Source organism: Odocoileus virginianus, chromosome 13 (genome assembly GCF_023699985.2).
Source record: "Odocoileus virginianus isolate 20LAN1187 ecotype Illinois chromosome 13, Ovbor_1.2, whole genome shotgun sequence".
In the NCBI taxonomy this organism is placed as follows: domain Eukaryota; kingdom Metazoa; phylum Chordata; class Mammalia; order Artiodactyla; family Cervidae; genus Odocoileus; species Odocoileus virginianus.
Window position 1 is genome coordinate 13,882,621 of NC_069686.1, and position 72,089 is coordinate 13,954,709.

General features: G+C 41.6%; 1 pseudogene; it reads left to right on the forward strand.

The window, feature by feature from the left end:
* Positions 1–7,029: 7,029 nt before the first annotated feature.
* Positions 7,030–24,639, forward strand: LOC110123242 (tissue alpha-L-fucosidase pseudogene; annotated as a pseudogene).
* The last annotated feature ends 47,450 nt before the right edge of the window (positions 24,640–72,089 follow it).

A 72,089-nucleotide genomic window follows, 5' to 3' on the forward strand; every position in this document is an offset into this window, starting at 1 on the left:
AAAAACACGTGTAATTTGTATAACTGATATACATTAATACTTACTCTAAGTGGCAGTTATTTCCAGAAATCCACCAGAATCCAATATAATCTAAAATGATCCCACTACTGCTAAATTGTAAGTCTGCTCTGTCAAGCAATGTTTATCAATACTAAGCTGAAAAATGTCCTATGTTTTAGTAATTTTTTTTGTTCAGCAAAACCAGTATGCTTGATAGAAGTGCCAAGTAATTTACTTCCTTCTGTTAACATCATAATCTTAAAAAATAATGGTGTTTGAGCCCATGTTCTGGAGCAATGGGTGTATTTGTGCCCCAGAGATACATACCAAAGCTAGGAATTCTCAGAGTTTATTAGAGAAATCTGTACTGTTACATGTGAGACTACTGGAACTATTGTCAGTACTTTTCCCCATTTGAAAGATCAATATAATGGCAACATATTAACAGGGAAAATGCTTCTCTTTCAGGAGAAGCGTGTCACTTCTTGACATGGCAAGATTCTACCCAAGAAGCTAAATTGTATTTCTTTGGAGACTCTGACCTTCTGCCTTTGTTCCTATGCACTGTTAATTGTTGTTAATTTCTAACACCTCATTAATTATTTCCATTAAAGATGTGGGAGAGGGAAATGCCCTTCATTCATGGATGGTCACACAACTAAACCATTAATAATTTTTAAAAGTGTGTTACTTTAAAAGTGAAGAGTGAATTTGCGGCATTTGCGTTAGAGTTGGTGTGCTTCTGACGGCTGGACAATGACACTCTTAAATTCTGCCGCTGGCTGTGCGGGTGGGAACGCCAAAAGGACGCAGTTCGGGCTGAAGACGCCGAGTCTCCTTTGGCTTCCCTAATGACGGTAACATAATGTACTTTTCAGAGAACTTCTCTTTACAACTTTTTCTTCCTTTGCGAAAGAAGCCTAGAGGTGAAACAGTTTCCTGCAAGGTCACAGCCCAAGTCAGTCGCACAATTAATACTTTACGTGGAGTTGCTGACTCCCACTCCGCTTCAGCCCACCAGACCATGCCGGGAGGTTAGCACTGGGGCGTGATGACTTCCACTCCCACTTGAGGCTTTCACAGAGATGGAGCCAAGGCCATTTCGCTGACACTGGGCTGCCAATCTTAGAAAAACTCCTGGGACTGACATTTAGTGTTGAGATTTTTATGTCGCACCTATCTTAAAAGCCCAGACAGAGGATCCTTCCCACTAGTTTTTAGGAATGTTCAGAATCAAACATTATATTGGAAAAGAAGGATTGTATATGGTCTGTAGGTTTGACCAACCAGTGGAAAATTGTAGGGCATAGACAAAAGATTTGGGAAAGTGGATAAAACATTGTCTTATAGGTGGAGATTTCAACAGTGAAATCTGGACAGCTAGATTTTATAGGTAAAAGCAGATTCATTGCAGGGATAATATTTTGAACTTAAGCATGGATATAATTCTTCTAGCTGAACCCTTTGTTTTGCTAGTAAGACAATGGAGATCTGGAAAGGACCTGGAAACCCCTTACTGTGAATGAGGGACATGTGAGAACAGGTTACTTAGGGGTTTTTATGGCTTCCAATTTTGATTCTGCTTTTCATCTGGACTGTGACCTCAAGAGCAAGGGGAGACAGCTTTCTCCTCTTTTTCCTTCCCTCTCCCACTCTCTTCTTCGGTGCTAGTGTACTGAGGAGATGGGAGGGAACAACTTTCTGCTTCCTGGAATAGACTGAAAACTATACCAGACAACTTGGGGGATCACATGACATCATGGACAAAAGGTGAGATTGGAATTCTAAACAACAGGCTGTTCTCTAAATGAGAAACCATTTAACTTCAGACCCCTTTTCCTTCTCATCTGTAAAATGAGGCACTTATATTTCAAGTCTTAAGGTTTATTGGGCAACTGGATTCTAAGGGCTGTTCAGTTGCCCAGTCATGTCCTACCTACTCTTTGCAACTCCTTGGACTGCAGGATGCCAGACCTCCCTGTCCCTCACCATCTCCCGGAGTTTGCCCAAGTTCATGTCCATTGCATCAGTGATGCCATTCAGCCATCTCATCTTCTGACACCTTCTACTCCTTCTGCCCTCACTTATATTTCAAGTCTTAAAGCTTATCAGGCAGCTGGATTCTAAGGTCTAAATTCGCCTATCATTTCTTCCTATTGTTCAGACAGTGTCTTTTAATTGTTCTACAATAGTCTAGGGATGCCACAAAATCCCACATTTAATTTATCCCTTCATCTGTAAATGGTCATATAAGTTGTCAGAAATTGTTTCTTTTCTTTTTAGAAGTCATGCTGTGATAAACATTTTTGTACAAATATCTTTACAGATATGTATAAAAATTTCTCCACAGCTTCAATTTTTTTTCAGATACTTCTGAATTAACCTCCAAAGTAACTATAATAATTTTCCAGTTTCACTCCTCCTACCTCTAGTCCCCAAAACAATTACATGGCTTTTTACCATGGGTTTTTACCATCTTACCATCTGCAGTCAGCTGACAGGATCCAAGTTCTTATTCTTAGGGATGTAGGTCTCCTCTTCTCTGTTCCTTCCAAATCTTTGCTTCCCTTTGCTTCCCTCCAAATCTTCCTCCATCAATTGTGGTGGTCTCTCCTTTGGTAAGAGGTGAAAAGGAAGAGCCTAGCTTATACTCATGTTTGCGCCCTACTCTTTGACCTCTGCCCTAATAACAATGTCTTTATCCCCCCAAGAGGGTGAATTTTTGAAATATGCAAGTTAGGAAGAAAATGCTTCTTCTTTTTAATGCTGTTTCATCCCTTCCTTGAGCTAAAGAGCAAGAGACATGGCCAACTGCTTGAATAGGAGGAAGGTCAAAGGGGAGAAAAAGAAGTGCAAAAATAATCAGATAATATTTACATTTTCTTGTCTTTCATCATGTATGTGCCTTTAACAAATTACCTTTATTGAAAATAATAAAACTACATGAAACCTGAATTATCTGGAAAATCTAGTACAGTGGGCCACTGTTACTATAACACTCACCATTTCTGTCTTGGATTATGAGCTAGTGTTTCATTATTTGCTTGTGGCTCTTATATTTCGAATAGGAAGAGCGATGATCCAGAATTAGGTAGACCAGCTAGGTATATGCCCAGGCAGGAACAGGAAAAGAGGGAATCCAAGAAACATTTTAAAGGGGAAGAGATTGAATGAAGGGAAGAACGAGGAGAAGAAGCTCATGATTTTGAGCCAAGGAAAGACAAATGCTTGTCCCTTTGATAAGAAAGAGGAGACAAGTGTAGCTCGAGATGGCAGGTAGAAGTTGATGAATTAGAATTCGGGTATACAGAATGTGTTCATCTCCAGGAGAAATTTCATCCCAACAGAACTTCCTTTTCTGTTAAAACTGCAGCCAACATGCTAACAGCCCTTTTGCTGCATTTTCCATGTGATTCACAGGGATACCCTTTGACTGTGTGGAACGTTTTCTTGCCCACACCAGTCATCCTCCTGCAGCCTGCCATCTAGCAGCTTTCTGCTCATTCAGTGCTTTCCATTCCTATCACGATTCCTAGACCTCTGAACTGTGCATGAGTGTGTGTGAACCTGTGTGCATATACAACACATACAACATTCACACACATACACACAGATAAGCCCGCAGACTGGAGACACTGGATTCATACTCCCCCAGAGGAAGGACTAACTTCCTTCATGTCCTCAGAATGGGCTTCCTTCAATTTACCAGAGAACATCCGCGAATAGGGGCGGCCCTGCCACAGTCCTTCCGCACATCTCTGCAAAGTGAATTACTCCCAATTAGGTGAATATTCTACTGGAGGTTCCCACTTGGCAGTCAAATGCCTCCCAGATCCACCTTCTTATTAACCCTCTGGTAATATTGTTATTCCTTGCCCCCTTTGAAGTTTTCTCAAAAATATTCAGCAAATTTTATTCCATTTCCCTCCTGTCACCTTCCTTCCACAACATCAAGGCCATAGATACCTTAGTGCTGACTGTACCCTCAGTTCAGCTCAGCCAGAGGCTGAGCAAAACAAGGACATTTCTACCCAGCTTATTTGAAACACTTTGTGAAACAGACTGTTCTGAGTCATCAGTGATGTCCTGTTTCTAGGACAAAGAATAATTGCTCTGACCTCATAGTTGCTCTTTTCAAGGACTCAGGTTTAAAGGTTATAAAGAGCTATTCAAACTCAATTATTTCTAGTTCCTCTCTCACATTTTCCACTGCCTTTCAATATATGATGGGATGCTCATTCATAGTCATAGACCAGTTCAAGTAATACATGCTCCCAAGATTATAATATGAAAATTCATTCACTCCTTTATTTATGATTTCAGCCAGCATTTCTGGAAGACCCTGACATGCTAGGCACATGCATTAGGTACCAAAGGTCAAAGACATCTTGCGAGATACATTCTGGAGTGGAACACAACTACAGCAGCTGACTATAGCTAAAGTGAAATAAATTGCCCGTCATTTGTGTTGTTGTCTCTCTACTTTTCTTTTTTGTCTTTTCTCTATTTCTTTACTTTTCATTCTTTATCTCTCTAGTTCTCTTTTTTCTCTATTTTCCCCTTCTTTTCCACCATCTCATTCTGCCATGTTATTTTCAAAAGGTCATCTTGTGTTCTGTCTCCCCCACTTGTTTCACAGTACCAATATTTATCAATGGATGGAAGACAAACCACCATTCTTTCCAAATAAGGTCATTTGGCAATCTTAGTCATCTGAGATTTTACCAAAAGGATAGAAAAAAAAAAGTGTAAACCAGTGAATCAGTGGATAAAGCTATTGGAAAACAAATTAAAGATCTTAAGACTTGGAAAGAAAGGCCACATTTTCTGAACAAAAAGTCAGCTCCTGGATTTTTCAGGATTGCCTTGGCTTTATTGTGGTAATAAAGAGCTTCCAAATGTCAGTGACTTAATCTAAAAAGAGTTTTCTTCTTGCTGATGCCCACCACGGGCCTGCGGAGGACTCATCTCCACCAAGTCATTTAGGAATCCAGGATACTGGGCCTTCTGTCATCTCAACACAGGCTTCCAAGCTCACTTCTGCCGAGGAGGAGAGAGCTGGGGCATCTTCTGAAAATAAAATGCTTTGGCCCAGAAGGGACACACACTACCTCTGTTCACAACAAGAGAGCAGTCACACAGCAGGAGCCACTGCTAAGGAGCCGAGCTGTGGCAGCCTCCATGTGCCTGAGAGGAGAGGAGGCCTGACTCTGTGTGAGCCTAGCGGTGTCCAGCACGGCACTCGGCCAGCAGGTTTGAAATGAAGACCAGGGAAGATCGCAAATGTCGGGCTGCTGTGCCTGAAAGGCGAGTAGAGAACAAAGGGCCAGGCTGTGTCCTGCAGCAGCAGACCTCAGATCTGTCCCCTCTGGTTGCTGTCTGCCAAGCACATATCTCTGGCTACACAAACTGCTCACCACCTTAGGTAACCTCCTCCACAGATCCTTGCACATGAAGGCAGAATTTTTAATAAACCCATGTGTGTCTTTTTATCCAATCAAGCATCCACCTCAAATTACTAAAAGAATTCATCCCTAAGGTTGAATATTCCTTTTAATTTACCTCTTTAATTAAGGTGTGGGGCTTGTGAGACTTGAACCACTAAGAAGCGTAAGCATTCGAAGACCGGGAGGCCATCCCTTTCCTGTGCCCATGTGGTGAGTGAGGCTGCCAGGGAGCCAGGCTGTCAAGAGTGATGAGACAGCTCCATCTATTGTGGCCACCAACCTGAGTACTTAACTGAGTGTATCACTTCCCTCAGATACATTCTCTCAAAGTGAAATTAACTTTACGGTGTACACAATGGTAAAATCTTTTTGGATGGTTTTATGTAATAATCCAAGAGTTTGCAGATAAGTGACTGTTGAGTAGCTATAAACTAGAGTTTGCATATACTTCAGAACTTCCTGGAACACCAAAGATAGAGGTCCTTAAAATCATCCATGTAAGAGTGGGTACATGCTGATCTCTTAACAGAGCTCGGCCTAAAAGAGACAAAAGCTGGGAAAACCAGCTCAGTATGTGGCAAATAAGAGCTGAGACTCCAAACTAGGCTGATTCTTTGCATCCTGGGTGCCCAGTTATGAGCACCTTGTGTGACCTTGATCAAGTTATAGAATGTCTTTAAACTTTAGTTTCCCATAAAATGAGGATGAAAATAGTACTTGTCTAAGAGACTTGTTGTAAGAATTAAATGAGGTGATGATACTTAGCAGAGTCCCTGGCTCATACCAAGAGGTCAGAAAATGTTACTAGTAGCTATTATATTATTAATATTGTTCAGTGTTGCAAGCATGTATGGAGTGTGACCTTAAGCAAAACACATGCTAGACACTGAAAGGTGTGCTTGAATGAACAAGTCAGAGCCTCTGCCTTTCAGGGGTTTGCAAACGTGTGAGTGTGTGAGTGAGAGAGAGAAAGAGAAAGGGAGGGAGAGATAATTGGAAGATATAAAGGTAGAACGAAGAGAGAAGAACCAGGAGAGGAAAATTACAAGATAAATAAACTAAAAATAAATACCTTTTAATCGTGGGCTTACTCTGTACTTTTTTTTTTTTTACAGTTGATTCAATTTACTGTATAGTAAAAACTAACACAACATTGTAAAGCAACTATACTCCAATAAAAATTAATTTAAAATAAGATAAAAGCTGAAGTACCTCCCCCCAAAACAAGTCCTGAGAATGAATGATTCTATTAAAAAAAATAATAATCCATATATGACTAGGTAATCAGCAGTTGCCTGCATCATGTCACCTAGAACCCTCCATTTCATGAATGTAAATATATTGTTCTCAGAGGATCAGTTCAGTTCAGTTCTACTCTGTACTTTTAAATAACTAATTTCATGTAATGTTCACACAACCCTCTGGGTGGGCATTATTAATATCCTCATCTTATTTTGAAAGAAATAAGCCTTAGAAGGAGGTCCATAGCATCAGGCGACACATGGGGTTGGGGAAGCGGAGGGGGCACAGGGCTGAGTGGCCGGCTTGACTGGAGCACGGGAGAGGGCTGGTCAAGCGGAACATGAGGTACAGATGTTCCAGGGAGGTCCTGCTTACAAGCACGGTGGTCATTGCTCACACAGAGCCCAAGGCCGTCTCTGATTTTGTCCAGACAATCATTAGTGTCTTGCTGTTCGACGGAGAAACAGAAGAGTGCCTTGGAGCTGTCGCCATGTCTTTGAGAGGCTGGAAAACTAAAATATGTATTGAGGCCGTATACTCAACTTCACATCTCATGACAAACCCAGGACATGCCAAAAGGGCCACCAATGGCAAAACAGCCCCACGTGGGAGACAGTCAGACAAAAACTTCATGGTGATCCAAGGTTGACCACTAGATGTAGCCTGGCTGGGCTTGGTGATATACCTGAAGATGGTGGTTAGAAGCCAAACCAGTCTCTGTATTTCTCCACCTCCTCCTGTTTGTCTTTACAGCACTACAAGACCAAGGCTATTATCAGTATCAGACTCTTTACCCCACCCCCCACTAGTATGTTTTATTATGAATTAAGAGATAAAATATAAAGGTATAATGAAACTTGGGAACTTCCAGATTCTTCTAGACTTCTGCCCCATTAAACACTTTGGAAAGAAAGGTAATCTCCATGTAAAACCTCCATTAAGATAACTTTGTGGGCTTCTATGAAATTAACACCTCCAGAATTCTTGCTCTGACTCTTGGTTTAGTTGACTTACTTGTGTCCTGATCTTATACTTGATAAGTTTCTCTAATCAGATGAGAAAACAGTTGAGCATTTCTGGTCTGTAGACCAATTGTAATGTTATTTGGAAAATAGGAGTTGGGCTTGGGGGTTTAGGCTTTTCCCTTTTTACTTGTATATGATTTAGTGTTCATCCTACACTAGACACTAAAATGCATTGTTTAATTATCTGAGCTCAACACACCATTTTATAATTCATTAGTCAGTTGCTCTTTGTAAAAGCTTATTTCTTATGAAACAAAAGTGGGAATCATGCAACTGGACTATTTATCTCTCTTTAGGGGTTGGGGGTTAATATCTGATAGCTCATAACATCTTTATTATAATGCATTTATAATGATTTACTGAAATCATTCTATGGCTAAGTATCTAATGTCAAAACCGGGATCTGGCATGAAATAAAATGCTGTATCCTTGGGTAGCTCTAGGGGAAAAAAGGCCTCAGCCAATATTTTCTGTGTAATTCTACAAACTGTAATAAGGGTAGGGGTAATTGCCTTAATGTCAATTAAGCTATTAATAATGCCCATCCTGTCATTTCTAAATATAGCAGTGTCTCAATCATACATTACTGTCCCCTGTAATTTCTGTCTACACAGAAATGAGATCACAGCTTCTGCAGGTCGGGAAGTCTGTCTTGCAGCCAGTCTTTCCTCCTTTACATACAAGAAAGTATGGAGGTTGATTTACTTGTTTTTTAATGAAATCTTTCTACTTAGACACACATGTGTAAATATTTGTAAGGGCAAGGCAGTCCTGTGAACAGAGACAATCCAGCCTCAACAACTCTCTGTTTTCATTCTGCTTCTAGATGACCAGTGTGGTGTGCTCCTTATCAGGACCAATGATCCAGGGTCCAGGCCCCCAGCTGATGGTCCAGACAGTCCCGTAATAGCATTTCAGAGTTGGGAGTCTTCACTCCAGCTGCGTGACGCTCTGCTGTGTGCTGTCATCCTCAGACAGCCTGGATGCACACAAGTCCCTCAAGGATAGACGGACGACAGGGTAAAACACGGTAGACTGAGGCGCTGTCGCGGAGCAGAGGGGCCGGTGGGCCCTTGGTGAATTTCAGCAGACACAGGGAAACATGTATTCAGAATCGGGACTAGGAAGTGAACGGCAGGCTCTTGGTGAACAGAGATAATGTTGCCAACTCTCCCAGATGAGCTCTAAATCAGAGCCACTTATCTCACAGTGAAGAAGGACCTGGACAAGACCTCCTTCTGTAGTTGACACTTATATTTCTCCTGGGCTAGGATTTCTGAGCAGTCACTTCCTCTTGCCCCCCTTGTTGGCCATCTTGGTGAAGTGAACTTCTACTTGATGATATTTAGAGATCATTAATTTGTCCCAAGGAAGCTTACTGTATGGCAGTTTAATGACAGAAACCTGTTTTAATGCAAATGGACATGTAATCCCACTAAGGCACTCTGAGGGTGTAAATTTAAAACAATTGCTAGGAGCTGACACCGGAGTTTAATAAGATGGAGGGCTAGCTCCCAGATCCTGGTACGCCCCAGGGACCCTGCCTGGACACCCAGCCTTGGCGGTTTTAGTGCGGCTGGCGGTTTCCATGGCAATCAGAAGAGCAGGGAGCTTTGGCAAGCCTCTCTGAGGTGATGGGGATCCGAGTTCTGGAAGAGTGGGTGGGAGTGCAGGGAGCAGGCAAGCTCTGTGAGGGAGGAAATGAAGGGTGAGTGGGTGTCTTCTGCACATTATTCCTCAGGGCACAGGCTTGGGGAAGATGCCACTGAGACCCGGGAGGTGGCTTCTGTCCTGGCTTATTGTCAATGCCTGACCCGGGCAGATCACCACAGAAAGAGCACTGCCTGGGACCCCACTTCTGCCAGCAGGTAAAGGGGGAAGGCCGCCTCTTGAAAGGGGACGGAAACGAGGCTAGGGAAGGAATTGTTTGTGACTGTCTGCTAGATTATAATGCTGTTGGGTGCTACATCATTCCCCTGAGAGCCCTGAATAAGGTTATTCTGGGTGAAGTCATTTTTGTAATAAAGTTGGCACGAACTCTGGGTCATAAATCATGGCTTCTGGTACTAAAAGAAATCACTAAACATGCCTCTGTTCCCGCATACTGTCCTCCTTTGAAATACTTTGGTTTTACTACAAATCCTCCATTGACTGAGATGGGGGAAATACACACAATGAGCAAACGATTCCTTCCGTCCCAGGCTGCAGCCCCGCCGGCATGTGGGCCTCCCGGAATGATTTCCTGAGGTGTGATGTTATTTATGGCGGGCTTTCTCTATCAAAAAGGCAAACAGCATCCTGAGTGACCCTGAAGTGTTTGCATCATTGCTTCTCTTGCTAATTGATTCATCCCCTGGCAGGGCCTGAGTCATGGGCTGTTAGCTGGACACTCTCTCCCCACTGCAGATCCTGTGGACTAAGGTGCACAACAAGCGAAGATGTTAATAAAATTGTTAAATGTCAGAACTGCAAAACCCACACCCATTCAGAGTCCATCAGCTCTCCTGGAATGATTCCGTAAAATACCATCTCCTCCCCTTGTCCTTTTCTCAGTCTAAACTTCATCACCTTCATTGAGGAAGAAGATCAAGAACTGTTATTAACAACACAGATTGTTTAATTTCTTTCTTCACTTCTTCCTTTGAGAGAAGAGTCTGGCAGAGAATGAAAAGGAATGTTATCATAGGAAGTGCATTTCAGATGTAGTAAAGCAGAAAGGAGAGGGTGGCCCCAGTGGCAGTTCTAAGAGGGACAGAGTGTGGATCTCTATAGCTCAGTGGCTGCAAAGCAGAAAATGAAGATTGTAAAAACGTCACATAAAGAAAAAATGCACAGTGGATTCGTTTTGCGATGCCCATAATTCAGTAATGCCTTTAAGTAGCTAGAAGAAATATAATAAATGTTTTTCCACAACATTGATCATACTGTATCAGAGGAAATATTTGCGTGCAGGGAGCCATGATTATACTGGTAGTAATTCTCGGTGCAGAAAACTAGTAGAAGATGGGACCCTTTATAGGCCCAACTTTTATTGGCTGCAGTTATTTACCTTTAAGAATACGCCTAATACATTGTCCCATAGCTAAATATTTTTGTGAAAATTCAAACCAGTAGTATCAGTAAATCAGAAATCTTGCCACCATTTTATAGAATTTATGTATATATTTTCCTGTAGATGCTCTGATATGTTCCAGAATACAAAACCAGCCAATTGACCATGTAAAAATTCTAGAATGTCTGTAAAACAGATTCTTCTGTATTCTGAACCTGGATAGGAGCAGACAGGTTTATGGCATGTGATTCCATCCAAATGCCACCTGTATATATATAACATCTCTCTAAAGAAATTAAACGGATTATTAGATTATATACTGCAGTAAAACTATACCGGAAGCTGTAAGCCAGGAGAGGATATGCATGTTGGCAACTGCCCTTTTTAGGGAATCTTGAAACATCAAAGGAAGCTTTGCAAGACAGGAATTTTTGTTAGGGAGAAAAGAAGGGAACTGATCCCTCATGCCAGCCTGGTAATGTGGTGGCCATGGCCACCTTGATGTAGGAGGTTCCAGCCTGTTAAGGGAAGGTTCTACCCTTGCTCTCGAGGGACCCCAGGTTTGATTCTAGAAATAACTGATCAAATGAGAGCTACAGGGTGCTCCGGCTAAGAGCCACCCGGCCAGACTCCTGCAGAACTAAAAGGAGAGGTGAGACCTGGGTCTGCCAATTCTCCATACATTCCCGACAAAGAAGCAATAAGCCAGAGGGATCTCTGAGTGAAGATACTGAGAGAACAGTGATAGGAACGCATTCTTTTGCTTTAGAATCTGGATAATCCCTCTTGCAGTTCAAAGGCCTTGTAAAAGCAAACAAACCTGGCTAAAGCCTGCAGATTCACCTGCTCTGTGTCAACACACATCTCCCAGAACTCTCACTGACACAGGTCGTTTCCCAGGCACTCCTTCCGGAGACCCTCCCCGTGTCTCTGGGCCGGCGCTCTCTGCACAGTGCCCACTGCAGGTCTCCTGTGCACGAGCTCCTTCAGTCCAGCAGCTTCTGAGCAGTGCTTTCTCCTCCATTAGGGCACAACAGAGAGGTGGGTGAGCTGAAGGGTATTTGGAGCTTTTTATGGAATTATGTCTTGATTATCCTGTTGGATTTGAGAGGGTGCCTGTAAATTCTTCCCAACTTGAGAACTTTAAAGGGGCAGACAGATAAAGGGAAAGAACCCCAATAGGAGGGGTAAATCTAAAATTGAGAAAAGCTTGGCACAAGATGATGGTTTTTCTGGGAGTGCCGCCTGGGAAGTTGGTAAGCTGTCACCTGACATACTCAGCGTTGACACAGACATACCTAATTTCCAGGTTGAGGTGACTTAACAGGCTTCTGTTGAGAGTTCTTTCCCAGGGTCACCGAGGGGCCCACCTTGCCAGCATCCTGCTACAAGTGGCAGTGGTCTAGGTACAGCAGCAGCAGCAGCAGCTGTTTTCAGATTTTTTTTAATGAAAATTATTATTTTTTAACTTAGTTAATTGGTTGGCCATTGAAGGAATGCAATTTAAAACAAGAAGTTGAGGGGGAGCTAATTACCCCTTTGAATTCCCTCTTCATATATATTATCCTACATGGACTTATTACCAAAACTTGCTGAAGATTAATGAGTGGTGCTGTGTTTTCTTCTCTCGCCTCCCTTCCCTCTCCCTCCCTCCCTTCTCCCATTTATCCCTTCCTTCCTCCCTCCCAATCTTCCTTCAATTTTTCTTCCTTCCTTCTCTCCTTTATTTTCCTTTCCTTTTCTTCTCTTACCCTTCTTCTTTCTCTTCATCTTCAGTGACTTGGAAAAAATCATAATGAACTTCTTAGAGCAGTTCCACAACCATGAAAATGTTCAGGGTCATGGATGTTTTCCCTGGAGTATTTAACAGAGGAGTCAAGTATAGCTTTCATTTCTGCTGTGTCTGCAGCATGCACGCAGTCTCATTTGTCCTTGCAAAAATGTCTAAGTGTGCTTAGGAGGGTCAGGGAGACCCTTGGTGCACTATAATTTTAGTAAATTAAAAAACATCAGAATAACACTTAACAAAACAGATTTTGGAAACTACTTAGGAAATAGAGTGAATTTTGTTTCACTTGACATCCAGCCTGAATTATTGACTTACACTGTGGCCAGATAAAGAATCTAGACAACATTTGACCATACAGAATATTTTATTATAATTTAAAACATTTTATATTTTCAAATGAGATTCACTTGTAATTATCTCCACAACCGCTGGATGTCACTGTTGCATACGCCTGGGCAGTAAAAGCTTCCCGCTTGGGCAAGCTGAAACTGGTATTTTAAGGACTTGCATGCTTCCTTCTTGGCACTCTACCTTTTGATTGAACACATGCTATCATGCTAAGACGACTGTCTTCCCCATCCAGTGCACTCAGCCCTATTCTCAATTATGGCACTCTCCTGGGAATTCTAATTCATACAGGATGAGATTTTTCAAACACAATTATCTTCTTCACTATTTAAAAAGAGTATGGTACATTTATAATAAGTTCCCAACATTGTGTATTAATTATAACTAGCACATTCTGGATACCAAATGGAGTGAAGTGAACACATAACCATAAAATATCCTGGATTTATAAAGTGCCTTTCCCCCCCTCAAAGCGCTTACGACAGTTTCGTATCTATTTGCTCATCTGTCTTCCCAACATCCCTAGGGGGTTACCTGCTTTAATGCTTTTATGAGTCAAAGTTGACCTGTGAAATAAATTGAATGAAGTAATTATTTGCACTGGGATCCCAGGAGTAAAGCAAAAGCAAACACTGAAAACTGTTCCAGACAGCTAATTATAGTTTGTAAAAGTAACTTGTTGAATTTGGGTAGTTTTGGGTTTTTTCAGTTACTTAAAAAATTTCTTAATCCCTGGATCCCTTTACCTCTTCTTTTAAATATGCATTTTAAAAAAAATCTAGGCCATCTTGTACAGCTGACGTTATACAGATATTAGATCTGGAGACTTTTCCAAACTTGAGAAAATCCTGGCCCCGTAGAAGTGCTAGACTAGAATATGACCCATGGAAAGAAATGAGAGGACCAAGTGGAACCGTTGTTAGCTTTCCCTACAGTTAGAAATGACCATGAGCTTCACTTTAGCTGTTTTGTTGAGTTTCTTTTTTTCCTAAAACCTTGGAGTTGTTTTCTTTAGCTTCCTCTCGTGCCTTTGCACTAGGGAAGTCAGAGCTGTTCCTGGAGGGACTACTGGCCTAGATCTTAGCCGGAGGAGGTGGGGAGGGGAGATCCCCTCTGTTCTAATGAATAATCAGAGGGTTGTGTTGCCTGCCATCTCTGAGATGCTTTGATCCAAAATTTCAGTCATTGTTTCCACATTTAGGGGCTGGAATGAACATCAAAGAAGTGGGTGTACGGAATTTACTGAATACCAAAGAAGTACAATAACATACAGAGGATATAAGCAAACCCCAGTGGCAAAATTTGCTGCCAAATGTCACACATAATAGAGGCCCCTGAAGTGAGAGTCTGCCTTTGACAAATGCATAATGATATCAATGCCAAGGGAAGGAACTAGCATGCTGAAAGGTGAATAAAAGAGCTAGGAACAGTTCAGTGGACTTAACACATTTCCTTCGTGCGTTTTCACACAACAGGGAAAGCAGATGACACAAATGCATTAGGTAATCATTGGACAGGGCTGCAAACTCACCAGCAGTTTTAAACTGACCTGGCTTTTTTGGGATGCAGCTCTAAAGATGAAAATAAAATGTGATTAGTAATTACTCATCTTCTGGAGGGAAAAAAAAAAGGGAACAAGGAAAGTGAAAATAGCTTTCTTGTTCTGTCTTGGATAGTTCCAGATTTTAAAGCCCATATGTTGTTTGCTATAACTTTTTCGCCTCCCAGGGCCAATGCATTCCAAACATTTCAGCTAGCGCAGTACACCAAGGAGCTAGGAAGTTAGGGCTCATTTGTATCCACAGTCTTTGTTCAAATATGGATTAATTTTGGTTAATTTCAGTGGGTGCACATGAAGTAAAATGCACAGAACTGAAACCACTGAAATCAGGCCATCGTGTGATCATCTAAAAACCTACTTTTCAAGCTCCTTTAAGTTTTATTTTTGAAATAAAAACAATAAAACGACTGTAAAAAGTTTCCAAAAGCATTGACATTATGAGCAATTGCTAACCAAGGCTATTCCCAGAATGATGTAGCAAATTTGGATATAATTCTAGAAAAGCTAACTGCCCTGCAGTGCCAACTCTCAATATGTCATTCAGAAGGTGATTTGATAAGGTTCCTGTGGTAGGTGGCTCTTGCCTCCAGGGCCAGATGTAGATGGAGAAGCATATTGTGCTGCTCTCACCAAGGTCAGCCTTGGAGGGCACAGCAGATTCTTGCCCAAAGCTCCTATCCTTTTACTATGGAGATTAATACCTAAAAAAAAAAAACAAAAAAAAAACACAAAAAAACATACTGGGTGTGGATGTTTAAAGGAAAGAGTCTCAAAAATGCCACAGTACCTGGAAACAGCTTACCAGCTTCATGAGTATAGTCTGGTAATGAATTAAGTACAAGGAAGACCAAGATGTGTGTGTTTATTTGAAACCCTCCAGGGTTGAGCAAAGAATTGTGCCAGTTGCAGATAGAGTCAGCATTTCTATCCTATGCATTAAGCAAAAAGAGCTTGTTTGCTTGTATTTACCAAAACCATTTTCAACACAATCCCTACAGTTCTTCCTACAAAAATCTTCTGCAGGCTTGCACTGCATAATAAAGGAGCTCACAGACGGGTCCTGCTCTGTTTATTGTGCATGTTAAGTAAATGCAATGATTTTCATTATTTCAGACTCTATAACGAAATGACTGAGTGCCATTAGAAAATGGACAAACAAGTATTCAACTGGCTGGATGAACCATAGCTTTCTGCCATTAAAGGTGTAATATTTATGAGTTAATTTAATCATAGAAGAAAATATTGAGTAGGTGGCTGAGTAAAATGATGACTGTGTATGATGTTTTTGCCATGCAGCTGGATAAACATATTCTATGACAGACCTTGGCAAGAACTGCAAAGATGCTCTTACAATGGCATGAATAAATATTAGGTGCTGCCTAGAATTCACTGCATTTGAAGTCTTGAGCAAAGCCAGATGAGCTTTAACAGGAAAATATGAAGAAGCCGTGTATGCACATTAGGATTATGTAAACACTGAGTTCTTCCTCTGCTGCCTGGGAATTGCTCTAACATTCATTTTCGTCTACATCACTGACGGATTTTTTTTTTTTTTTCTTTTACACATTGTCTTTGCACTTCTAGGAGTGCTTTAGCATCGACCCAGTTTGGGGGCAGCTCCAGGTAAGTTTTTCAACAACATGGACTTGGAGAGAAAAGAAATACTTTGCCTAGGCTACAGAGAGCTGACAAAGATTGTATACAAATAAAAAGTTTGTATTTTGTAGTGACCCAATCCCAGGTGGCTCAGTGGGTAAAGAATTCTCCGGCAATGCAGGAGACTTAGGCGATGTGTGTTTGATCCCTGGGTCGGGAAGATCACCTGGAAGAGGAAATGGCAACCTGCTCCAGTATTCTTGCCTGGAGAATCCCATGGACAGAGGAACCTGGCAGACTATGGTCCATGGGGTCTCAAAGAGCCAGACATGACTGAAGTGGCTGAGCATGCAAGCATGCAATCCAGTCTATGTAAAACAGTAAATTTAAAAATTCCTTTTCTTGAATGTCCTTAGAATATATGGTTTCAGATTCCAAGAAGGACCGTAAGGTATAGTGATAGTTGGGTATATATTTTGAAGAGAGGAGATCAGCAATAATATAACAGTCACTTAATGAAGTATTTGATTCAGGGCAACAAGAACCAGTGTACAGGACATGATCACAGAAATATATTTTTGTGGGTTTTCCCCCACAGGTTGTCATTTTACCAATAAAGAAAGTATCTTTTTTTTCCAGTTTTATTGAAACATAATTGATATGCAATACTGTGCAAGTTTTAGATGTACAATGTGATGATTTGATACACATATATTGTGAAATAATCACCACTACAGTGTGAGCCAACACCTCCATCACCTTATACAATTATCATTTCTTTTTTTGTGGTGAGAACTTTTAAGATCTGCTCTCAGCAACTTTCAAGTATAAAATATAGTATTGTTAACTATAATTACCATGCTGCACATTAGATCCTCCAAACTTTTTCATTTTATAACTAAAATGTTTGATCAACACCTTCCCATTTACCTCACCCCCCAGCCCCTGGTGACCACCATTCTACTCTTTGTTTCTATGAGTTTGGCTTTTTTAGATTTCATATGTAAGTGATACCAGACAGTACCTATGTTTCTCTGTTAATTTCACTTAGCATGCCCCCAAGTTTCATCCATCTTGTCACAAATGGCAGAATTTACTGTTTTCTCATGACTGAATAATATTCAATTGTATATATGTACCCTGTCTTGTTCTTTTATTGAAGTATAGCTGATATACTCTCAGTATAGCTGAGAAGTGGACCATAACGAAGCCTGAGAGCTGAAGAATTGATGCTTTTGAACTGTGGTACTGGAGAAGACTCTTAAGAGCTGCTTGAACAGCAAGGAGATCAAACCAATCAATCCTAAAGGAAATTGACCCTGAATATTCATTGGAAAGACTGATGCCGAAGCTGAAGTTCCAGTACTTTGGCCACCAAATGTGAAGAGCCAACTCACTAAAAGACCCTGATGCTGGGAAAGACTGAGGCCAGGAGAAGGAGGCAACAGAGAATGAGATGGTTGGATGGCATTACCAAATCAATGGACATGAGTTTGAGCAAACTCTGGGAGATAGGACAGAGAAGCCTGAAGTGCTGCAGTCTGTGGGGTCGCAAAGAATCAGATATTACTTAGCGACTGAACAACAACAATAGTTGATTTACAATATTATATTAGTTTCAGGTATACAGCATAATGCTTCAGTATTTTTATGATTATACTATAATACAGATTATAGCCAACATGATGGCTATAATTCCTTGCATATCACATTTTCCTTTTCCACTCATCCGTTGTTGGGCACTTGGGTTGTTTCTGTATCCTGGCTCTTGTGAATGATGCTACAATGAACATGGGAGTACAGGTATTGCTTCTAGATCCTGATTTTATTTCCATTGGAAATATACCCAGAAGCAGGATTTTTAGATCATATGGTAGTTTTAATTTTTTGAGGAACCTCTATCACTATTTTCCATAGACTCTGCCCCTATTTACATTCCTACCAACAGTGTGCAAGGATTCCATTTTATCCACATCCTTGCCAAAGCTTACCTCTTATCTTTTTGATAATAGCTATCCTAATATGTGTGAAGTGATATCTCATGGTGGTTTTGATTTGCATATCCCGGTCATGTATGGATGTGAGAGTTGGACTATGAAGAAAGTTGAGCGCTGAAGAATTGAGGCTTTTGAACTATGGTGTTGGAGAAGACTCTTGAGAGTCCTTTGGGCTGCAAGGAGATCCAACCAGTCTATCCTAAAGGAGATCGATCAGTCCTGGGTGTTCATTGGAAGGACTGATGCTGAAGCTGAAACTCCAATACTTTGGCCACCTCATGCGAAGAGTTTACTCATTGGAATACTGGGATGGATTGGGAGGGATTGGGGGCAGGAAGAGAAGGGGACGACAGAGGATGAGATGGCTGGATGGCATCACTGACTCGATGGACATGAGTTTGAGTAAACTCTGGGAGTTGGTGACAGACAGGGAGGCCTGGTGTGCTGTGATTCATGGAGTCGCAGAGTCGGACACGACTGAGCAACTGAACTGAACTGAACTGAATGATTAATTATGTTGAGAATCTTTTCATTCACCAAATCTTCTGTGAAAAGGACTTGTCTATTCAGGTCCTTTGCTTATTTTTTAATTGAATTGTTTGGTTTATTTGCTATTGAGTTGTACGAGTTCTTTATATATTTTGGATATTAACTTCTTAGCAGATACATGATTGGCCAATATTTCCTGCCACCCCACAGGTTGGCTTTTAATTTTGTTGATTGTTTCTTTTGCTGCTCAGAAGTTTTTTAATTTAATATAGTCCCACTTATTAATTTTTGCTCTTGTTGTTTGTGCTTCTGATATGAAATCCAAAGAAATATTTTCAGGACCAATTTCAAAGTTTTTTCCACCTGTGTTGTCTTCTAAGAATTATAAGGCTTCATGTCTCATGTTTAAGTCTTTAATCCATTTTGAGTTAACTTTTGTGCGTGATTAAGATAGGGGTCCAATTTTCTTCTCTATGTGTCAACCCAGTTTCTCAACATCATTTATTGAAGAGACTATCCTTTCTTCACTGAGTATTCTTGGCTCACTTATCAAATACTTGTTGACTGTACGTGCAAGGGTTTATTTCTCGGGTCTTTATTCTGCTCCATTGGTGTCTGTGTCTATTTTTTATGCCAGTGTAATACTGTTCTGATTACTACAGATTTGTGCTATAGTTTGAAATCAGGAAATGATGGCTTCTGCTTTTTATGTTTTCTCAGATTGTTTTGAGATCTTTTGTGATTCCATACAAATTATAGGATTTTTTTCTATTTCTGTGAAAAATGGCATTGCAGCTTAACAGAAATTACATTGAATCTATAGATGAGTTGAGTGGTATGGACATTTAAACAATATCAACAAAGAATATCTTTCCATTTATTTGTGTCTTCAACTTCTATCATCAAAGTCTTATAGTTTTCAGTGCACAGATCTTTTACCTCCTTGGTTAAATTTATTTCTAAGTATTTTATTGTTATGATGCTATTGTGAATGGAATTGTTTTCTTAATTTATTTTTGAAATTTTTCATTGTTAGTGTATAGAAACACAACTGATTTCTGTAAGTTAATTTTATGTCCTGCAACTTTACTGAATTCACTGATTTCATTTTAACAGCTTTTTGATGGAGTTTTTAGGATTATCTATATCGAAGATCATATCATCTGAAGAAAAGACAGTTTTAGTTCTAATCTTCCAATTTGAGTGGCTTTTATATCCTTTTCTTACCTGATTGCTCTGGCTAGGATTTTTAGTACTATGTTGAATAGGAGAGGTGAGAATGGGCATTCTTCTCTTTTTCCTGATCTTAGAGAAAAAAGATGTGTTAGCTGTGAGTTTGTCATATACAGCCTTTATTATGTTGAAATATGTTCTTTCTATATCCAGTTTCTGCATCTATTGAGATGATCATCTGATCTTTATCTTCCATACTTTTAATGTTATGTATCACATTAGTTGATTTGTGTGTGCTGAACTCTTGCATCCCAGGGATAGATCCAGTTTGATCATGGTATATGATCCCTTTAATGTGCTATTGAATTTGGTTTACTAGTATTTTGTTGAGAATTTATGTACCAATATTTGACCGAGTGGCTGAACAGAACTGAACTGATTCATCAAGGATATTGGTTTGTAGTTTCCTTGTAGTATCCTTATCTGGCTTGGTTATCAGGATACTACTAACCTCATAAAACAAGTTTGAGAGTGCTCCTTCCTCTTAATTTTTTGGAAGAGTTTGAGAAGCTGTTGTTCAGTCACTCAATTTTTTCCGACTCTTTGTGACCCCATGGACTTCGGCACACCAGGCTTCTCTGTCCTTCACTATCTCCCAGAGCTTGTTCAAATTCATGTCCATTGAGTCAGTGATGCCATCCAACCATCTCATCCTCTGTCGCTCCTTCTCCTCCTGCCTTCACTTTTCCCTGCATCAGGGTCAGGGAAGTTTAAGAAGAATTGGCATTAATTTTTATTCAGATGTTGGGTGGAACTCACCATCTGATCTTAGACTTTTCTTTGTGTGGAGTTTTTTCAATCCCCTTACTTGTTACTGGTCTGTACAGATTTTCTGTTTCCTCATGATTCAGTCTTGGTAGGTCATCTATTTCTCGGAATATATCTTTTTCTTCTAAGTTATCCAATTTGTTGGCATATAACAGTGGCAGTCTCCTGTGATCCTTTGTATTTGCATAGTAAGAGTTGTAATGTCTCCTCTTTCATTTCTGGTCTTATTTATTTGACTCTTTTCTATTTAGTTTAACTAAAGGTTTTTAAATTTTTTATTTATCTTTTCAAAAAATCAGCCAGGTTGTGGGGAGAAAAGTTGCAGGTGGAAGACTTCATCTTGGATAGTGTCTCTATGCTCTGATGCAAGTTGGCTTACATTGTCTTTGCTTCTTCCATTTATATTTTTATCTCCATTTCATGCCTGAGAACTTCCAAATGGGACAACAAAAAAGGAAAATGTAGTTCAAAATATCCTTGTATTTTCTAAAACTGAATGCTGTTTCAGTATTAAATTTTTTTCCAGCTATGCACTATGCCCAATATCTGAACACAAAACTCTTACTTCCTGGGTATTATGTTTCTAGTCTTTAATAATTGTCTCTAGTATACGTGGCATCATGTCTTGAAATACCTGAAAAAGAGGTCAGTTGTTAGCAAATTTTCATAGCTGTACAAGGAATCATTATAAACAGACTTGATGCTATACTTCTTTTGGTACATGTATAAGTGAGACTGTATATTACTCCAAAGAGAGAGAGTGATTTGATATTTTGTATATGTAAAATATTTAGGACAGTATCTGCATCATGGTAAGTCCTTTGTAAATCTTAGCTGCTGCTACTGTTTCTACTACTACTAGTATTATTGAAAAGCCTAACGATTATGTTCTGACAGGGGATCAGTTGGACTGGTTTCATTACAAATACCAACCTCTGGCATGGACCTAACACATGTGTAGTAAATTAGATACTTGTTTCTCACCTATGAAGGACCGTTTGACCCTTTGGGAGACCATCTTTTTAAATCCACATTTTTTTTTTTTTTGCCATTGGCTGCCCCTTGGGGACAGAGTGTCAGAGTGTCAGAGTGTCAAAGTGAAACCCTGGGATGTAGCATGCATGTGGGCTTTTGCTCTGAAGCAATGCTTCTCAAACTATGTGTGGTGAAGAATCTGTTTCTTTTTTAATTTCCAGTCTGTCACAGCCTAATATTTTATCAAATGCAACAAAAATAACTTAAAATGGAATAAAAATCAATGCACACAAAATTCAAGTCCCATTTTTGAATTAGATTCAACAGAATAAACTTAAGCTGCCGCATGGCTGCCAACAGTTCTAAATGCTGTGCTGCGCTCAGTGGCTCAGTCGTGTCTGACTCTGTGACCCCATGGACTGTAGCCTTCCAGCCTCCGCTGTCCATGGGATTCTCCAGGAAAAAATACTGGAGTGGGTTGCCATACCTTCCTCCAGGAGATCTTCCCAACCCAGGTATCAAACCCACGTCTCCTGCATCTCCTGCATTGCAGGCGAATTCTTTACTGTGAGCCACCAGGGAAGCCCAGCAGTTCTAAATGCTTCCTCTCAATTCTGTTCTTGTCTCATCTCCGAACAGTAGCTAAGAAATTTCTGACAGTGGGCCTCACTTTGAGAAACAACCTCACAAAGAACAATGAGGAACCCAAAAGTCTGTCGTTCCCCTACTGCTTTCCTTCTGTAATGCTGAAAGGGCTCTCATCAAAAGAGGCTTTAGGCTGGGTCGGCAGGCTTCAGGCCCCATCTTTATTGGCGTGAAGCTGGTGTCCAGGGGGTAACTGAGACACCGCAAGAAAAAACCACTTCTGCCGGGCACTGGCCATTGTCTCAGTTGGGAATATCCACGCAGCGAAGAGGTGGGCTGTTTAGTGTGGATGCACAGGTGTGGAAACAGTCTGTGATAGACAGCTTTATGGCAAATAAACACAGTGTATGATATACTGTAATCAACTATATAAACAACTTTAAAATTGTCTTTACTTCATATTTCCAGCATTTGGTTTTGTTAATCATACGTCTTCTTGACAGCAATTAAATAACCTTGAGAGGAAATGTACACCTGCTGTCTCCCCTGGGGAAACTACATCTCTTTTGTGAATGACAGAAGTTCTCCATAAAACATAAGCAAAGATAGGAGAATTGAATTTGGAGATATGTCTCCTTCCTCTCTCTTTTTTTTTTTTTTATCTCTAGTTGAATTGGAGGGCACAGTTTAATATAGCTAAGCTTTCTCCAGGTCCCTATTCTAGCATTCTTTCAAACCCCAATATTTCCCAGATGGCCAAACTAGAGACCCTAGCTAATGAGGTTGTGACAGGTGTCAATTCGTGGGCAAGATGTCACGACTGCCTCGCTTGGCCTGTGGTTTCACCCTCCCTGACTTCTGGGCCCTGGTGCTCTCAATACTTCCTGATTTCTGCAGCCCACCTCATCTACTTTTTATGAACACTATACTGGTCCTGTTTTCCTTAAAACAGAATGTAACAACGTTTCCTTTGCTTGAGATAGGTTCCAAACAAGCTCCAGTTCATTAGGATGGGTGAAGTAAAAGTCGATTTTAATAGACAGGTGTCCCCACTCTCAAGATGGGGGTGACAGGAGAGTGGCTGCTGCTGGGAGGCCAGGTGGGTGCTCAGGGCTCACTGAGGCTGCTGGCCGCTGCAGCTCTGGTGAGCTGAGTCTCAGCTCCAGGTTGGTTGGACAAGCAACATTTGGGGTGAGTGGCCTGGGGTATTGCATGCTTCTGGTGACACTGGAAGGGTGAGCAGCTGCCCCAGTCCCAGTGCTTCATGCAATAACCATCTGCTGGCTTCAGCTATGCAGATTCAGGGTGACGGTTCACCACACCTTCTTCCACCAGAAGTGGGCTCGCCTCTTGCAGGCTCCATATATAGTCTTTTTTTAAAAATAGCCTTCATTGATTTGTTTTTGGCTCTGCTAGATCTTTGTTGCTGCCATGGCTTTCTGTAGTTGAGACGAGCAGGGCTCCTCTCCAGCTATGGTACAGGGGCTTCTCATTGCAGTGGCTTCTCTTGTTTGGCGCGCGGGCTCTAGGGCACGCAGGCTGCCGCAGATGTGGCACGTGTTCTCAGGAGTTGTGGCTCTCGGGCTGTAGAACACAGGTTTGATAGTCGTTGCACATGGGTTTAGCTGTTCTGTGGCAGGTGTGAGCTTCCTGGATCGGGGATCAAACCCATGTCTCCTGCACTGGCTAGTGGATTCTCTACCACTGAGCCACCGGGGAAGCCCCATATACAGTTCTGACCACAAAACATCACCAGGGCTTCAAAAACTGGCTGAGTCCTCTGTCTTGGAGCTGGAACTCGGAGAACCTGAGCCTCCATTGTGTTTTGGTGAATTGAGGAGTTGGGAGCAGCTGTCCTGAAGAGGAGCATGCAGCTATGGACTGCATCACACTCTTAGAATGGTTCCACCCACTCTACCTACTTTTAAGAAAAATGGCTTCAAAATGACAGCGTTTTTCAGTGTGAGAACAATGCCAGAGTTGTATGACCTTGTTAACAGGTAGAAACCTGACCTGATTTGGTCTGATGGAGAGTAAGAATGTCCTGATACTTACTGGAATTCTACAGATTTTCTTTCTTGGCTCTACAGTGATAGCCCTGTCAAGGGGGGAATTGGTAGTAACTGATAATGGGGTCAGAAATACTCCTGATATCATGGAGGATACTGCAAGGATCAAGGTAAATTCAGACCAGGGAGGCTGCTAGATCACAAGTAGGAGATGTGCACCACCATGGACAAGGCACTCAGGACTGTCACTGGAACATGGGACATCGCAAGTGAATCCAAAATCATTTCCGAACTGGTTCAGACATGAGTTTGGGAGGTAACTATCTTCTCAACATTGGACCAGCTAAAGATGTACTAATAGTTATCTCTTCCAAGGCAGGCATCTTGCTGCTGGGAAGTGACTGAACATAATGGGGAGGCTATTTATGTATCTAAATCATGGAGTGTGCAATGGGAAAAGAACAAGGTAATTGTATGGTATACCTTAAAAAGATCAGCTATTTATATCATTTTACTGCACTAGTGAAAAAAATAGAGTCTTAAGCCTTCAATTCCCCATAACTCTTCAACTATAAAGGTAAGGATGCTGGGATCCAGGAAGCTCTGAAGTGTGGTCCACAACTCCGGGAAAAGATCCCCTCTTTCTTTGAGCTCACCCTCTGCTCTCCCAGTTGAGTTGACCTGGACTATAAAGCTGACATGAGTGGAGTGATCATTGGGGTTCAAGAGGAAAGGGTCACTGTCTGCTGCTTACTGTTTTGATTTTCCTTGTATAGTATCATCATTATAATAAACTAACTACTCCATCCAAAGATGACTTTTCCAACAGATTTTAGTCAAAGGTACTGACTGCATTATATCAGTGACTCAGTGGACCAAGGATCTGAGCTCCATTGCTAGCATACTTCAGTCTGGACAGCAAAAGAAAGAGCTGAATAATTAAGTTATTCATCTGTTCCTACCTTTGGAAATTATCTATAATGGAAGACTCCCTCCATCTCTGTGTTTGATAAACTTCACTTGCTTACTAAATGACTTCAGTTAAAGAATAAGCCAAGTCCTCCAGTTGCCTATGGGAGGAGGTGGAAAGAGTTTGGCAAGTTCAACCATATGTTCTTTATTTAGCATCAATTATCACCAATTCGTCCCCAAGCAGCACACTGCACCCCCCCCCCCCCCCCCAGCACATCCCCACCTCCAAGTTCAGGAGAACCTGGAGGGGAAGGAAAAAGCTTGCTAAGTTGCTGATTCTCACTCTTCAGAAGTTTGTAAAGCAAACTAAGAGCTCTGAAATTCAGTCTGTTTACAGTGGGACTATAAGAAAATGGATTTATTCTACCCTGCCTTTTCAGAAATGATCAAATAAATACATTTGCAAGTCCACAACATTTATAGGTCTCCCTACCATTTCTTTCTCTGTTTTTGTTCCTTGCAATTTTGTTCATTTGTTATTGTTGAAGAGGCTGGCTGCTTGTCCTGGGGTTTCCAACAATTTGAATTTTGTTGATCATGTCCCTGTGATGTTGTTTAATGTGTTCTTTTGCCATTGTAAGCTGTAAATTGGTAGTTAGATCTAGAGGCTTGATACGATTCAGGTTCAATTATTTTTTTTTCCATTTATTTATATTAGTTGGAGGCTAATTACTTTACATCATTGCAGTGGTTTTTGTCATACATTGAAATGAATTAGCCATGGATTTACATGTATTCCCCATCCCTGGTCCCCCCTCCCACCTCCCTCTCCACCCGATTCCTCTGGGTCTTCCCAGTGCACCAGGCCCGAGCACTTGTCTCATGCACCCAACCTGGGCTGGTGATCTGTTTCACCCTAGATAATATACATGTTTCGATGCTGTTCTCTTGAAACATCCCACCCTCGCCTTCTCCTAGAGTCCACAAGTCTGTTCTATACATCTGAGTCTCTTTTTCTGTTTTGCATATAGGGTTATCATTACCATCTTTCTAAAGTCCATATATATGTGTTAGTATACTGTAATGGTCTTTATCTTTCTGGCTTACTTCGCTCTGTATAATGGGCTCCAGTTTCATCCATCTCATTAGAACTGATTCAAATGAATTCTTTTTAATGGCTGAGTAATATTCCATGGTGTATATGTACCACAGCTTCCTCATCCATTCGTCTGCTGATGGGCATCTAGGTTGCTTCCATGTCCTGGCTATTATAAACAGTGCTGCGATGAACATTGGGGTGCACATGTCTCTTTCAGATCTGGTTTCCTCGGTGTGTATGCCCAGAAGTGGGATTGCTGGGTCATATGGCAGTTCTATTTCCAGCTTTTTAAGAAATCTCCACACTGTTTTCCATAATGGCTGTACTAATTTGCATTCCCACCAACAGTGTAAGAGGGTTCCCTTTTCTCCACAGCCTCTCCAGCATTTATTGCTTGTAGACTTTTGGATAGCAGCCATCCTGACTGGCATGTAATGGTACCTCATTGTGGTTTTGATTTGCATTTCTCTGATAATGAGTGATGTTGAGCATCTTTTCATGTGTTTTTTTGCCATCCATATGTCTTCCTTGGAGAAATGTCTGTTTAGTTCTTTGGCCCATTTTTGATTGGGTCATTTATTTTTCTGGAGTTGAGCTGGAGGAGTTGCTTGTATATTTTTGAGATTAATCCTTTGTCTGTTGCTTCGTTTGCTATTATTTTCTCCCAATCTGAGGGCTGTCTTTTCATCTTGCTTATAGTTTCCTTTGTTGTGCAAAAGCTTTTAAGTTTCATTAGGTCCCATTTGTTTATTTTTGCTTTTGTTTCTAAAATTCTGGGATGTGGGTCATAGAGAATCCTGCTGTGATTTATGTCGGAGAGTGCTTTGCCTATGTTCTCCTCTAGGAATTTTATAGTTTCTGGTCTTACATTTAGATCTTTAATCCATTTTGAGTTTATTTTTGTGTATGGTGTTAGAAAGTGTTCTAGTTTCATTCTTTTACAGGTGGTTGACCAGTTTTCCCAGCACCACTTGTTAAAGAGGTTGTCTTTTTTCCATTGTATATCCTCGCCTCCTTTATCGAAGATAAGATGACCATAGGTTTGTGGATTTATCTCTGGGCTTTCTATTCTGTTCCATTGATCTATATTTCTGTCTTTGTGCCAGTACCATACTGTCTTGATGACTGTGGCTTTGTAGTAGAGTCTGAAGTCAGGCAGATTGATTCCTCCAGTTCCATTCTTCTTTCTCAGGATTACTTTGGCTATTTGAGGTTTTTCGTATTTCCATACAAATTGTGAAATTATTTGTTCTAGTTCTGTGAAAAATACCGTTGGTAGTTTGATAGGGATTGCATTGAATCTATAGATTGCTTTGGGTAGTATAACCATTTTGACAATATTGATTCTTCCAATCCATGAACACGGTATATTTCTCCATCTGTTTGTGTCCTCTTTGATTTCTTTCATCAGTGTTTTATAGTTTTCTATGTATAGGTCTTTTGTTTCTTTAGGTAGATATACTCCTAAGTATTTTATTCTTTTTGTTGCAATGTTGAATGGTGTTGTTTCCTTAATTTCTCTTTCTGTTTTTCATTGTTAGTGTATAGGAATGCGAGAGATTTCTGTGTGTTAATTTTATATCCTGCAACTTTACTATATTTGTTGATTAGCTCTAGTAATTTATCTGGTAGAGTCTTTAGGGTTTTCTATGTAGAGGATCATGTCATCTGCAAACAGAGAGAGTTTCACTTCTTCTTTTCCTATCTGGATTCCTTTTACTTCTTTTTCTGCCCTGATTGCTGTGGCCAAAACTTTCAAAACTATGTTGAATAGTAGTGGTGAGAGTGGGCACCCTTGTCTTGTTCCTGATTTCAGGGGAAATGCTTTCAATTTTTCACCATTGAGGGTGATGCTTGCTGTGGGTTTGTCATATATAGCTTTTATTATGTTGAGGTATGTTCCTTCTATTCCTGCTTTCTGGAGAGTTTTAATCATAAATGGATGTTGAATTTTGTCAAAGGCTTTTTCTGCATCTATTGAGATAATCATATGGTTTTTATCTTTCAATTTGTTAATGTGGTGTATTACATTGATTGATTTGCAGATATTAAAGAATCCTTGGATTTCTGGGATAAAGCCCACTTGGTCATGGTGTATGATTTTTTTAATATGTTGTTGGATTCTGTTTGCTAGAATTTTGTTGAGGATTTTTGCATCTATGTTCATCAGTGATATTGGCCTGTAGTTTTCTTTTTTGTGGCATCTTTGTCTGGTTTTGGAATTAGGGTGATGGTGGCCTCATAGAATGAGTTTGGAAGTTTACCTTCTTCTGCAATTTTCTGGAAGAGTTTGTGTAAGATAGGTGTTAGCTCTTCTCTAAATTTTTGGTAGAATTCAGCTGTGAAGCCATCTGGTCCTGGGCTTTTGTTTGCTGGAAGATTTCTGATTACAGTTTCGATTTCCTTGCTTGTGATGGGTTTGTTAAGATCTTCTATTTCTTCCTGGTTCAGTTTTGGAAAGTTATACTTCTCTAAGAACTTGTCCATGTCCTCCAAGTTGTCCGTTTTATTGGCATAGAGCTGCTGGTAGTAGTCTCTTATGATCCTTTGTATTTCAGTGTTGTCTGTTGTGATCTCTCCATTTTCATTTCTAATTTTGTTAATTTGGTTCTTCTCCATTTGTTTCTTAATGAGTCTTGCTAATGGTTTGTCAATTTTGTTTATTTTTTCAAAAAACCAGCTTTTAGCTTTGTTGATTTTTGCTATGGTCTCTTTAGTTTCTTTTGCATTTATTTCTGCCCTAATTTTTAAGATTTCTTTCCTTCTACTAACCCTGGGGTTCTTCATTTCTTCCTCCTCTAGTTGCTTTAGGTGTAGAGTTAGGTTATTTATTTGACTTTTTTCTTGTTTCTTGAGGCAGGCCTGTAATGCTATGAATCTTCCCCTTAGCGCTGCTTTTACAGTGTCCCATAGGTTTTGGGTTGTTGTGTTTTCATTTTCATTCATTTCTATGCATATTTTGATTTCTTTTTTGATTTCTTCTATGATTTGTTGGTTATTCAGAAGCGTGTTGTTTAGCCTCCATATGTTTGAATTTTTAATAATTTTCTTCCTGTAATTGAGATCTAATCTTACTGCACTGTGGTCAGAAAAGATGACTGGAATGATTTCAATCTTTTTGAATTTACCAAGACTAGATTTATGGCCAGGATGTGATCTATTCTGGAGAAGGTTCTGTGTGCACTTGAGTAAAAGGTGAAGTTGATTGTTTTGGGGTGAAACGTCCTATAGATGTCAATTAGGTCTAGCTGGTCCATTGTGTCCTTTAAAGTTTGTGTTCCCTTGTTCATTTTCTGTTTAGTTGATCTATCCATAGTTGTGAGTGGGGTATTAAAGTCTCCTACTTGTGTTACTATTAATTTGTTACTATTGTGTTATTATTGTGTTACTATTATTGTGTTACTATTAATTTCCTCTTTCATACTCGTTAGCATTTGCCTTACATATTGTGGTGCTCCTATGTTGGGTGCATATATATATTTATAATTGTTATATCTTCTTCTTGGATTGATCCTTTGATCATTATGTAGTGTCCATCTTTGTCTCTTTTCACAGCCTTTATTTGAAAGTCTATTTTATCTGATATGAGTATTGCGACTCCTGCTTTCTTTTGGTCTCCGTTTGCGTGGAATATTTTTTTTCCAGCCCTTCACTTTTAGTCTGTATGTGTCCCTTGTTTTGAGATGGGTCTCTTGTAGACAGCATATATAGAGGTCTTGCTTTTGTATCCATTCAGCTAGCCTTTGTCTTTTGGTTGGGGCATTCAACCCATTTACATTTAAAGTAATTATTGATAGGTATGGTCCCGTTGCCATTTATTTTGTTGTTTGGGGTTCACGTTTATACCACCTTTCTGTGTTTCCTGTCTAGAGAAGATCCTTTAGTATTTGTTGAAGAGCTGGTTTGGTGGTGCTGAATTCTCTCAGCTTTTGCTTGTCTGTAAAGCTTTTAAGTTCTCCTTCATATCTGAATGAGATCCTTGCTGGGTAGAGTAATCTAGGTTGTAGGTTATTCTCTTTCATTACTTTAAGTATGTCCTGCCATTCCCTTCTGGCCTGAAGGGTTTCTATTGATAGATCAGTTGTTATCCTTATGGGAATCCCTTTGTGTGTTATTTGTTGTTTCTCCCTTGCTGCTTTTAATATTTGTTCTTTGTGTTTGATCTTTGTTAATTTGATTAATATATGTCTTGGGGTGTTTCGCCTTGGGTTTATCCTGTTTGGGACTCTCTGGGTTTCTTGGACTTGGGTGGCTATTTCCTTCCCCATTTTAGGGAAGTTTTCAGCTATTATCTCCTCGAGTAACTTCTCATGGCCTTTCTTTTTGTCTTCTTCTTCTGGGACTCCTATGATTCGAATGTTGGGGCGTTTCACATTGTCCCAGAGGTCCCTGAGGTTGTCCTCATTTCTTTTGATTCTTTTTTCTTTTTTCCTCTCTGCTTCATTTATTTCCACCATTCTATCTTCTAACTCACTTATCCTATCTATCTTCTGTCTCTGTTATTCTACTCATGGTTCCCTCCAGAGTGTTTTTGATCTCATTTATTTCATTATTTTTAATTGACTTTTTTTTATTTCTTCTAGGTCCTTGTTAAACATTTCTTGCATCTTCTCAATCTTTGTCTCCAGGCTATTTATTTGTAACTCCATTTTGTTTTCAAGATTTTGGATCATTTTTATTATCATTATTCTAAATTCTTTTTCAGGTAGATTCCCTATTTCCTCCTCTTTTGTTTGACTTGGTGGGCTTTTTTCATGTTCCTTTAGCTGTTGGGTATTTCTCTGCCTTTTCATCTTGTTTAGATTGCTGTGTCTGGAGTGGGCTTTCTGTATTCTTGTGGTCTGAGGTTCCTTTTTATTGTGGAGGTTTCACCCAGTGGGTGGGGTTGGATGATTGGTTTGTCAAGGTTTCCTGGTTAGGGAAGCTTGTGTCAGCGTTCTGGTGCGTGGAATTGGATTTCTTCTCTCTGGAGTGCAATGGAGTGTCCAGTAATGAGTTTTGCGATGGGTCTCTGTGTTAGGTGTGACTTTGGACAGCCTGTATGTTGACACTCAGGTCTATGTTCCTGCGTTGCTAAAGAATTTGCGTGGTATGTCTTGTACTGGAGCTTATTGGCTCTTGGGTGGTGGTTGGTTTTGGTGTAGGTATGGAGGCTTTTGGATGGTCTCTTATTCCTTAATGTTCCGTGTAGTCAGGAGTTTTCTGGTTTTCTCAGGATTTGGGCTTAAGTCTCCTGCCTCTGGATTTCAGTTTTATTCTTCCAATAGTCTCAAGACTTCTCCAACTATACAGAACTGATAATAAAACTTCTAGATTAATGGTGAAAAGATTCTCCACCATGAAAGACAACCAGAGAGGTTCACAGAGTTACATGAAGAATAGGAGGGGGAGGAAGGAGATAGAGGTGAGCAGGAGGAGAAAAAGGGGACTCAAGAGGAGAGAGACAGATCTACGCAGTTATCTGTTCCCAAAGTGTTCTCCGTAGCCCAGACACCCACAAAGATTCACAGAGCTGGATTGGGAAGAGAAGGGGAAAGGAGGAAATAGAGGTGTTCTGAGGTAGAAAACAGAGAGTCAAAAGTGGGAGAGTAATCACCACACTCCTGAATAGAAATGGGAACTGAATATTGGATTCTTAAATGTCCAAAATTTATATCACATACTGAAAAACAAAGATTAAAAATCTAGTGTAGAGGTTAGACTCTTTGAAATACAATATTTAAAAACAAAAACACACAAAAAATTTAGAAATGTATATGAAGTTTGGTTTAAAAATAGGGTTTCTCTCTCTCTTTTTTTTTTATGGCAAGGTTATAGCGAAATGAAAATGAAAATTAAGGAATAATAGAGTATTAGAGGACTTTAAAAGGAAATAGGAGAGAAAAACAAGAAAAAGAAAAAAAAAGGAAAAAAAAATTTTTTTCCCTAATTAAAAAAATCGTAAAAATATATGAAAGTGAAAGTTGAGGAGTAATGGGGGAGTAATAGGGAATTTTAAAAGAAAATAAAAGAGAAAAAATAAAAAATAAAAAAGGAAAGAAAAAAAATTTTTTTTAATTAAAAATATATATATACATATTTATCTAGGAATTTCTCTGGAGTTGTTGTGGTCAGTGTAGGTTCAGTTCAATTTCAGATAGCTCCTCTTTCCAGCTTACACTTCTCAATATCTCTAGACCCCTTCCGGTGTAGTCGGTGTTACCTTCAGGGATTTTAATCTGTTGCACCGGTCCTTTCTGAAGCGGTTCCCTTTGTTTATTTGGCTTCTGTTTGCCGACTCTTCGGTGTCTAATTTCCACCCTGACACAGGCGGGCGGAGGTGATCTCTTATTTAGGTTCAGTTCAGTCCTGCTACGGGGAGGGCGGGGCGCTGCAGACAGATACCGCTCCGTGTGGATAGCACTCACCGTGTTCCGGCCACACTGGGTTTGCCCTGCTCACGGGTGTCAGTGCTTTCGCCGTCTACACTGCTCAGGCTCCCGGCTGCTCTATATGGAGCGGGCCCTGCGTTGAGTGTGGTTCCAGTTTTCGGGTACTCCACAAAAGCGCAGATTCGGTTGCGCCTGCGTTTTGTGCCTTCCCTGGCCTGAGCGGTTCAGGCAGCCAGAGGCTTGGGCGCACTCTCCCCGGGTGCAGCGCGCCTTTTCCCTCCGCGTCGAGCGGCCCAGGCAGCCAGAGGCTTGGGCGCAATCTCCCCAGGTACAGCGCGCTTTTCCCCTCCGCGACCCCAGCACGCGCCGCCAGTCGGGTCTCAGGAAGACTTTAGCTAGAACCCGGAGGCCTGTTTGCAGTGTGGGAGGGGGTGGCTTCTCAGGGGCTAAGTTTGCCCTTTTCCCCTACCCCTGCCTCCTACCTCCAGCGGGGATGGGCCGGCTCTTCTCTGGAGATTCTCAGTCCCTTTGTTTTGCGAACCACCGGCAGTGTGTTCGGGCCAGTTAATTTTGTCCCTTGCTATCCCACAGTTTAAAAAAGCTCCCTCCGATTGCTCTCAGGGTCTTCGGGCCGGTCCTTACCCTAAGCAATGCCGCCCGCTCTTCTCCGTTCCGCCTCTGCTTGTTGCTGGAGGGTACGGGCGTCTGGGGTACTTTTCTGCTGGGAGTTGCTTTTAGGCACGTAATCTGTGGGCCTTGTTTAATTTTTCCTCCCAGTTAGATTGCCAAAAACTTCCCCCAGTCCTGCCAGTGTGAGGGTTTCCTGGTGATTGGAAACTTCCTCTATTAAGACTCCCTTCCCAGGACGGGTCTCCGTCCGTAGCTCTTTTGACTCCCTTTTTATCTTTTGTATTTTGTCCTACCTCCCTTCGAAGACAATGGGCTGCTTTTCTGGGCGCCTGATGTCCTCTGCTAGTGATCAGAAGTTGTTTTGTGAAATTTGCTCAGCGTTCAAATGTTCTTTCGATGAATTTGTAGGGGAGAAAGTGGTCTCCCCGTCCTATTCCTCCACCATCTTGGCTCCTCCCAATTATTTTGTCAAGAATATTTTACACACAGTGTTTTTCACTTCTATTAGGAGGTATATAATGCCTGATTGTCTCTTTTTGGTGATGTGAACAGCCAGTGGTGGTCATTGCCCAGATCCATTAATTAATTAGGAGGTTGCAAATGGTAATATCCTAATTCTGTCACTCCTTATTTGTTTATTGGTTGAAAAAATTTCTGCAAAGAGAAAGTTCCCCTTGATTCTTACATCACTTGGAGATCATTTTTTTTTCTTAACACATTGGATTGTTTCCCTTAGCATTCTCTAAAAGTGATTAATGGGTTTGGTTTTTTGGTATCCTACTGATTTAAATATACCTGATATGTTTCAATTCATTGCATTTATCATCCTACTGATGCTCAGATGATTCCATTTCTAGTCAGCTGAATCTTCTTTAAGCTTGTACCCAAATTCTTTGGACAGAATCCTAGTAGTTTTCCATCATTTCCTTGCTACTGATATGATAAGATATTCTCGACTCATTTAATAAACTTCCTGCCTCACACCCAGAATCAGTTGTCTTTCCAAAAGGTTTGTTTTCTTTTGATGGGAAACAGAATTTACAGACACAATCAGGGTTCTGGAAGTGCTCATTGCTGTTGGGCTAGTCACTGTTCACAGGCTTTTCCAGTGGACAGAACTAGAAAGTGAGTACTTTTAAAACATAAAACATATAATGAGTTAGTATTGCTACCTCATTCATTTTCAGAACTACAGGATTTTTACTTACTCTCATTGACCTAACATTTGGGCCTTCTCTCACCAAAGCTACAAATCCCAGTTCTCAGTGGCACACACACACATTTTTGTTACTAATACACACACAGAAGTTTCAGAACAACAATATTAATACTACTACGGTATGATTATTGAATCAAGAGACACAAACAAAAACCAATTAGACATAATGGAAGAAAAGACTAAATGTCTGGTAGTTATAAACAAAATAAAATAATGTTTAACAAGAAGTATTCATAACTTATATGAAGAAAGTTATAAGCAGTCATGAAGACATAAAATTAAACTTAGTTGGAAAGATGAACTGTGTTCATAGAAAAATTCAACATTGTAATAGGATCTTAGTTTTTCTTATATTTAAACAATTTCATAAAATTCCAGTAAAAATGCTATTAAGTTTTTTTCCTAGAGCCAAATATGTTGATTTTATAGTATGTTTGGAAGAATAAACATGCAAGAATATCCAGGAAACTCCTAAAAAATAAAAAAAATGCATAATATTAAAATATATCATAAACTTATATAATTAAATCAGTTTGGTATTAATGCATGAATAGATAGAGCATAAAATTCAGAAATAGACCTACCTGCATATAAAAATTTAGTGTAAAGTAAAAGGGCATCCCTAATTAGTGAGGACAAGATATACTTTTTAATAAGTGGTATTAGGATAACTGGATAGTCATATGCAAAGAGATTTCTGTGTATACCAGGACAACTTTTGAATGACTGGGAAATTTACAGGTAAAAAATAACATGTAAAAAAACTGGATGAATTTCTCTAAAATCTGGCATAGGAATAACTATATTACAACTGAAAGTCAAAGAGTAATAAGTACAAAATTTGACACATGCAATTACATGAAAACAGGTGCTTTACATCTAATCCACAGGAGTTACATCAGGCCCATTTTATAGATGAGAAATCTGAGACTCAGAGAAATTAATATCTTGGCAAAGTGTGCAGTTAGTAAGTGGCAGAGATAGGACTTGAACACAAGGAAATTGTAACTTATGGCACATTGTCACCAAGACTTCTGTTCCCCCTAAGCACATTGAGAAAATCAGAATATAGATATTTTCTGGATCCCAATTACAATTGGAGAATAAAATCTTATTAATACTAGTAGACTAGCTCCCTTGTTTGATATAGACTTCTTGTTGAGTTGAGAAGAGCTTTAAAAGGCATAGGAGCCTGGGGAGAAAGAGAGACTTCAGTGTATTTTGAAGACAAGCTGTAAATATGATGTGGCACTTCACATGGAAATCTATGCCTCTCGGTTCTTATTCTGTCAGAAACTCTTGCATTACTGTAGGACCCTCATCTCATGCTTCCTTTTATCTCTACACTGTGAAACATCATATCAACCCCAAGAATCCTGTCTTAAATATAAGAAAGTTGATGGAATATTCAGATCTTTTAATTTACTATCAGCAGAGACAGTGTCTTGGTTAAGTTATTTTAATGGGAATAACTCAAACTGGTTGTTGGATTTATAAAGAGGGTGCCAAATAATTGAAGGTTTCACTTCCCAGTTGATATTTTGTGTTTGTGCAAACTAAGCAATTAGTACCAGCCTTTGTTTCTGCTCTTCCTGTCATTTAACTTGTTCACATTTAAAATTTTCATTTCCTTCCAGCGCATCTCATGCTTAGCCAACAAATATTGAATTTCTCTTTTCTGTTTCTTCAGGAAGCTTTATAGCCAATTGTGCTTTCTCTCCATTAAGAACACAGTTAAAGGGGCTGGTGAGAACAATGCAATTCATTCTGGCATTCCATAAAGATTTGTTAAGCACTAATATATCAGACATTGTTCTAGGTGTTCGAGATATAAGGAGGATAAGGCAGCAAGTTTCCATTCTCAAGGATCCTACCTCCTATAGAAAGAGGAAAAGCAATGAACAAACACAAAGCCAAATAATAATCAGAGTGATTTGTTTTGTGAATAAAACATTAAACAGTGATGTGAGAGGGACTGGGGTAGGGATCTTCCTTAGCTTGGATGGCCAGAGAAGTCCCTAAGATTTGAGTCACATGAAAACCCAGGCAGAAAGATGTCTAGGCAGAAGGAATAAGTGCAAAGATCCTGATGCAGGAATGCACTTGGTGTGTATAAAGACAAGGAGGAGAGCATGTAACTGGAGGGGAATGAACTATCAGTTCAGTTCAGTCACTCAGTCGTGTCCAACTCTTTGCCACCCCATGGACTGTAGCACGCCAGGCTTCCCTGTCCATCACCAACTCCCAGAGCTTACTCAAACTCATGTCCATAGAATTGGTGATGCTATCCAACCATCTCAACCTCTGTCGTTCCCTTCTCCTCCTGACTTCAGTCTTTCCCAGAATCAAGGTTTTTTCCAAAGAGGCAGTTCTTCGCATCAGGTATGCAAAGGTATGGGGGTTCTCCTGTGGCTCAGCTGGTAAAGAATCTGTGTGCAATGCGGAAGACCTGGGTTTGATCCCTGGGTTGGGAAGATCCCCTGGAGAAGGGAAAGGCTACCCACTCCAGTATTCTGGCCTAGAGAATTCCATGGACTGTATAGTCCATGTGGTCGCAAAGAGTTGGACACGACTGAGCGACTTTCACATACAAATATACATACATACATAGAAATGAACTATTCTGAACTGTAACTGACCTCCAAGTAATTAAGGATTTGCTTATTTGTTATTCATCTATACACTCTACCTTCTCCCCAAAAAAGGATTAAAAATTGCTCTTTGAATGTTGCTGTTTCTTAGAGTGCTCCAGGCACACTTTTTATTTGAGAAAAATAAAAGTGAGTCCTTTAGCAGGTAAAACTCCAACAGATAGATCTAGGACAAGGCATAAAGACTATGGATGCAGGATGTTCACTTCTTTTTAGAGGCTCACACACCTTGAAATGTCATTTAAGAAATTATATTTAGAGAAGATTGTTGCATTGAATTTAATTTCAAATCAACAGACCCATTATATTCTCTAATTAATCATGGCACATGCTATTTACCAAACTCCTATAAAAACAAATTTCTTTTGTACACATTACAAAGAAATGTTACATAAAATTAAGCACCAAGTAATGACTTTAATTTGCGGTTAGTTAATAATACACAGATGATCTCGTGGCTGTAAAGGAAGCCCTTGGGACATTAACAGATATGCTGGTACAGACGAATTAGAAACAGGCAGACTGTGAGCTCCGGGAATAAAGATGACCCAAGAGTTAGTGGACAGTAGATGTTCTGGCTCCAGTAACAGGCAGAAACCTGCTGAAGGCCTTTGTCCAGAAAAGCCTGTCGGAATGAATTTTAGGTTTCTCCATTGGTTTCGAAATTATTTTTTTTACTTCTTGCCAAGCAAACAGATTTTACAAAACTTAATGGAATTTTCATTTTACCTGAAATTTACTGAATGGCCTTGACTCAAAAGCTTTTCCTTTCAGCTTTGCAAGAAGCTGAAATTGTCCCAAGTTCTATGAACCATGTTACTTGGCTAGTTTTTGCCACTTAATGATCCCAAGCTAAGATACTCAGACTACATTTTTGGAAGTGAAAACAAAATACAGTAAAGCCCTAATATTTGAAAGAAACCAATGTTTCATCTCTCTGAGGTCTGTAGGCTACATAAGTGATCATATAAACGGACATAGAAAAATGAAAATCCCCTATCCTATGGTATAGCGGATGGGCTGAAAAACCAGTGGGCCAGAAGATTTGTGATTAAAATCTGTTTAATTTCTTAGGAGGGAGGAATGGAAAATTGGTAGGAGACTGAAGTGGCTCATCTTTCTCTTACAGAACAGAACTTTACTGATATTTTCTCAATTCTACTTCTTGTTCCTATCTAAAAGGGGATTTATGCAGTGAAAGAGTCACGGTGCCAAGTCTCAAAAGAGGAGTTCGGTGCTTTGAGAAGCAGAGACTCCTAAAGTTCATTTAAAGTTCCCACTAATTCAGTGTGACTCTCTTTTGTTATTTAGTCTATCCACGTGCCTCCATTTCTTTGTACGTGAAATGGTACCAAAGGGCTATTTACTTCATGGTGATGTTTAGCTTTCACTTTTAAACAGGTGACAAACACTCCTCATCTAGGCTGCAGATTACATCAGTACCAATATGGCTTCTTTAAGCCATCTATGTCTGCTTTCTATTTCCCAAGGATGCAGGATTAGGTCACTCTTAATATTCTTCCTGGAACAAGATGGGAAGGAGGAAGTCTACACCCAGAATAAATATCCACTAGAGTCTTTACCAGGCTTTAGGGCAACAAGATAATGTACTCACACAAACTGGTACACACCCCATTACGGGACTAATGATGAGCTGAAAATAAAAAAGAAACTTAAAGAAGAGAAGCCTCAGAAAAGGATTAATCAACAACTCCAAGGCAGTATCATGCTGTGCTTATGTTTTTTTTGCAAATATTGACTTTGAAGAATTAAACATGTGACTAAACTCTATGTCACTGTTCTTGTAAAAGAAAGCATCTCTGTGACTATTTGAGGTCAAAGGTAAAATGCAGAACAATAGAGGCCAGAGGGGCCCCAGCATAGTGCTGGAAACTTCCCCCACTGTAGGAGGGCAAGTGCTGTGCATGTGGTTACTGCACATGGTGTATCATATACAAAGAGAGATACGTCCCCCCACACACACCATTTGAACTGGAAGAAGGAGGGAGTTAGAAAGGGACCTCTGTTTCTTCTTGCTTTGAGTTTACAAAGCCATCACAGGCTTCTCCAGAAGTACTCTGGGACAAGGAGAAAAGTATGAACACAGGGGAGTTGAAAATGGGCCTGGGATGGGGAGAGAGAAAGTAAACAGAAGGTTCTGAAGCCCAGGCAATTCAAATAGCATGCAATACTAAATCAGAGAAAGAAGGTATGACTTCTTTAGTGACAAGACTACATTGGTTCTAGAAACCAGGGTCCCTCACTGGGCAAGTTGTGACTGTCTCAAGCAAGATCATCCAGTCACTGACCAAGATGTTGAGTGGTAGCGCTTTGATGTGAACTATTTGCACTGTATAAGAGATGTGTGTGTTCTTCCATGTAACCTTCTTAGAGCAGACTGTCTCAGGCCAAATCTTGACTTCCTTCTGATGGCATGTTTACTGACCCTGTGCATTTAGATTTGGGTGTGTGGTACATTAGGTAATTATTCATCATACATTCACTCCTGCCCCCTCCATACCTTCACATGGGGTTGTACTTTCCTGTTCCACTGATGCTGGGTTTGGCCACGTGACCTGCTTTGCTCAATGGGATAGTAGCAGACATGACAGAAGCAAAGACTGGAAACCTGCTGGTACAGTCAGGCTGGCCCTTCTCACGTTTCTGCCATGAGAAGAAAATGCCAAGGCCAGCCTTGTAATTGAATGAGGATGACAACAGGCATGTACAGCAGATCTTGATCCAGTCTGTAGACTGAGATCAAGGCCAGCTGAATCAAGCCTGGACCAGACAAACCAGACCATGTATGAGTGAGAATAAACAGTTGTTCTTTAAGCCATCAACATTGGGAGTCGTTTGTTATGTAACATTTGCAGCTATAGGTAACAGGCATAAGCAAAACTGCTGACTGAGCAGGCAAAGGAGACAAGGAATATATATGCATTGTACAGTGTTTGTAGGACACAGAGAGTTAGTGGCATGGTAGTGTCTTTGAGTAATTAATGGTGGAGCTCACATATGGAGCCGACCTTTGGTGCATGGTAGCATGATGCTATAGCTGAAAAAACAGCAAGGGTCAGATTTTGGTAGCTTGTGGAACGGGAGAGGCTACTCTGGGTCTCCAAGTATATACATATACCAGCATGTACCAGTGACTATTCTGGGTACAACTTTGTATGAGTCGGAATCCATGAGGGCTCTTGTTTTGGGAGCAAGGAAACAGAGTGTGCTAGTGTTGTTCCTGGTGGCGGCTTCTTCGTTTCATTTTGTTTTGTGTTGTGTTGTATGGCTTTGAGAGGGGCACAGAGACATGGAGAACTGAAGACATGGTTTCGACTCTGCCTGCAACTGATTCTCTGGGCTGGGTTGTTGGTTGATGGGAGAAGCCGAAGGAGCTGATTTCATGAGAGACTTTGTTATTTGGACCCCAAAGTGGCCCCTCCTGGGCACAGTGAATGAGGTGCAGAACCTGGGTGAGGACCCTCTTGCTCAGGAGCCCAGGGAGCTTTGGCTCCTTGCAGACTGGTGAGTGAGAGGGGCATCACCTGTGTTACAAAGCTGTGTTCCCGTCCTGGGCCTCATCCACTGCTACCGTGGCGAGGTTCCCTCCAGCTTTGTCACGAGCCGAGGAATAGAAGATATTGGAGTGTTAGGGGACTTGCATGAAAGGCGTGCGAGCTAGGCCATACTCTCCTTGGGGATGCCCAGAAATCTATTGGGAAGGTTTGGCAGAGGTTGGAGCAGGGAGGGCTGAGAGAAAGTCGTTTGAGATAATGTTAATGGGACCTCATTTGAATGCACATATTGATGGGCTGCAGAGACATTCTAGTTACTTTATGCAGGTGCTTGAGATTTCTAGTTGGCCCAGTGCCCACTATAAGTACCCATAAAGCTATCTTGATGATGCTGGGGGGAGGGGTCTTTTTTTCCAATGGCTTCAACAAATGACCCAGCCCTGCTAGAGGGAGAACACAGCTAAGCTATTACTTCTATGGAAATATCTGTATCATTTCAGGATGATAATACCACAAAGGAAAGTGGAGGAAAGAAATAAAAAATGAATGAGGAAGGGTGATGCAGTTGGTGGATCAGTATATTTAGAAGATATCTTAACACACATTCAGTTGAGGATCTGTTGAGTTCTAAAATAGGAAGTAGTTCCAGACCACACCCAAGAAAATAGCTTTTCTCTTGGGTGCAGACCCCCTGAGTCCCCTGTATTGCTTTCTGTGGTTAGACTCCAAATTCCTCATAAAATTGTCATATATTTAGAAGAGTATAGATGTGCTTAAATAAGTGGATATTGAATCCCAGCTCTGTCACTCACTAGCTCTATGAGCTTGCGCAAGACACTTAATTTCTTCCTTTCAATTTTATTCATTCATTCACTCATTCATTCAGGCATCCATTCATCTAACACTTTCTGAAATCATATTGTGTGTCCAGGTACTCTGCTAGGCAGTAAAACCAAAGATAAACATCCTCTAGCCACATGCAGCAAAACATTCTAGTGAGAGAGATGGCAAAAAATCCAATAAATGAGCAAATAAATTTAAAAATGTGAAGAGCATTATAAAGAAAAAACCAGGAGCTGAGATGGAGAAAAAGGTACTTGCATTAGATAAAGTAACTAGGGAGTACTTTTTTATAGAGATGCCATAATCTTGGAAATATACTTAAGCATAAAGTTGGGATAACAATAAAGCCTGCATTGATTCAGAGTGTTGTGGTTGGTCAATCATCCAGTCATGTCCGACTCTTTGCAACCTCATAAGCTTCAGCATACCAGGCCTCCTTGTCCCTCACCATCTCCCAGAGTTTGCCCAAGTTCATGTTCATTGCATCAGTGATGCTCTTCAGTCTCATCCTCTGATGCCCTCTTCTCCCACCCTTAATCTTTCCCATCATCAGGGACTTTACCAATGAGTCGTCTGTTCACATCAGATGACCAAAATACTGGGGCTTCTACTTCAGCATCAGTCCTTCCAGTGAATACTCAGGGTTGATCTCCCTTAAGACTGACTGATTTGATCTCCTTGCTGTCAAGAGACTCTCAGGAGTCTCCTCCAGCACCACAGTTCAAAGACATCAATTCTTTGGCTTTCTGCCTTCTTTACAGTCCAGCTCTTACAACCATACATGACCACTGGGAAGGCCATAGCCTTGACTATACAGACCTTTGTTGGCAGAGTAATGTCTCTGCTTTTCAACATCTTGTCTAGGTTTGTCATTGCTTTCCTGCCAAGACCATCTTACTTGTCTCCTGAGAAACCTGTATGCGAGTCAAGAAGCAACAGTTAAAACCCTGTATGGAACAACTGATTGGTTCAAGATCGAGAAAAGAGTAAAAAAGGGATGTCTTGTGTCACCCTGTTTGTTTAACCTACATGCTGAGCACATAATGAGAACTGTCAGGCTGGATGAGTTACAAGCTGGAATCAAGATAGGTGGGAGAAACATCAACAACCTCGGATATATGGATGACACCACTCTAATGGCAGAAAGTGAAGAGGAACTAAAGAGCCTCTTGATGAGGGTGAAGGAGGAGAGTGAAAGAGCCAGCTTAAGACTAAATATTAAAAAAACTAAGATCATGGCATCTGGCCCCATTACTGCATGGCAAATAGAAGGGGGAAAGGTGGAAGTAGTGACAGATTTTCTCTTCTTGGGCTCCAAAATCACTGTGGAGGGTGACTGCAGTCATGAAATCAGAAGGCAATCGCTTCTTGGCAGGAAAGTGATGACAAACCTAGACAGGGTGTTGAAAAGCAGAGACATTACTCTGCCAATAAAGGATCATAGTGAGGGAGGCCTAATTAGACAATGCATGCATAACACATTTGATTTAGTGCTCGGCACATAGGAAATACTCAACAAATATTTAATATTTCTTCTATTCTTAGCACATATACTTAGTACATCATGTCATGTCATGTGTGTGTGTGTGTGCTCAGTCGTTTCCGACTCTGCATGACCCCATAGACTGCAGCCTGCCAGGCTTCTCTGTCCATGGGATTTTCTAGGCAAGAACACTGGAGTGGGTTGCCATTTCCTCCTCCAGGGGATCCTCCTGACTCAGGAATCAAACCTGCATCTCCTTCATTGCAGGCATATTCTTTACCGCTTGAGCCATGGGATAAGCCCACTTAGTACACAGTAGTTAGTACATAAACTTAGGAGATAAGATTGTACACAGCAGGCACTAGATAAACGTGTGCTGTTGATGGCTTATGAAAAGAATATGGTGGCATGGTGCCACCCCATCACTGTCCATTGCTTCTGGGAGCATCAGAGTGGCTAAAATTGCTCTCTTAGGCACATACATGTGACAGTAAGGAATATATCAGCCTCTGGACACCCAGAGTGGGTCCCTGCAGGATAATATTGTTCCAGGCAGAAATCAAGAGAAACTTGGTACTGATTTGTGCCGCAGCTGCTCACAGTATAAACAGAAGCCACCAGGACTGTCCACTCAGCACTTCTTACCAGACACAGAAAAAAATACTTTTTTTTTTTAAAGAAAGATTGAAGAAGGGCATTTTTAGTGCAGGCTGCAGCTCTTTACAACATAAACTGCTCAGCCAAGGGGAATTGAAATGGATGGAGCGTATGCAAAGTCAGCTAATGAATGGAGTTTGGGTGAAAAAAATGATAAAAGAAATTGCTTGATTTTATTTTTCTATCCATAGCAATGCTTGTTTTTAAAGTGGTCAGCGATGCAATTCTCATTGACATTGAGCATTTGGGGGAAGAAAGCAGTGGTCCTTCTGTGATCACATAGTGGGTATAATAGGATTAAGTATAATAATTTATTTGCAAAATAAAATTTCAATTAGATCCTGATTGTATGAATTTCCAGAAACATCATTTATTAGGTGGGAGACATAAACCTACCACATTTGTGGTCCAGCAGCAGAACTGGAGAGAAATTACCTTCAGCTAAAGGATGGTATATTGGCCAGTATATTGGATGGTAGGTATATTGGCATATTATTAATGGAAAATACACCCTGGAAAGGGGGAGAGCACAGATTGGCTGGTGGACAGTTCCTTTCTGGTCTTGGCCTGTCACTTGCAGACCTGGGCTGCACTGGTACCTCTCTGGGCTTCCTGATTGCTGTGCTCAAAGAGGTAACAGGTATACTGTGATCTAGTGAACCCTCAACCCCTATGCTCTGGGGTAACTGAGGTCCCCAGGTGGTTGTCAGTCTAGGACTAATCAAGGGCAACCCAAGGGTTCTGACAGCATCCCCATAGTCCCCGTAGATGGTGGACACCATGAGCTTCTCCGCAGGGCACTGAGCGCTCCCAAGAAGGTACTCTTCCCTGAATACCTCAAGTGTCCACTGCAGGGCACACTGCCGCCCACTTGGACAGAGGGCTGAAGAGATGCTTGGATTATGTTCCAGGAGAGTGACGTGCAGTCCAAGCCTGGACTGAGAGTGGAAGATCGGGAGGTGAGGAGGCCAGGTGGGACTCCTGCAAGGCATAGCTCTAAAGGCAGCCCTGTACCTCTTTCTGCATATATCTAGGATGGGCTTAAGCCCATTTAAACATGCCCTTTCAAAACACATTTAATTTATTTGGCTGCATTACGTCATAGTCGCAGCATGTAAACTCTTAGTTGCAGCATGTAGGGTCTAGTTCCCTGACCAGGGATCAAACCTGGGCCCCTGCATTAGGAGTGAGGAGTCTTAGCCACTGGACCACCAGGGAAGTCCCCGTGCCCTTTAACAGAGTCCACCCAGCGGCAGGGTGAGGGCTCCACGGTGCTTGGGCATTTGGCATGTTCAAGCATCTTTCTTTTGAAATTCTTAGAACAAAAATGTTTGACTGGATTTGAAATCCATTTCCATTAACAAAAGACATTTTCAACATTTACATCGGTGAAAGAAAATAAAAAAGAAGAGTTCTTCAACTCTTTAAAGACAATTTCAACTGTTGTAAATTTTTGAATGGCTGTAAAAAATAGCTTTAAATTTTTTATCACTTACTTGTGGGAACAAAGTTTCTCATCAATGGTGACTATCAAGAATTTGAAGAGATCGTTAAAAAGACTTGATCAGGACTTGCTTGTAGCCATTTCAAATATAAAACTTGGTATGAAACAGTTATGTGCATGAAAGCAAGCTCAAATCTCTCATTAAAAATTTTGGAAAAGATTTTATTTGAGGTTTTTATACAAATTCAATATCTAACATCCATCTCTAACACTCTGCATTTTCTTTTCATTATCATAGTAATAAAATATAAAGAAAATGTAATAAATATTTTCACCTAGCCCATGTAGATGTCCTCAAGTCCCCTCCAATTTATTCCAGTGTGGTGTACAAGTATTATCACATCAAAAAATATCTTGGTTTCAAGCAGACCTCAGAATACCTGGATGCTAATACTATTTGCTACTAACTTTCTCTGACCAAACCACATGAATGGCTTGGCTTGAGCCTCAGTACTCTCATCTGTCAAATGACCGGATTAGATTAAGTTACTCCTAAAGTTTAATTCAGTCTATGTACTTCAATGGTCAAGTTATTTTTAACACCCTGTTTATTTCTATGGTCATGACATGGATTTATTGCTTATGAGGATACATCTTAGCAATTGATCATAATTTTTAAAATCATTTAATTAATTTATTTATTTTTGGCTGTGCTGGGTCTTCATTGCTGCTCAGGTTTTTCTCTAGTTGTGGTGAGCAGAGGCTACTCTCTAGTTGTGGTGTGCAGGCTTCTCATTTTTGTGCCTTCTCCTGTTGTGGAGAATGGGCTCTATAATCCATGGGCTTCAGTAGTTGTGCCATGTAAGCTCAGTAGTTGTGGTTTACAGGCCCTAGAGCACTGGCTCAATAGTTGTGATGCGTGGGCTTAGTTGCTCCATGGCACCTGGAATCTTCCTCGACCAAGGATCGAACCTGTGTCTCCTGCATTGGCAGGTGGATTCTTTGCCACTGAGCCACCAAGGAAGCCCTGATCATGATTTTTAAACAACTTTAATACAAAATAGTCTGCTGTAAACCAAAGAACATAGAACAGATAATGGAATTGGATACGACTTTGTGATAAAAATATTTATCAGCAAGGAAAATCTAGCCATTGCCTTGACTCCAAAGAACTCAGGGTACTATGCTAACACCACAAGCCCTTTTGCACAAGTTATAATTTCTGCAAGCATTTACCTGTTCAAGTTTGGAGACACAGATCAATTTGAAGGAAGCCCTGCACCTCTGCTATCAGAGGCTCTGCTGATATGGACTTTGCCCACATTGATCACTTTTACATTCCCAAAAGGCCTGCCCATTGATTTCTAGCTATCCCTTTCACTTTTGAAAACAACTCTCTCAGATGGAGAGTGAGGCTGAGGATCTGAAAGGCAATCACTACTTTTTAATCAGCTTGCTTTGAATCCGAATTCTACCTTACCTACCTTCTTGTCCACAGCCTCTTGCCCCTCTGCTGGGGCTGCTGCTGCTGCCAAGTCACTTCAGTCGTGTCCGACTCTGTGTGACCCCATAGACGGCAGCCCACCAGGCTCCCCCTGTCTCTGGGATTCTCCAGGCAAAAACACTGGAATGGGTTGCCATTTCCTTTTCCAATGCATGCAGACAAAGAATTTTTTTTAAAAAATAAATAAGCGAGCAAGATACAGCCAAGAGCAGATAAAAGCTCTACTGTAGAACCCTAACATCAATGTACTTTAGGAAGAGGTCGGGAAAAGTATATCACTGAATATCAGAGAACTTTGAAGGATTAAAGCATCCATTTCAAAGGAAAGGGTTCAGAATAACCAAGCACGTGCTCTCTGATCACCCATACCATTGACTGTGTAAGTGCATGTCTCCTGACTGTTCACAGGCACTCTTAGAATTAGAAATATGTACAGCCTGGAGAAGTCTGAGTAGCAGAAAAAGTTATAGGTATGTATCGTAGCAACTTATACTCCCTCTGAGACGTGTAGTCATTTTTCTAGGAAGATTGAACATCAAAAGCTATATGAAGAAATGATCTAACATTGTCAGCTCATTTATTCTAAGGATTAGTGTCAACATCACAGAAAACACGCACTATAGAGTGGAAGCACAAGTTCAGGGTTTGGTCTTTGGGTGAAAAAGATAAAGTAAAAGTCAGAAATTAGTAAGGTTTTAAAAACAATGGGGTCTCTTGGGTGTCAGCAGGAACTCAAGTTACATAAAAGAAGCATTTAGTAAAGATGAAAGACATCATAGAAAACCATCTGTAAAATTCAAGAGCCTATATTGTAAAGCCATGGGAAGGAAAGAACATTTATTTAAGCACCATATGTAGGCACTCTGATAGGTGCTTTCAAATCTTTCAAGTCAAGCATAACTATAGCATCATTCCCTTTCTAACCGGTGACAAAACCAGGACTAATAAAGATTGTGAAATTTATTATAACTAGTAGATGATCAGAACCTGCTAAGCTCAGACTCGGGGTTGACTTTACACATACATCTGATGGATGTGCCTATTTTTCCGCTGAATTAAGGGGAAATTTTTCAGCCTCACAATATCTTCCCTATGGTCCCATGAAGTCCCACAATTGCAGCTATGTTCCTTCAAGTCTTGACGATTTTTAAGTGTTTCTCAACTAAATTTAGTCAGTCAAGGGTTAGATGGTTAGATGGGGTTAGATGGTTCCCAGGTTCCCAGGCATTTATTTTAAAGGAAAACATTTCTTAATGACCTTTTATAGGAAGCCAAGAATAAGTCCCCATAGGGTTGGGAGTATCTCACGGGTAGGGGTATGTCTTCAGGTTCTGGGGCTGCTGAGGGGCCATACCACCACAATACATTTTTCTGCACTTTTTTTAGTTGCATACTCAGATTCACTCTTCACATGACAATTTTGTAATATTTACTACCGAGAGAACAGAAAGATAGTTTAGTATTTCCTCTAACAAGATTGATCGCAATTTGATAGTTTATTATTGGTAGGTTAGAAAACTTCTTTTGAACTTCGAAACTTAATACTGTAAACACCTTACCTGTGACTTTCCACTGCAGTTAGATTCCAAAAACAGGAAATGCTCCAAGGAGAAAGCTAGGCTCTGAAAGCAAGCCTTCTATTTCGCACTGTGCTGTGTGCTATGCTGCGCTTAGTCGCTCAGTCGTGTCCAACTCTTTGCGATCCCATGGACTGTAGCCCGCCAGGCTCCTCTGTCCATGGGAATTCTCTAGGTAAGAATACTGGAGTGGGTTACCATGCCCTCCTCAAGGGAATCTTCCCAACCCAGGGATCAAGCCCAGGTATCTTGCATTGCAGGAGGATTCTTTACCCTCTGAGCCACCAGGGAAGCCCATTTCCTACTGTGGCTGGGGCAAATTAGAGACAATTCACAGCACAGCTGGAGAAGCTGAAAATTTAAGGTCTTTTCCAAGGCTCTCGCCCACAGGGCAGAATAGCCTGTGCTAGAGGACCAAGAGCAATGCTTCTGCCTGGGGGCATCACTGCTCTTGCCTGCAGTAGTCCGGGAGCTGCTAGCTGCACGGGCAGGCTAAGCACAACCTCTCCATCTGCCTGGCCCCATAATGACAGCGTCTTCTGGCAAGAAACTTGAGCAGCCTGACCCATCTCCGCCTTCAGTGGGAAAGTACTCGAACCAGACACAGCTCATTACCACTTTGATCTGGGCTTCATGGCCACCTGGTGTCCTGACCCCTTTCTCCAGGTCAGACTTGGAGAGAAAGAGAAGGTGAGGACTTAAGACTGGGGGTAGTGGAGCGGGTGAGGCTCCCAGCTCCATTAGAGGGCTATAGTCTCCAAATCTATGGCCTCAGGTAAGAAACACTTCTCAAGCAAGAAATTGATGAAGACTTTACAGATGTGGCATTGCCAACAAAAGACTCAAGCAAAAAGTCACTTTTTGAAACTATCAGTAATAAATGCATTTTGATCAACCATGATAGAGCAAAGACTGAATTACTTGTCCATCTCCTTTCTAGGAAATATTACAAGATTGTTGTCACAGAAAGAGGCAATCAAAGAGTATGAAGGCCAAAAAACAAAAAAAAAAATGTAGAGGAACAAGCATTATAGATCTGTATCAGACAATAAAAATATAGTGTTATTTTTCTGAAGTTTTGGAAATCTGTGATATTTGTCAGTTTTAGAAAATTTCTGATTTGATGCCATTTCTTTACTCATTCAAATTAATTTTCTCATTCAAACCTGACTTTACATTCGTATTTTAAAATTCTTTTAAGAAAAGGAAATTTCTTACTGTGAAAATCCCATACTGTGAAAGAATGCCCCATGAGTTAAACTTCAGGTGCTACAAATGAGGATTTGTTCCTAAAACTTTTGCTGGGACACAAAAGGCTGTGCCCAGCATCTCTGTGTTCTCAGGGGATCTCTGCCAACAGGGATGTTAGGAATTGGTGGCTAGTTCCATTTCATAGCAACAACAATGGGCTGGAGTGGGACTTCTATTTCTGGATTAACTTTGATCTACTTATGTGCCCCTGGGCAGGAGAATATAAAGTTCATGAATATATTTTCCCATTAATGGGATTCTAAATAAGAGCCCCTCTTCATCCTTCCTGCATGTAGTATTGCAATATAGATGTTAAAACTTTGTAGAAGAAGATGGCCCACCAAAAGGAAAAAGCCACAGCTACCAGGTGGTGCAATAGTAACAAGAATCTGCCTGCCAATACAGGAGATGCAGGAGACATGGGTGTGATTACTGGGTCAGGAAGAACCTCTGGAGCAGAAAATGGCAACCCACTTCAGTTTTCATACCTGGAAAATTTCATGGACAGAGGAGCCTGGCAGGCTACAGTCCATAGGTTTGCAAAGAGTCAGACACAACTGAGTGACTGAGAACACGTGCACACACTCCTTGCACATTCCTCTGGCTGGCAGGAAACTGAGGTTACAGGTAGCATCTTGGTCAAGCTTTACCACCTAAATATGCTATCCCCACACCACCCTTGAAACCAATTGAAAACTGTCACATGTCTCTTTCTAAATTTCCCCAGAGTGGTGTGTTGTGGTGGTGGTAGGTTTCCTTTTTTCTTTTTATATATATGGAAGAAGTGGAAACACTCATTTCCCTCCTGTTTTCCACTTCTCTGTCTTGTTACGTTACTCAGCCCTTCCTTTCCATATCCTCATTAGCCTCCCACCCCATCATTAGCCCAATACCACTTCCCTCGTGGTCCAGAGGGTAAAGAATCTGCCTGCCAATGCAGAAGACACAGGAGATATGGCTTCAATCTCTGGGTCAGAAAGATCCCCTGGAGGAAGAAATGGCAACCCACCCCAGAATTCTTGCCTGGAAAATTCCATAGACAGAGGAGCCTGAAGAGCTACAGCCAACGGGGTTGAAAAGAGTTGGACACGACTGAGCGCATGGCACACAGCCCTTCCTTTCCATATCCTCATTACCCTCCCACCCCATCATTAGCCCAATGCCACTGCCCTCTACTTCCTGTTAGATTTCTGGCCTGGCTATTACCCTCTTCCAGCTCTTCCAGAGGCTTGTGAAGCATCCCAGAATTTAGGCTGATATTCCACGCCCCCAGATGGGCCAGGAGACAGAGGATGAGTAACAGAGGGTTGGCTCTGCTCAGATTTGGGGAGGGTCGTCTAGGGACGGGGCCATCGGTGCTTCATGCTCCCCACTGGTCACCAGTGGGTCCTCTGGTGCCTGAGGCAGAAACCCCTGACCTGTATTCCCTTTCCTGTTACTCCCTCACCCCACCCAAAACTACTTCTGGCTTCTGAAATGCGCAGGAAACGAGCAAATGAAAACAGAGGGAAATGATCCCTAAAGTCAACAACTAGTCAGCTACACTTAAACACCTAAGAAAGGAGAATGACACCCTCAAAGGTTTCATCAACCCACAAGTTGGGCAATGAGTTGGTCTCATTTGGAAATCTTCTGTGTCTCTATAGATTTGTTTCTCAAGGTAAATCACCACTCTGTCTAGCCACATTTGTTAACAATGCATGTAACTCTTAACGGCATCTCAAAAGCATACTTACTCTCAATTTCGCTTCTCATTCGTTTTTATGATGCTAGAGAAATTCAGATTATATAGGCTTTCTTTGTGCTGAGATGGTAATTTTATATCACTGTAGATTAATAGCATTTTTAGTGATATTTGGTATCACTCATTTGTCTCCCAGGGTCGTAAAGATATATATTTTTTCTAATTTGGCTTTGCCAACAAATAAAAAATAAGAGTCTTTTTCTGTTGAATGAGCGAAAAAGTCATTCTGATCATGAAGAATTATTCCCTTTTAACATGCCCACAATCCACCATCTAATTGTTTTTGTTATGGCAGCAATACAGTTTCCACAGGAATGCGCGCATGCGTGCCTGCGTGCACGCGTACAGCTTGGCCTGCGGAGGATTTGCTTGTGGAGGATTTGCTTCTTATTGCTACTTGATCTCCACTTTGAGTTCCGATTAGTGAGCCTCCAGTTTTTCTGTTTAGAAACTATTCATCCAGGCCCCTCTACTCAGGAAGACCGAGACCTGCCACTGCTCCACTTCCTCTCCCTCTGTCCTAGAGTTTTGCAGATATCTGTCCTTTGAAGCGTATTGAGATGTCTGGAACTCTGTTCAGAGAACTGGTCCTGCCGTGCTCACTTGGAGCAAGTACCCATTCCAAGGACGGTTATTATGGAACAGAAAGACAGTCAGACTCGGTTTAGCTATCAGCTTTTAAGACCTTCCTCCATCTGCTGAAATTTGCACTTCGAAGTTTCACATAAAATGCTGATTAGTACCTCAGTGCAGATTCGAAGAACAACCCACTGTCTCTCGGTTTACATCCCACTCTCCTAACTACCTACTCACCTGTTCTATTGGAAAATTTTAATCATCTCTCTGACATTAGCTTGGCAATTTCAGCGGCCACTTCCCAATCCTTCAAAGTCTTTCTGCTCCATTTCATTCCTATTTCTTTTCTGCTTGTGTTAATTATTTTTGCAGCCAGCGTACGTGTTTGTCAATAATGCATTACATTTTCCATGTGTCAGTTCCTCAGCCCATCAGAGAACCCTGCTTTTACATTCTGAATCCACTTTCCTCTTTCCCAACTCAGCTCATTTTGCTCTGTGTCTGTCTCTACTCCTCAGTCCAAATCCATCAGAAGTTGCAAGAAACTTGGCACTTGTGCACGACGGTCCTGATTAACGCAGTCTAGTTCTCCACAGAGCCTTAGGTTTGGGCCTGCAATGGGCTGCACATTGCCTGAAAGCCCCATGACTTCTTCCACACGTGAGATGCCCTCACCTTCTGGAATGCTGGCTTCTGGAATGTACAGAAAACAGTTTTCCCACCTCATGTCAAGGACTGAGACATAAATTCCCAAGTAAGCTCCGTGTGGTTTAGTCGCCAAGTCGTATCTGACTCTTGAAAACTGCTCCTGACCCCACTAGCTCCATCCCCAGTGTGATGACTTTGGTAGTGAAAAAAGCCTTCCCTTAATGGTCATGCAGAGTCACACCTAGCACAGTCCTAGGCACGCGCCAAGGTTCTGTAAATGCCCACACAGTTGAATGTGTTGCTTTAAAAAGCTTGAGACCCACAGGCTGCATTTTAGGGGTGGTACAAAGGGTAGGCGTGTAGCTCCTTTTAAAAAAAATGAATGCTGTTCTCCCTTCTGTCCCAGTATAACCTATTTGGGGGACTTTTCTAATGGTTGACATTTCCTTTCATGGCTAATACCAAGGATACCTACAAGTGGTCATAATCCCAAGACTCTTATCATTGCTTCTGAGAATTCACTAACTAGTTCCCTCCCACAGGCCAAGGAAACACCATTTTTAAAAGAACTCTCTGTTTCTCAGAATGAACGCCCTTCTGGTGAAGGGCACACAAAGGGAAGTTTCTTTTCTTGTTTTGCTTTTGCTTCAGATTCCCTTGGGGGTTACACACATCCTGTTCTAATTCCCCGATTCCTTGGGGAAGCACTCAGCCCGTGACGGACGGGAAGAGGAGGGGTGCAGGCCCCGAGCCCCATGGACAGGGAGGAGATGGGCTGAGGCTCCTCTGCGTCTGGGCTGCCCACCTCATCTTCTCTTCTGCCCAAGTCCATCACTCACGTGCACCGGAATCCCCCGAGTGCCACACACTGACCCTTGGTAAGATTCCATTTCTTACTTCCCTGCACCGTGACCTTCCTTGGCCAGCTCCTCATCCTTTTATCTGCCTTCTACCACCTGGGGGTCGGTCCTTCATGCCCACGCTGCCAGAGAATGCTGGCAATAGAAAATGCTGGAAAATTGGAGTGCTAGGAAAGGAAAACAACAAGCTCCTGCAGGCTTTGTGATTTTAGGTCATCAGAAATGTCTTTCACCGTTAGCCCTTTTTCTAATAATCACAACAAATGATCATTTCCCACTAATTGTCCCACAAGGAATACTGCTGTTCAAGTTTTCTTCCATGTTCACTCTGGCAGTCATGCTAATCAGCGAAGATACAGCCCAAGGCTGACGGAGGGAGAAGGAGACAGGGACGAGGAAGTCCCGCCATTCTGACCTCCGACTGCTCACACAGAAAGAGAGACCTTTCCAGTCAGCATCCTCTTTTCTTTATTCCTACATCTTCTTGGAAATACCTTTCTTGAACTTGAAGACTCCCTTGAGACATTATTTTCCAGATGAAGGACTTCTGCTGGAGTCTTTAATTCACAACAACAAGATGAAACATTGCCGTGCCACCTCTGGATTCAGTGTCCTTGTGTTGAAAGTTGGCTCAAGACAGGACACTGTGTAGCTCACTTCTTTCACTCCCTGTTCAGCTCCAGCAGATAGCTAATTCAGGCTAAACATTGCCTCCCCTGGTCACTCCCTGCTTTGCCCAGGTAACCTGTGAAAAGACAATGAAAATGGAGCTGGCGTTGCTAAGAGAGCTCTCTAACATGGAGCTGGGCAACCACTGAGGAGGTGGGACCTCAGCCTGCATGAAGTCTGACTTTTGACCATTTCTTGTCCTACTCAAGATCTCTGTCGGACTCTTCCCCTAAAATAATGTGACACCCTAACTATTTCTCAAACCCTTACCCTAAAACAACTTGTGATTCCTTAAAGAACAAATATTTCCAGACTTGCATCACAGTCTGTCACTATTCTCACCTGGCAACTTAACAAACTTTGTTAAAGACTTCTCTTTCCCAGAATACTCTTTCAGTTTTCCCTGAATCTGAATCAGTATCTCCTGAATTGCAATTCTTAAGACCCCAAATAAAGTTCTTAGTTCTTTACAGCCTCGATACTGACTATTGTTTGACAAAATGAAAATGAATTGTTAGTTTTTTTTTTTTTCGTTTACTAACTCCATGAGTCAGGGCAAGCTAAAGACAAGTATGAGAGGAAATGTGAACAAATTTTCTGTCTTTATGTATAGGCAGTATCTACAACTAATCATACCATTTCTGTCCTTTATTGAGCCCATCTTTGCAGGAAGTGTTCCTTTGGTATCTCTAATTTTCTTGAAGAGATCTCTAGTATTTCCCATTCTGTAGTTTTTCTCTGTTTCTTTGCATTGATCGCTGACAAAGGCTTTCTTATCTCTCCTTGCTATTCTTTGGAACTCTGCATTCAAATGGGAATATCTTTCCTTTTCTCCTTTGCTTTTTGCTTCTCTTCTTTTCACAGCTATCTGTAAGGCCTCCTCAGACAGCCATTTTGCTTTTTTGCATTTCTTTTCCATGGGGATGGTCTTGATCCCTGTCTCCTCTACAATGTCATGAACCTCCGTCCGTAGTTCATCAGGCATTCTGTCTATCAGATCTAGTCCTTTAAATCTATTTCTCACTTCCACTGTATAATCATAAGGGATTTGATTTAGGTCATACCTGAATGGTCTAGTGGTTTTCCCTACTTTCTTCAATTTAAGTCTGAATTTGGCAATAAGGAGTTCATGATCTGAGCCACAGTCAGCTTAAAGCTCAACATTCAGAAAACTAAGATCACGGCATCTGGTCCCATCACTTCATGGCAAATAGATGGGGAAACAGTGGCAGACTTTATTTTTCTGGGCTTCAAAATCACTGCAGATGGTGATTGCAGACATGAAATTAAAAGACGCTTACTCCTTGGAAGGAAAGTTATGACCAACCTAGACAGCATATTAAAAAGCAGAGACATTACTTGGCCAACAAAGGTCCGTCTAGTCAAGGCTATGGTTTTTCCAGTGGTCATTTATGGATGTGAGAGTTGGACTGTGAAGAAAGCTGAACGCCGAAGAATTGATGCTTTTGAACTGTGGTGTTGGAGAAGACTCTTGAGAGTCCCTTGGACTGCAAGGATATCCAACCAGTCCATCCTAAAGCAGATCAGTCCTGGGTGTTCACTGGAAGGTCTGATACTGAAGCTGAAACTCCAATACTTTGGCCACCTGATGCGAAGAGCTGACTCATTGGAAAAGACCCTGATGAAGGATTGGGGGCAGGAGGAGAAGGGAATGACAGAGGATGAGATGGCTGGATGGCATCACCGACTCAATGGACATGGGTTTGGGTGGACTCCGGGAGTTGGTGATGGACAGGGAGGCCTGGCGTGCTGCGATTCATGGGGTTGCAAAGAGTTGGACATGACTGAGCAACTGAACTGAACTGAACTGAACAACTAATCATGCTTTAAGAAAATATTTCCTTGGAACAGTCAGAGAGAAGGGTTTTGTTAAGAAAAGTTGAGAGCAGGGGAATTCTACATTATACTCTGCTGAATTAAAAAAATGAAAGCTTCTATAAAATTCAGATAACTTTAGCCAGTGATAATCTCACCCAGTTTCCACATGTGTAAAATGGGGATTATGAAATTAGCTGTCTCATGGGTTTCTTGGGACTACTTCATGTAATTTTTAGAATAGTGTCTAGTACATAGTAAGTATTCTATAAATGTTAACAATTATTATTATTATCAACTAATAAAATTCCCAGTTGCTCTTATACTAGATGATTCATTAGGGAGAGGTTGCAAACTAACAGTCTATGAATAAGATGCCATCTACACGAAGAGAATTTTAGAAATCTCTGTTTTCATTGCTGCATTTTAAAATTGAGAGATTTCTCACACACACAAAAGGTATGTCCAATTTTGCTTTAAAATAGGGGGGGTCTGTGACATTGGGCCTGCATTCTGCAAAGCAACCCTGGGCAAGAGCTGAAGGGCCCTTTCCAGGGACATGTATCACCAGTTTGCAAAATCCCGCTGTGCCCTCCTGTGGTCCGCTGAGCCATTTGCATTTTCCGTCTCCTGTCTTACAAGCCACCAAGCACTTTCCAGGAGGCTCTTCTATTTTGTTTTGTACAGACTGTAAGACAGGAGGGTAAGCAACACTATCCACATTTTATAGTTGGGGAAACTAATGAAAGGATAGGTTAAGTGAATTGAGAAATGCCGCATAGTGAGTCACTTGGGAGACTACCCTCTTCTCCAACAGCATTCTGCCTCCCAGACCCTGTGGACAAACTCTGTCCTCGCATTTCCTCAGAATGTTCTTTGCTGTGATTTGTAAGCAGAAGGGTGACTTGATGTGCCTGTTTCAAACAATAAGTTAAAGAGTGACCTAAGGTGTCTGAGGAATGTCCTCTCCACTCTACTAATAAGCAGGGCAGTCTCTAATTATTTGCATGGAGTTTGGCTCCCAAGATAATTCGGTGTCCGTGTGGCTCCGTTTCACCTCTGCTTATTTCCATTACCTTGCATATTAGCTGTGTCAACTTGATGGGCCTGCTGTTCCCCAGGGTGGCTATTATAAATACTGTTGCTACAGTGAAACGCTTCCAGTCTTCTGGAACCTCATTTGAACTAAGCAAGTTCTCTATAACGATCATTAATGATGTATTGCTTGCATATAAATGTTGGGTATTAATCTTTTGTTTACTTTTTCTATGCCATCAGACTTTTTAGAGTTTCTTTGTAATGTACTCTTAACTGATGACCAGAAGCACCTTCTCCATTTGCGACCGAGTGACTTTTTTAGGTGCCAATTCACAGTGGCAGGGGTGATCTTGGAGCCCTGGCTGATAGACCCGCTTCCCTTGGCAGACACGGTGACCTAGTGCTCATCAAGGTTGCATACTATTAGTGCCTGGGCACAAAATCTCACCTGAGCCTTTTTGTAAGTCTGTCAAGACAGTCTACTGGTTTACGAGTTTTATGAAATGAGTCCATGCCAAGAAGTTCCTGCAAGGTGACTGGAATGAGTTTAATGATCAACCCTGGAAGGAGGGACATTGTGGATGCTGGACACATTCCATTTCTTTTTCACAGGAAGGATTGGACCCACACTATAGTGGGTTTGAGGGTTTATCTAGATTCTTTGATAAATGCCCTTCTACCAAGGTCCAGGTTCCGAGTACTGGATTAAATCTAAGAGAATCTCTCATGACTTGAGGCAGACTCTTCTTCCTATGTTGAATCAGATGGGAAGAAATTCCTGCTGGTTGGTTTAGTCTGACCTTACACCATGAAAGTGAAAGTCTCTCAGTCATGTCCAACTTTTTGCAACCCCATGGACCATATAGTCCATGGAATTCTCCAGGCCAGAATACTGGAGAGGGTAGCCTTTCCTTTCTCCAGGGAATCTTCCCAACCCAGAGATTGAATCCAGGTCTCCTGCATTGCAGTTGAATTCTTTACCAGCTGAGCCACATGGGAAGCCCAAGAATTCTGGAGAGGGTAGCCTATTCTTTCTCCGGCGGATCTTCCCAACCCAGGAATCGAACTGGAGTCTCCTGCATTGTAGGTGGATTCTTTACCAACTGAACTATCAGGGGCTCCCCTTGTGGTTTTGTGACGGGTTTTGTGAGGAATAAATGAAAAAATATATATAAAACACAGCCCAGAGTCTAGTACAAAGCCAAGTGCTGGGTATAAAGCTGTAATGATAATTTGCTTACTGTTCTATGAGTCCACACTGATTTTAGTTGTGGAGTCCCCTCCTGTCCTTACTCATCCCAAAAGAGAAAGGCTGTTTACTGGGCTGGCACCGTGTGCCCACCCTTGCCCTACCTGTCTTTGTCATCAGAAGTTAAATGTGATAGATTCTTCTGGGTTTAATTATGAGCAGGATGAGGAAATGGCCCTGTGCCAAAACCATAAATTCACCACAAGTCTCTTTTATGGTAAGGAATGCCCATTAAAACCTATTAGAGGCAGACATGCTTATGACATGTAGACTCATGTTTGAGGAAGGGGTAGAAGATCCCATGAGAGAAAGTAGGCATAGATCTGAGGCCATTAAGATGGGCATAACATGGTCTGGGTTCATGTGAAGTGGTTTTTTTAGGCCCATGGTTTCTCTTAACACCGATAACTGTAGTCATGGGTGAGCCAGTGTGAGTGCCACTGTCCTTCAAATATTCATCATTTCTCACTTGAAGGATATGAAAAGCTCTGACTCTGCTCCCTGCCATCATTGTCTTCCTGCTCTAAATCCGTCCTCTACCCTGCTGCCAGAGTGATCTTTCTAGAACACAGTTCCACTCATGCCCCTTCTCTGCTCAGTGGTATTTGCTGGTGTCCATTGCTTACCCAAGTAAGTCTAGTGGCCAGAAGCAAATGATAACACCTTAGACCTAAGCACACCATTGCCAATCACTTGAGCCTTGAATCCAGGTGGAGTTGGTTGTTGCATTAGAGTACAGTACTAGCAAGAGTCTGGAAAACTTGAGGAAGGATTTTCATCACTCCCTGTAAGCATTCACCCAGTCATCTGGATTAGAGGAAGTTTAAAGAGTTAGAGAAAGCCACATGAGTTTCTCCCCTTGCCTGGAGATCAAATGTCTTCATGATGAAGGAAATGTTTATAGCTTCATAGACCTGAAAAGCTGTTCAGTTCCTAACATTGATTCTAGAGTATTCCTGAAGATCCACTCTAGAGGACTAGAATTCAGCTTTGAAAATTGATTTTTTCCCCTTTGGAACCACGTCTTCATCTCTGCTGCCGCAGTGCCTCTAATATGCCAGTCTTCTACTTTTCTTTACATGTTTGCTTATATATATGGTTGGAATTCTATGTAATTCCTAGGGGAGCCTCCATTACATATGGCTTTTTAGTGTTCGCTGAATAGTCAATTAAATCACATATAAATGGAAGTTGAGGTTGCTCATCTTCAGAAAGGCTGAGTTTTTCTTTAATAGGTAAAGTAACAAACCAGGAAGCCTTGACTCGAAGGCAAGATGGATCACTCTGGCAGAGGCAGAATGTCCATCTCCCTCCTCTGCCCTCCAGTTTTCAATCTCCTAGTTCTCACGACAGCAAACGAGAGAACTCTGCCTGCTACCTGGGATCTGGGGGGGCTGCCTGGATGGCTACAGCTGACGTGATGATGGCAGCAGCCTTCCCCAGATCCCCTGACTTTGCTTCAGACTTCGCTCCATCGTGGTATGAGATGCTCCCAAGTCAATATCCCAAAACAAGGGAAAATCATTATATCCAGCCCTTTCTCAATACTGATCTCACAAAAAGTAGAGACTGAGAAAGCATTTTCTAAAAGAAATGATCCTTGTGGGCCCAGATTTACCACTCTGACACAAATCAGGAAACCTTTGGGTCTCTGGTTTTTAAGTAAGCCAAAGCACTTGCCTTTTGGCATACAGAATACCTGGGGAGCCTGAACATCCTCTGGGGAAGTCAACTATTTTAGTTCCAACTTCTTATGCAAAAACTTTATTTATAAAATAACTATTTTGTTTCAAACACTGAATGAAAGGGAGTACTTTAATTCCATATCATGGCAAGCATTTTATAAAGATACAGAGTAACAATTTTTCTCCATATTCAAGAAGAGGACTTATAAAATAGCAAAAATGTTCTGCAACTACTTGCAGGGAATGGGAGAACTCAATGGTTCAACAGGCAGGATTTCCATTTGCACAATGATTAGCTTGTAGATCCCATCAATGAAGAGTCTAGCAAAATGGTTCCTAAGGCTATTGACCTATGTCCCAAGTCAGTTTTTCTCCTTAATACAGTACAGTTTTGCTCCTGTCACCCTTGTTTGTTGCTAGAGATATGACTTAAGAAATGCTTGTCATAAAAACTTGTACTCAGCAACCTATTTCTTATTAAGTTAGCCCTATTAAAAAACAAAAAAGAAGTTAGCGATTTCCTATAGCCCCCAAGCTGCTTTGTTCTTCCAACAGAAGTATAACAGCACTTTCCTCCAAAATGTAGACTAAGACCCTGAGTATTTCACAAGCGAACAATGGCTGAGTCATTTAATTTAAGAAACACAGTTAGCTAAGCACTCATTTATTTGTGCAAAAACAAAAAAAAATTCAGAGGGCTTTTATCATGCTTGCACAAGATCCAGATATCTTAAGACTGTAAATCCATAAATATCCTCTGACATGATGGGCCATTACAGCTCTTAAAGACTCATTGCTGTCTGTTGGATCAAACTAGGGCTTCACATTGAAGCCTGGGAAGAAGATTTATATGTTCATCATTCCAAATCATATCTCTATTTAAAACTCACTATCTTGGGAATGAACTTTAAACTCTTTTTGCCTGCCGGTGTGAAGCATTAAGTTTCCCAGCCAAGAGAGTTCTAGAAAAGCTTTCAGTTCTCTAGGCTTACATCTGTACACACCTGCAACCAAAACCTCTTCCCCCTTTCTCCTCCCTGGAGGATGGAACTCAGCTTGGTAGATAAGTTGCAGGGTCTCAGACCTAGCACTTAACTCCAACTTGACCTGAGTCACATAAATCACTTAATCTTTTAGAGAGATGAGTGTTGGAATGAAGAGCCAAGTGTCTTACAAAAGGTCATTTATCAAATTTTTGCTCATAACCAGAAGGAGAAGCGAGATAGCGCTGCCTCATTAAATGAAGCAGAAGAGAACTTCAAGAAGTCCCCCATAGTGAACAGTGTCATGGGGGAAAGGTTAAAGAGAATGAGGACTCAGAAAAGAATCTTGTGTTCCAACCTCTTCCTCACACCCCATACCCCACAGGTCATTCTGTTTGTTGAGTCCACCCCCACAGCATTTCAAACGTGGCCCCTCAACTCCACTCCCTCTGCTAGTTTCCTTTCAAGCTGTTGTCATCTCCCGCCGGGGTTACTTGTCACTCTCTTTGCCCACATGGCCAGAGCAATCCCTTTGTGTTATGTAGAACCAATCCTGTGGCAAACGGGGCCTTGCACAACTGAATGGTGCTTCTCCTACCCTCCTGAACTCTCCACTTCCTGAAATCATCTTGGCTCATTCCTGTCCCTCTCACATCCTTGAACACCCTCTCACAGCCCTGCTCTCCTTGTTAAAATTCTAAAATCTGAAAATGCATAGCTCCTGCCTCATATGCCATACCTCAAAACACTGTCTTAACAGAACTCCTATTTACTTATCTGTGTACAGCTGTCTTTTATATGGATTGGAAGCTTCCTGAAGGTAGGGATCATGCCACTCAATGTCCAGTGTAGGGCCCTAGATGTAACCAATGCTTGGTAAAGATGCATTGAAGAAATGAGTATATGGACAGAAGTAAGTGAATTTGGTAACTGATCTTTCAAACAGGAGAGTGAATGGAGTCAAAGAGACAGAACTAGAATTCAAGACTGTAAGCTGAGAAAGGGTACTGAGAAAACAGAAGTCTGTAAAAAATGATATTACAAAAATATTATGTACATGTATGGAGTTTTTATTCAAGGAGATTGTTCTCATAAACTACTAGCCTCTCTCTTCCTATTTCTCTTCTGTCTGTAGTCTAGAGAAATCCCATTTGTCATTCACCTGTTCAGCACTGTACAGACAGCTATATATATAGTAAGGCCTTTGTTGGTGGTTGCCAGAGGAGAGGAGGATGGGGGATAGGCAAAATAGGGGAAGGGGATTAATTGGTACAGACTTCCAGTTATAAAATAAGTCACAGAGATGTAATGTACAGCATAGGGAATATAGTCAGTAATACTGTAGTAACTTTGTATGGCGGCAGACAGTAACTAGACTTATGGTGATCATTTCATAATGTATAAAAATATTGAATCACTATATGGTACCACTGAAGTTAATACAATATTGTAAGTCAATTATATATCAACAGCAAATGAACAAACAGCTAAATAACAAGGTCTTGATCCTTAAGCCTTACACATCTCAGATTTGTTTGATTGATGGGACATGCAAATATTTCTACAATCTAGTTTCAGTTTTGCTTTATCCAACATTACTGCTGATGCATTTTGACACATCAGCTATTTTTTGCAATCCTTTTCACCTTCAGTACATTTTGGAATTATCTCTTAGTGTGTGCTTAGTCGCTCAGTTGTGTCTGACTCTTTGTGACCCCCATGGACTGTGGCCTGCCAGGCTCTCTAGGTTAATTTAATTTCCATATTTTAATTACATTTCTTATTTTCCCTGTAAATTAAAATGCATTTTACTCTGTTACCTTAAAAAGAAATGAAAGCCAGCATCTAATACCATTTATATTCATTCAGAACCTTTTATTCTCTCCTGTTCCTCAATGTCACCAATTTCCTGCAAGCACAAAATCTTTCCATTGCATCACCTTCATCTACATGTTGAGACTCTGCAGGTCCTATGGTCTCTGTGAAAGTAAAGTGAAAGTCACACAGTCGTGTCCGACTCTTTGTGATCCCATGGACTATAGTCTGCCAGGCTCCTCTGTTCATGGGATTCTTCAGGCAAGAGTACTGGAGTGGGTTGCCACTCCCTTCTCCAGGGGATCTTCCCAACACAGGTCTCTAAGGACCTTCAAATGGTATTGGCAATAACCCTGTGATGATAAGTTGTCCTCACTTTTCCTTCTTTTTTTTTTTTTTCATTTATTTTTATTAGTTGGAGGCTAATTACTTTACATCATTACAGTAGTTTTTGTCATACATTGAAATGAATTAGCCATGGATTTACATGTATTCCCCATCCCGGTCCCCCCTCCCACCTCCCTCTCCACCCGATCCTTCTGGGTCTTCCCAGTGCACCAGGCCCGAGCACTTGTCTCATGCACCCAACCTGGGCTGGTGATCTGTAGCCATTAAAAAGAATTCATTTGAATCAGTTCTAATGATGAAATGATGAAACTGGAGCCCATTATACAGAGTGAAGTAAGCCAGAAAGATAAAGACCATTACAGTATACTAACACATATATATGGAATTTAGAAAGATGGTAACGATAACCCTATATGCAAAACAGAAAAAGAGACTCAGATGTATAGAACAGACTTGTGGACTCTGGGAGAAGGCAAGGGTGGGATGTTTCAAGAGAACAGCATCGAAACATGTATATTATCTAGGGTGAAACAGATCACTTTTCCTTCTTAATAGCCAACAATTACCCTCAGATGCCATCTCCCCTTTCTCCAGCCTTTATACCCACCTGTACCATGATAGCTATGCTCCCACCTTCACCACACCCAACAACTGCTGGGTAAGTTGCCGTCCAATTATCACCATCAACCAACTGGCTTCTAGCACAGTTTCAGATTTACTCCTCCACGTTCATCATTTTTCTCTATCCTAAAGAAGTCCTGTCCCTTGGCTAATGGCTCCATGGTGCTAAGGAGCCCTGCAACATCACGGGGAGAGTGAGTCTGATTGAATTCTATTTGTCATCACCTGTGTGTCCTCCACTCCACTGTGCCGTCCTCCAAGTCTTTTTCTCTCTTATATGCCTTCTGATGCTTTTCTACAGCACCCCAAAGAAAGCATCATTTTCCTCTCCTTCTCTCTACACCTCTAATTCATTTCTTCTTGCCTGCAGCATTATTGTTTATAACAAGAGCTAAAAATTGCTGCGCTCTTACTGTGAGCCAGGTAGTGGACTTTGCACTTTATTTGGATTATCTCGTTTATTCTTCATTGTAGTTTTATGAGGAAGGTACTACTGTTTTCATGTCCACTTTATAGAGTGCAGAACTGAGGCTTTTAGGTGAAGAAACGTGCCTAAGGTTACAGAGCTAGAAAACAGCAGCAGCAGGCGTGAGACCCTCGCACCCCACTGTATCCGTCGTGCTGGAAGGCCTTGCTCTGAGAGGGTGACTCGCTGACCGCTGAAGCAGCAGCACCGGACGGAGATGCTGACATCTCACCTCCAGTCCGCCAAGTCCCAGACAGCCTTCCGGGCAGAGCGCCTAGTGATGGCTGCCACGGAAACGACCTTTCTCTGCACCTGCTCAGATGACTTCCACCTGGGAGGGGGGGCTCTCTCAACCTTGGCTAATTCTGGTCTGATCCCTTCTTCAGCTACCTTGCCTCAGGACAAGAGGACATTAGGCAGCAAGCAGCCACCTGTGGTCCCACGTGACCTTGGAAAAAACACCACCGAAATTGACTTACAGATCTCCTAACAAGAACGCACACTTCACACACTTTCCCTTCCGAGCCTCCTAGGAACGTACAGCTATCCACATCGCCTTCCCCTGATGCAATCCTAGCCTGCAACTTGCCTGCTGATCAAGAACTGATGAAAAATCTGAATAAGTAAAAATATAATCCAGACACAAATGAGATTCCCTGCAGATTCTCTCCTGTCATCTTTTTTCTGCCCTTGGCTTAAATAAGCTATTTTCTTAAGTGCATTACTTTTATTTCCCAAGTGAAATCTTCAAAATCAATTGGAGTATTTGAAAGTGAATAAAACATCATGCATTATTGCCATCATGTTGATCAGTTGTGCATCTGATGTAGTGAGACAAATATCAGATTGGTTTTAGCTCCTGCTTAGCTGTTGAACTTCAAAATTTAGGGTGTTTCCTCCTTGCCTGTTGCCTCAACTGCCACCACCAACACTACCACTTATCTGAAATGTTTTGAAGAACAAAGTTCACTAGATTCTGAATTTTTTCAGGATATTTTTTCAGGTATTATAATCCTGATTTTAAAACAACTTCCCTGATGATGTCCTCAAAAACTGTTGAAATTTATGCAGAGCTTTAGAAGCTAAAGTTTCTCTAAATATCCTATATATTTTCCACCAACCTCATTGTATCACTGGCATGATCTTCTTTAATAGAATTCAGCACCTTAAATCATTGTTAACACCTCTGCTTTTATGTTTACAAGCCATTTTTCCCTCACCACTTTTCATTTGCAGTACAACCACCTGGGCATCCAGTGCCACCAGGAACTTCCCCTGCATCCTAGAGAGTGGGAATGGGGCAGATGGGTGATGAAGGAGGCGGAGGGGGACCAGGGAAGAGCCTGTCTGGGCCCCTGGTGGCGGCATGGTAGAACTGGCTGGCTTAGAGGAGCGGGCAGCGAGTATGACAGGAAGCAGCAGGTCTGCGGCAAGTGATGGTGGAGGGAAGACAGGGCCCGGGAATACTTTCACGGTTTGCCTGTCCCCGGGATCCAGGGTCTGCTTCTCCTTTCCAGCAGCTGAGCATCCTGAGTCTCTCCTGGTTCTCTTTCTTCCCCTTGTAAACAGTTCCTGCCTCTTTCTCTCTCCTGCTGCGGCTGCGCCAAGTCTCTCTTGCTCTTTTTCTTTCTCCCAGACCTGATGTGGGGCTTCCGGGGTGGCTCAGCAGTGAGCAATCCACCTGCCAAGGCAGGAGACATAAGAGATGTGGGTTCGATCAGTGGGTTGGGAAGATCCCCTGGAGAAGGAGATGGCAACCTATTCCAGTATTCTTGCCTGGGAAATGCTATGGACGGAGTAGCCTGGTGGGCTACAGTTCACAGGGTCACAAAAGCATCAGATACAACTCAGCAACTAAACAACAACGACAACGGATCTGGCCTTTGGCTGTGCCAGTGGCATCCTTTTGTCCTTGCTGCTAGCTCCAGAGCCCCACGTCTGACTGCTGCCAGAAGCTACTGGCTTTGAGCACTGTGACTGCGCTTCTCTTTCGTTAAGGTGGGAACAGGAGGTTTGTGAGTCTCTAGTGGGCTGGAGCTTTCCTACACATGTGAACGATGTGGTTAGTGCCTTGGGTCACTTGACTGCCCTTTAGCATTGAGCATCTATGCAGCAGAGGGCCTACCTTGTAACGAAGCCCCGAAAGGTTGCCTTGGACACGTTGGTTTGTGGGGCCGTGGGAAGGAGCCGAGAGTGGGTCCTGAGCAAGTAGCTCCCTTGTGGATCCCGTGAGCCTTCCACGCCGGGCCTCAGCTCCAGGCATGGGCCTCATCTCTGGATTAGAAGTTACTGGACAGGGATGAATGAACGAGGGAGGGAATGAGTGAATGAGCGGGTGAAGCGTCGAGTAATGCTATCTGGAACAGGACTGGAATGTGGAAGTCAGGGGAGAGTGAGTGAAAGGCTCTAGTTCTGAGCTCCCTTACCTCACACCCGGCACTCAGGGAATCCACACTGCCAGCGACAGCTCTCAAGCAAGGACACCGCACAGAGGTAGAGAAACCTTTAAACAGGCTGCACTGCTCCACAGCTTAAGATAAATATTCATACTTAATACTGGTTCTAGGGTATGAATTTTTAGACTATAATTCTTTAAAATTTATTATCGTTTTAAACTTAATTGGGTGAAAATATTTATTGGTGGGGGAGGGGATTCAATTACCCAATTATCAGAGCTAGAATGAATCCTAGGAGGGACACTAAAGCTATCTTTAAATACTGAGACGATTTTATTACAGCAACTCTTAAAACAATAATGAACGTTGTGTGTTCCTTGGTCTTCTTTTTACAATAGAAAAGGAACACACAATTTTCAAACAGAAAACAGATTTGCATTTGTGGAGAAGACATAAGAAACGGCTTTGTGCCAATGAATTCTCCTCGCAAACCCCCACCACCTAAAATTGGTTTTTCTTTGAGGCTTAGGAAAAAGGAGGTAGGGTGAGGAGGGAAACTCTAGTGCAGTTACAGACAATGAAATGGAGATGTGGGAACTAGCATTAAAAATATGTTGGCATTTTCCCAAACAGGGAGTGCTGACAAGTATAATCCTATTACTAAAATCACATCAGCAATGTGATAAATGAAAGAAAAAACACAAGTCTCCTGCAACCAGAGTGGCTATTTGTCCACAAAATCTCATTGCCTTGTATCAATCTGTCCCTCTCAAAATAGTACATAGTCGAAAACAATGTTAAGGAAGCTTTTAAAACACATCATTGAGATTACAGCACCTTTTAAAATAAACAGCACTGAATACCAACACAGGTAAAATGTCATTGTGAGATGGGGATCCGATATTCAGCGGTGTGCTTTATGGCTTTCCAGTGTGTGATAAAATCTGTTCACCAGATGTACTATTTGTCTCCTGTGTAGCATACTTGAGCATCCTGTAGGCCCGAGGCCCATTTATTTCATGTAATTGCCTTTCCTGTGCACACCTTGGGGCACCCTAATTCTCCATTTTATTTCAGGCACTGTACAGGGTACCATCTGGTAGTTTAAAACTCATCCCGTTTTATTGCACTGCCACAGTAGCTGTAGTCAGCCCTACTGCAGGCTTTAGGTGGGGAAGGACTTCTTACTACCAGCTATTTATTTTTGCCTGAAATAAAGTCGCCTTGAACTATCTACATGCAGGATTCACACGTTGATCATCACTGGTCCATGCGAGCTTGACAGAGGCTCGCCGGCAACCTGCAGACTGGAAGGCAGTTTACTATTGCTTCATGCACAGCTGTTAACTTACGGAATTGGGATTCTAAATTCTTCTCCTACTTCTGCACGTAATGATATCTTTTTACTATCTCATTTGTATTATTTCAGTTCAGATGAGCACAAAAATAAATGTATTCCATCACATCTGGGAAAGTACCGCAGAGAAATCGCTTAATATACAAAGCTGCACACCTCATTACGAGGTTCGTCACTCATTTCCAACCCAGCCTTACCTCTGCCCCTCATCAACGTGGCTTTTGTCTCAATGTTGTTTTCATTAAATTGTTAAATCATTTTCAAGGGAACTTGAAAGATCTTGAAAAGACGAGTTTGGAAATAATATACTTGGCGGAAGGAAAATAAATCTCAGAACCTCGCAGCCTTTGGGCGGCCGCAGGTCCCGGATGAGCGCGCCTTCCCCTAACTTGTGCACAAATTAGATAGGAAGTGACTGCGCTCTCCTGAGAATTCATCTCCCGCCCCACAGCCGCTCCCACGCGGATGCGCCCACACAGCTGGGCAAGCCACCTTAACAAAGGGTCTCTGACATGCAGATAACACACCCCCAGCTGCTCGTTTCCAAATGAGTCATTGTTCACCTGCTGGTTCCTGCCTTCCCAAGTCCCTCTGGCGGCCTGTGTTCTGTATCCCGCTGCTGCTCCGTTACCTTCCCCACCCCACCCCCCTGCCCCAGCCTCCCGGCAATCCAACAGCCAAGGTCTGTGGCTTCTGGAATGGCCATGAAAAGACGGCATCAAGAGGGGGCCAGGAGGGGCGGTGGGGCGAGGTGAGTGATGCTTTGGCTCACCAGCCACTGCTGCCTCCTGACATGTGTTATCTCGGCGTTGCCCGGGGAGATTACCAGTCTTTGGCCAGAGACACAGAAAACCTGCCAGGGCACAATCTGCTAGCTGGCACCAGTGACCTGTGTAAATTAACAAACCGGTCGGGAGATGCTGCTGTTCCTACAGGCGCCTCGGCCCTTCCTCCTGGTGTTGGGTGACAACAGCTCGACCACAGTTGGGGATGGAAGACTATTTCAGGGGGAAAAGGGCTGGCTAGGGACCCCTTTGCAGCAGATTCTTTACATGTTTTGCATTCGTGGCAGTGACAAATGTAGCTAAATGCACCTGGCTGCAGTTGTCTGCTGTGATCTAAAGCCTGTTTGAGTGAAAAGAATAACTCCCTCTGTTATTTATTGTTGGAAGCAGAGTTTACTTTGCTGCCTTTAACCTCAGCAGAAATCAGCAATGCCAGTGTGAGAGCAAGCTGATGAGTTTTAGGCATCAGAGCAAAGAATCGTTGGCTGGAGTCTTGTAAATCAGCAGAAGAAGACCAGTGACCAAAGAGATTTGTATTTATTTTCATGGAGTTTCCCCCCTTTGACTCTCAGGCAATCTCATTCTATAAAAATGTTAATACTGGTGTGAATATGAAGGGTAATTTTTTCCCCCGCAGCTCTGTCAAACATATCTTCCCAATAATTAAATGTGCATTCTTGGGCTCTAAGAGCAATCTTGTTGAACAAAGCAACCGCAAATCCAACTAACCTTTGAAGAATGAGGATGTCAAAGTATAAGCAGATGTTTTAATTTGCACAATGCTGAGAGATTTTTTGGATGCCAAATGTTCTTAAAATAGTTATTGTATCTCAACAGAGGAAGAAAGATACTCTCAGAAATAACTTACAAACCTTGGGGTTACATCACCATTTTCTCATTCAGCAGGAGTGATATTGGAAGTGCTATTAAGAAAGCTATATATTAATCAGCATCTAACAAGAAAGTAAGATAATTCTATGATAAGAATATGTAAGAGGAATAAAACAAGAGAGGGTAGCAAAATTTTAAAATGTACACACACATACACATAGTCTCTTGTAAAATCCATAGCTACATTAAACACAGGGTTAAAAAAAAACACTCATGGTATCCCTCATGTATGCATTAAATCACTCTAAAATGATTTAGGAGATGTATGCTATTTAAAAAAAAAATGATACATACTCTAGCCATGAAATTATAGCATCATGTTGTCTATTTAGTTGAACTTGCATTGCTTTGGGGAAATATTAGACACGTTTTTCACAAGTGGATGTGTGCAGGAAAGATTTATACTACACATAAGGAAAAATGTCCTAACTTTCAGAAGAGTTGTGAGAAGTCCAAATAGTTTACCCAAGAAAGCTGTGGAATTTACCTCCTGGAGACTTTTAGCAGCAGACAGGAGACACATATGTTTGGGTTTATTTCAGAGTAGTTTGAAATGAATAGAATGGGCTCATGAAGAGTTTCCCAGTCTTTCTCATTCTGTCACATGCCCCTACAGTCCAGCTGTCATCCACCAAACCAGGCCTCCATACAGTCTTCCTCTGGATCCATCTTCTCTCAAGTCCTAGTCTTTGCTTACCAGACCCTCCTGATCTGAAAGGTTAAGCTAAGGAACTCTCATATGTTGCTGGTGGGTTGGGGAAAGGGGGGCACTGTAAATTGGTTAAATCTCTATGGTGAATAATTTTTCAAAATCCACTCAAATTTAAGTGTACATCTCTCTGTCCCTACAGTTTCATTTCTAGGACCTTATCTTACAGATCTAGTCACACATTTCAAAAGGTGATGAATTGGTGATGCTGCTGCTGCTGCTAAGTCGCTTCAGTCGTGTCCGACTCTGTGCGACCCCACAGACGGCAGCCCACCTGGCTCCCCTGTCCCTGGGATTCTCCAGGCAAGAACACTGGAGTGGGTTGCCATTGCCTTCTCCAATGCATAAAAGTGAAAAGTGAAAGTGAAGTTGCTCAGTCGTGTCCGACTCTTAGCGACCCCATGGACTGCAGCCTACCAGGCTCCTCCATCCATGGGATTTTCCAGGCAGGAGTACTGGAGTGGGGTGCCATTGCCTTCTCCAGAATTGGTGATATGAGTTGGTAATTTATTGCAGCAGTGTTTGTACTAGCAAATAACAGGGAACAACTTAAATATCCATCAAAAGAAGACTGATTAAATAAGTTAAGGCACATATGTGTTAAAAGAAAGAGGCAGCTCTATGTGTCCCTGTAAAAAAGAATCTCAAAGATATTAATAGACAAAAAAATGAAAATATCATTGTTGAATAATTGTTGATATTTATTCAACAATAAATATCATTGTTGAATAATTGTTGTTGACTATCAACATCCTGTTGGTTTTAAGAAATAGAAAAGAGACTTTCCACAGTATAAAAAATAAATTTTGAACTATTATACCTGTTGGATTTGCATTGTATACCTATTAAACAAACCAAAAATAAATGACTAAAGAAATAAGAAAGAAAATTTTTTTTCCAAGCCCAAATTCTGCAAATAAAGTAGGAGATCTGTTCTGTCTCATTTCTGCTCTCCCTCCATCCTTACCAGGAAAACACCTAGTATAAGGTGGCATCCAGTGAAGGCAGACCTGTTTGACTCCGATTTTCTCTTCTCCTTCCAGCAGCTTGAAATTTCAGAAGAAAGAGAAGAGGAAGAAGGTGGCAGGGCCCTGTGAGAGGGCGCTGGAGAACATGTTGTTTTGCGGTTTGATCACTGTGTAAACGTGAATTGAGTAGAGCTTCATGAGGTTACACAGGAACCTGTAGTTCTGCTGGGAGCATGGGAAAAGGCAAGAGGGGCCAATGACCAAGAGATGACCACTTCCATAGGGGAAACACTCTGACCAGCACAAGGTGAGTGTTCAGCCCAACCACTTGGGGCTCCTTTTCTTAAGAGCTATGTCGGTAAAGCCTAGTAGAAATGTAATTCGGTACAATTAATTCTGGAAAGTCTCAGCTAGAGGTCTCTGACAATTATTTGAAAACACGATTGTGGAATCACTTGAAGGAAGAATCAAGCATTTGTACTTAACACTGTAGTTGGGTTCAGCACTTGAAATATGGGAGTTAGCAGGTATGGGTCTATCTGTGAGAGATGAGAGACCCTGGAAAGGATTCAGCCTTTCCAGTCTGTTTCATCAGGAATGATGTATATATCCACCTCATTGAAGCAATATGAGGACTCTTTGTTATAATTTAATCAAGAGTTCACTGCAGAGACTTCCCTGGGGGTCCAGGGGTCAATATTTCACATTCCAATGCAGGGGATGCAGGTTCAGTCCCTGGTCGGGGAGCTAAGATCTCACATGCCTCACAGCCAAAAAAACCCCAAACATAAAACAGAAACAATACTGTAACAAATTCAATAAAGACTTTTAAAATGGTCCACATTAAAAAAAAAATCATAAAAAAAAAAGAGCTCATCACAGCAGTGAGCAGAGAGACAGGATCAAGAAATCATGGCCAGTGGATTCTCTGCCAAAATTACTTGCCAGCTCAGTCACTGGGATTCTTTTCCAGATGGCTTCTTCATGGACTCGGCAGAGACCCTTGAGTGGGGTCATGAGAGAAACCCTCTTCCCACTGCTGATGCGAGGCTGGTAAATTAGTGATACTGCTCAACTGAATCTAAAGTCAAGACACCAGTCCACAAAAGGCCAAGATCACTGTGAAGGCAGCTGTTTAACACAGTAGAGATTATATTCCTCCGCCTAAAAATA